The 71,782-nt window shown below is 44.8% G+C and overlaps 2 protein-coding genes across 3 annotated transcripts; both read left to right on the top strand.

Moving 5' to 3' along the window:
• The first annotated feature begins 22,558 nt into the window (after positions 1–22,558).
• On the top strand, positions 22,559–47,650 carry MED6 (mediator complex subunit 6). 2 transcript variants are annotated; one of them, XM_030559671.1, is made up of 8 exons: positions 22,624–22,692; positions 28,812–28,971; positions 30,273–30,364; positions 39,329–39,411; positions 40,807–40,915; positions 41,606–41,721; positions 46,466–46,493; positions 47,150–47,650. In XM_030559671.1, the coding sequence occupies exons 1-8, from the start codon at positions 22,671–22,673 to the stop codon at positions 47,278–47,280; spliced, it is 741 nt and encodes a 246-aa protein (XP_030415531.1). In that variant the 5' UTR covers positions 22,624–22,670; the 3' UTR covers positions 47,281–47,650. The 2 variants fall into 2 exon arrangements, with proteins under 2 accessions (XP_030415532.1, XP_030415531.1); XM_030559672.1 differs by lacking the exon at positions 28,812–28,971 and having other exon boundaries at positions 22,559–22,692.
• Positions 47,651–58,416: 10,766 nt separating this feature from the next.
• Positions 58,417–60,776, top strand: LOC115651158 (disintegrin and metalloproteinase domain-containing protein 20-like). Its single transcript, XM_030562118.1, has one exon. It carries the CDS (start codon positions 58,417–58,419, stop codon positions 60,691–60,693), a length of 2,277 nt encoding a protein of 758 aa, XP_030417978.1. The 3' UTR covers positions 60,694–60,776.
• The last annotated feature ends 11,006 nt before the right edge of the window (positions 60,777–71,782 follow it).

Raw genomic sequence — 71,782 nt, forward strand, 5'->3', positions numbered from 1 at the left:
AGATGACGCGCTTTGCGTAAACGCAGGTTAGTTATTTACTTGGAGGATATCACACTTCTCTGTGTTGGAAGCCTAATTAATTAAACTTTTTCCTGCTCCTAAGCTCCTGCTGTAAAATGCTAAGCAACCAGCCCCATCTGGGCTAGCAGAGAGAACGTCACCAAATGGAGCTTTGCTGATGTGTGAAATGTATTGGAAAGCACTCGTCTGCATCCCAGTGGCAGCTTCTTCACCTTTTGAGCTGGACTGTTACTGGAATTGCATACAGTGAGGGTAGGTTTACATCTGCAGTCTCTCCCAGATCTATAGGCTGAGGCTATGGCAACACTATAGAGCTTACAGCGGCAGAGCTGCACACTCTCTAGTGTAGCCGCTCTAAGCCGATGAGAGAGATTTCTCCCATTGGCTTATTTACTCCAGCCTCCACGAGCAGCAGTAGCTATGTGAGTGGGAGAAGCTCTGCCCTGCAATAGCGCTATGCACACCATCACTTAAGTTGGCGTATTTCACTCAGGGGGTGGCTAATTCAGACCCCTGAGCGACATAACTGATGTTGACTTTAGCTGTAGTTTAGCTATTGTCTCACACTGCAAGAGTAATATTGCATCCTTACACAGCAGATGAGAGAGGGGGAAGTGTCAGCCTTGATCACATGACACTTGGTTGAGTGGTGTGGTATTCACAAAAGCCCAGGCTATTCTATCAGGCAAAACCCCAGGTAGGAGACTGGAAACTCCACAAGGTTCCTCTTGTGGGATTTCCTAGACAATTATCTGTCAGGGGAAGTTTGCTCCTCTTTTAGGAAATAAAAGAGGAAGAACATTCCCCAAAAGTGAGGATCTCCCATGAGCTGCAGGCCAGAGCTATTTGAACAGAGTCCCTTGGGCCTCTACATTGGCTCCAGGCCCAACCCTCTGGCTCCACTGATACTCTCCTCCCTGCACAGAGGAGTTCTCCAGCATGGAGTAAGTCCATATAAGAGTCCGTATTATTAAACTTTTATGAGGATTTCTTGTAGGTTTTATAAGGAAATTATGTGCAGCCCCTGGCCTAGCCTCTTCTCTATTCATGGAACTCCAGCCCTGTGCAGCAGCTTCTGGGTGAAAAGGAGGATAAGGCCACAACCTTACCGCCCATGTGCACAAAGCCCTTTGTGACCAACCAAATCCTCTTTCTAGAAAATGCCTCGTGTGGACAAAGGAGGCAAAAAATTCCTTTAGCTGCCTAAATTGCTAGTTTCCCCACACAAGCCTTTGAAAATTCTGCCCTCTAGTTCCTTCTATTCACTTATTTATACCCCCAGTATGATTCAGTAGTCATATGTGTTGCATCACAAATTTTAATCACCTGGCAAATAAGGCTTTGATGCTGCTGGTTTCCCTGACAGGTATATACAGTGTTAATATAGCACATATGACTGTTTCACAGGATCAGCAAATTCCCCAGCCCCACTCTCTAGGGCTTACCTAATCTTCAACTACTAATTCATTCCTTTTCTACAGGCCCTGAAGATGGGGCTCCTGGGTGCTTGGAGGTGGAGAGCTAGAGCTGCCACTCGATCTAGTATTGGAATCAGGAGGTCATCATAAGAGGTTAAGGTATTTGATTGAGTGGCATAAAGTACATTCTCCATCAACATTATTAGAGTAAACATCATTCTCTGTTGGTATCAGTGGAAAAAGGTTATGCCAAATAATATGTCTAATACAGTAGTCCCCAACCTTTTCAGTGTGGCCGGCGCCTGATGACTAGTCGCTGAGGAGCACGGCTGCCGGGCAAGCAGCTGCCAAAATGCTGCCGAGAAGCGGCAATGCAAAACAGCGTCTGTACAAGTTAACTTTCTCACCTACTCTATTCTGGAAACATTATCAATATCTATTAAATAATAATAAAAAGAATTAAGTTACAATTGAGATTGCTGGTGGAATTCAATAACATCAATAATACTAAAACACATTTTAAAAACCTGAACATTAGGATGAGAACCCCAATCCCTTTTAAGATGTCTTTGCCCTGCAGAGCAGCATACAGGGACCCTCACCAGCCCTAATTGAATCCCGAAATGGTGTGAAGTTGGTGTGATGGGCTTTTCACTGCCACCTCTTGATCACACCCCTTCCTTGCAACCATGCAGGGCCATTGTGGGGTGGGTATGTTTTGGGTGAAGAGTGAAGGCTGTAGCATGATGCCTTTTGCTAACTTCCAACCACTGGACTGGTCCCTCAGGAGCCATTCCAGGTGGTGTAGGTTAGGACAGGCTGCTCTAACTTGTGGTGGTTGTTTGTTCATCTCTGGCTGGCCCAAAGTCTGAGGAAGGCATTAAGGTCACCTTTGACACTCCTGACGTCTCTGCCCTAAACATTTGGAAATCACTAACTAATGTTATAGGAACATTTCCCTACTACCAAGCACATAGACTATTAAACAGAAAACATCCAAATGATCAGGATCCAAACAACCTTAACTCTGTCCTCAGGTCTGGTAGTGCTTTATGAGCCAATCCAACTTCCATGCAAGTGGACTCTTTAACATTCTATTTTACTGTCAGCATAATATTATACTTTACAAGTGTAATAAGCCTCTTTAACATTACACTGCTGCAGAACTGAATACATACATTGTATTTGTTCTGAAGTACCAAGGTGGATGTTAGGACATGAACAGTTGCTGTTTTAATGAAAGGGACTTCATTCTGAGGGTGTGTGTGTGTGTGTGGTGGAGCAGGAAAGGGAATATGTGGTGGCAGGAAAGTAAAATGGGACAGGAGAGGGTGTGGGGAGCAGGAGGAATCAGAGTGGGACATGCAGAGCTGTGGGGTACAGGCAAGGCATGGGGGATGTGATAGGTTTGCAAATGTAAGGAAGCAGTTGGGGGCTGAAGAAGCATGAGGGTGAAAGCTGCATTGGGGAACATAGGAGGGTGGAGGACTGGGAGCTCAGGAGGTTGGGGAACATGGGAATGAAGCGGACTCCCGGGGAACACAGTGGTGGGAAGGACAACTTTCTGCCAGATTCCCTTTGGGATATAGGAATGCTGAGCACCCTGCCCTCACCCACTCCTCCCAAGCCATGGATTCCTGACCCCACGGAGAGCTTCATGCAGGTGCCTTCCATGTTGGCCCAAGGGAGAGAATGATTGGCCTCTCCTGGGGCTCATAATGAAAAGGGTAGGAGGGTGAAGTCTCTGCTTATCCAGCTGTGCAAGTGGTTGCTCATTTAAACAGAAAAGGTCATTACAAGTGATTCTAATCTTGCGGAGTGACAAATAAAACAGGCTCTGATCAACATTTTGGTCACTTGACGACCTTCAAGAGGTGGTGCTACAGAGTCACAGACAGACAAGAAAGACATCATTGAGGATATGAATGTTGGTAGGGAAAAAATCATGTAAAATGAGTGGGAGCGAAAGAAGGGGACTTAGGGTTACCAGGCAACAAGCACTGGTAAAGAATAACATAAAAGGACAGTGGGGAGGAAGCCCTCCAATCAGTTGGCTGCCTGAGTAATTAGGTGCTGAGAAAGTGATGGAATTAACATATTAACATTCCATGGAAGGTTAAGAAATCTGTTTGAAGTATGTAGAAGGTGCTGAAGAACAGAGAAATTATTTGAACAAAGGGGCACAGTTGGGATGAAAATTATGCATTAAAAGAAAATCTCTTACCTTAACCATTAATAATACCTTTGATTATTCAAATGGAAAGAAACAAATTGTTCATTGGCTTTCCACCACTGCTGCTCTTTGTTCAATTTTGCACTTTCATTCATCTTGAACAATGAAACTAGGCTTTTCATTTTCACTTTCTGCATCCAGTCCAGTTTGCTGGGTTTTGTGCATGCCAGCTGAATTAGGTTATCAGCTCTGTGCTGCTGAGGAAGGCTTGAAACCAAACAACAATGCTGTTTTCACTGAAATTAAAGAAATGAAAAAATCTATTTCTATTTCTCAAAGTTGTGAAGTCCTTATTCAGTCAAAACACTCATTCTAATCAGTGAGTGTTTGGCCTGAGTAAGAACAGCATAAATCCCCAGGACTTCACAATTTGATCCTGAAAGGTTTTCTAAAGCCTTGCTCAAAAATTAAAATGGGGACCTACTTGACACTATCCTGTAAATGGCTAGATTTTTAGTGAGTCTGCAGATACTTTTATCATCACTATTTTTTTCAGTGTGGCAACTGCAATAAGTGTGCAATACACACAAGTGCAGGTAAAAGACTGCTTTTTATCTTCCTGGTCCCAGTTACCTGATGTGGGGTCGCAGTTACAAAAAGTTACTGCTTCCTGCCATAAAACAGGAATCTGGCTCCACTGAGGCCAGTGGCTACTGGTGATCTTTTTTCTTTTTTAAAATCAAAAGCAAATAAAACATAATATCAGTCAAAACCAAAGCCCACAAAGTAATCCAGCCAATTGATAAACCACAGAGGGAGTCAAATAGGGCAGAGGTCAGTCAATGACTCCCCCTGATGACAGAGGAGAGGATTATTTTGCCTCTTATTGGGCATCTATCAGTCACTACTATGTCTGAATCTCCATGGCTTTCTGATCACATGGTCATTCTTGTTCACTGAACAGTTCCTTCTGTGCCACTAAGATGGAGCCACCAGCTGGAGCCTGTATATGTTTTTCTTTATTAACAACTGGGTGGGCTTTTGTGTTTCTTCTACCAATGCTGCAGCACTGTCAGTAGCATTCCGGATGTCCTCAAGAAGCATACCTCTAGTGACCTCCCTGCTTTTGGTTATCCGCTGTTCCTCCTTTGGGACTGAACCCAAGTGTGGTTATAATGTATGAGCTTGGGGCATACAGAATAGCTATTACTTTCCGTTTAGAAGCCAACATTCTCTCCCGCTTGCTATGGAGGTACCTGTTTGGCATTCTTATAATAATTCTTCTCTTTTTTCTTCCTCATATAGAACTATATTGCATATATTTCAGGAAGCTTGTTAGATGTTGGCAAGATTTTGTCCTTCTTCCCATGAATTCGTGAACTGATGACTCTAATAAAGCATTGTGAGGGTGTGATGATACTCTAACAGTGCCAGGCAAGGAGCCCTTTAATGTCCAAAGTATTTTCCCCCCTCAAGTTTTTGCAGTTTGTACTCCAACACTGTTAGCAATGTTGGGAACGCTAGTCTGGACAGGTCATCAGCTGCAGTCAACACTGTAATTACCATATCAATTAGATCTTCTCTGCTCTAGTAAGAAAAGAATGACACAAACCAGATAATTCTTTTCTGTAGTCAATGCATATCTTTAGCTGTAGTTATGAAAACTATATGCATGGACAACAGCCTAATTGAAGGGAATGCTCTAAGGAAGATATAAGCCAGTTCACAGGTTAGGGATTTTAAAGAAAATAACGCTCCAGCTCCATTTTCATGACACTGTTTATGAGCACAAAATTCCCTGCACAACCCATGTTTATGTATACAGCATACATAGTGTATGTAAATGACAGACTGTCTGTAACTTGAAGTCTTTAAATTATAATTTGACAGCTCCGGTAACTCAGCCAGAGTTTAGGGGTCTATTACAGGAATGAGTGGATGAGGTTCTGAGGCCTGCAATGTGCAGCAGATCAGACTAGATGATCATGACGGTCCCTTCTGACCTTGAATTCTATGAGTCTGTATCAATATAATTATTGGAATATGCACCACAGCTAGCATCAGGTTGAATGGCTGCAGTAATTATTCGGAAAAGGGATGAACATTTGGCAAATTAAATAGATGTGAGGTTCAGAACTCAGAAGACATACGGTATTTGTGGCCTGGTATAGACATAGGGCACAAATACAGTGTGCACTTCTGTAGCAGCTTTCATCTAAGGATCTCAACATGCTTTACAGATATTATCCCATTAAGGTCCACAGAGTCTTTGGGAGGGAAGATGACTCTGGGGATTTCCAATGGTAAACACAGAGCTTTTCACTTAGCTCATTGGTTCAAATCCATTGACAGTGACGAAAAAAGATCAACATTAGCAGTCTGCATGTTAGATGCTGGGGAACTGGGTCTTGGAGTAGGGAATGGCATTACAGAACATAACAGCTCTGAAGGAGTCTTTATTGAACATATGTATTACCTTTCATACGCATGTTGTATGAACCAATGCTTAGATATCAAGAATAAAGGCACAACAGAAATATTAAGATAGATAGAACTAGTTTTAATCATTAATGTTTAATGGAGTTTATGTAATGATCAATGTATATTGTATTATTATTTGTACGTAGTATGATGTTGCAAAGAGATGAAAAGGTCAGGGCGCTATATATATGAAGTATATTGAATTGTGTGTTAGATCAGATGTCAGGACTCAGGAGTACAGAAGAGAGAATAGCACCTCCATGTTGACAATACAGTGCTCTGAAATCCTTTGGGATGGAATGGGCTATAGAAATGTGAGACTATCTGAGACGGGTTCGGTCACAGAGACTCCCTTGGGACTGTCACCTGATGTGCTGAAATTACCTCTGAGCCTGTTTTCCCTATCAGCTTGGGACTCCAGAACCCTGTCTTCTGGAGCCAGACATGCAACACAGACCCAGGGTCTGAACCATGTCCCCAAAGCTGCAGGGTTTAACTGAAAACCACTCAGCAGGTACTCCTGTCTCCAGCACCCAGACCCCAATGGGATCCAAACCCCAAATAAATCCATTTTACTCTGTATAAAGCTTATACAGGGTAAACTCATAAATTATCTGCCCTCTATAACACTGATAGTGAGAGATGCACAGCTGTTTGCTTCCCCAGGTATTAATCACTTACTCTGGGTTCAATAATAAACAAGTCATTTTATTAAGAATAAAAAGTAGGATTTAAGTGGTTCCAAGTAATAATAGACAGAACAAAGTAAGTCACCAAGTAAAATAAAACAAAACATGCAAGTCTAGGCCTAATACATTTAGAAACTGAATACAGGTAAATCTCACCCTCAGAGTTGTTGCAATAAGCTTCTTTCACGGACTAGACTCATTTCCAGTCTGGGCCCAATCCTTTCCCCGGTACAGTTCATGTTAGTTCCAGCTCAGGTGGTAACTCGGGGATTTCTCATGATTGCAGCCTCCATTGTTCTCCGTCACCTCCTTTTATATCTTTGGCCCAAGGCAGGAATCCTTGGTCTCGCTGTGTCCCACCCTTCCTTCTAAATGGAATAGCACCAGGTTTAAGATGGATTCCAGTATCATGTGACATGTTCACATGTCCTGTGAGACTTTATTATCCACTTCACATACACAGGAAGGCTTGCAGGTAAGGAGAGCCTGTCATAAACAGATAGTTAAGGGTTAATGTCTCTTTTGCCTGTAAAGGGTTAACAAACAGGGAACCAAACACCTGACCAGGGGACCAATCAGGAGACAAGATACTTTCAAATCTCGGTGGAGGGAAGTCTTTGTGTTTTTTTGGGTTTGGCTTTGTTCTCTCTCTGTGCTCTGAGAGTGACCACACGTGCCTGCAGGCTCTCTAATCTTCTATTCCAATTTTGTAAGTACAAAGGTAGAAAGGTGGTATAGTCTTTTTATTTGTTTTTCTTTATTTGCAAATGTGTATTTGGCTGGAAGTATTTTAAATTGTATTTCTGCTGGAGGAGGCTTTTTCTCCAGTTTCTATAAGCTGACAGACCTGTAACATTCTATCTTGAATTTACAGTGATTTTCTTTATTCTTTTTTTCTTTTATTAAAAGTTTTGCTTTTAAGACCCGTCTGATTTTTCCCCTTGTTGAGGCTCAAGGGAATTGAGTCTGTACTTAACAGGGAAGGAGAAGGGAGGGGGAGAGAAAGGGGGGGAACCCACCTGATTTCTCTGTGTTGTGATTCAAGGAGTTTGAATCACGGTGATCTCCTAGTGTACCCAGGGTGGGAAAGATCTGGGAGGAAGAAAGGAGAAGGGGGAATCCCTTTGTTTAGATTCACGGAGCTTGAATCTGTATATCTCTCCAGGAGCCCGGGAGGGGGGGAAGAGAAATGGTTTATTCCCCTTTGTTGAGAGACTCAAGGAATTTGGGTCTTGAGGGTCCCCAGGGAAGGTTTGGGGGAGACCAGAGTTTATCAGGCACTCTACTTTAAGTCCTGATTGGTGGCAGCACTACAGGATCTAAGCTGGTAATTAAGCTTAGGGGAATTCATGCTAGTACCCATATTTTGGACGCTAAGGTTCAGAATTGGGAATTATACTATGACAGAGCCATCCTAGTGAATGAGTGCCATCAAGATTCTAAACCACCATTAATGGCCCACACTTTGCATAACTATAGTAGGATCTCAGAGTTAACTTCATATTTCTAGTTTCAGATACAAGAATGATACAGACATACAAATAGGATGAACACACGTAGTAGATCATAAGCTTTGTAATGATACCTTACAAGAGACCTTTTGCATAAAACATTCCAGTTTGCATTATATTCACACTCATAAGCATATTTCCATAAACATATGGAGTGCAATGTCACACCATTGTCATATACCCTGAAAATACTCTGCATTTAAAATAAATTATGGTTAAACAAAAAGAACATTCAATCAGCAAAACTATCATCTTATTTTAATGCTACGTCTGACAAATTCACAAAGGCCAGTGTGAAAGTAGACCCTGGGCCTGTAAGGCAAGCCCTTCTGTCTGTCTTTTTTCAGTGATTTGCTTTGGAATCTTTGCCGTGCATTGCCCAGCATTTTTTCAGTTACTTGGTGTTACCTCAGTGTGTACTTTGTTCTATGGTTTCATATTGTTCTAAAGCCAGAAGAATTTCAAGGAATTCTCCTAGCACCAGTTACTGTAAACCCAGTAGCAACCCACTCATATTTCATAAGTAATTCAAGCCTTGCAATTCTGCATTAGTGTAGGGAGTGTACTCTCTGTGCATACACTTTAGAATTGTGCTTGTGTATGACTGGTAAAGGGAGATGGAGCTTCTCGCTGTTTGGGTGCCAGTTCAAATACAGCACATGGGGGTAGTGTCCAAAAGGTTGTTATGATCTGATAGCTTTTCAGCAGCCTCTGAAATGAGTTGAGAGTTGTCTAGTGCTTAATGGCAGGTGTATACACAAAAAACTACCACCTGACTGACATTAATTGGCTTCCTTGCTGTGAGTGTCAGTAGATTGCCCAAGGATCTACATGGGCCATGAAGCCAAAGTTCCCTTTTGTCCTAGAGGTGGTCCTTTCAAGTCAGAGTTTAGGTACATCTGCTAAACAGCTGAAGTGAGGCTTGCACTGCCACTGCTCATGCTGTACCTATTCTGTGGGTAGAGGACTGCAGTCTCCAGGGCTATCAAACCTTTTATATACTGAGCTGTTTAGAGCAGGCATTGTCTTTTTTATATGTATGTACAGTGCCTAGCACAATGGTGCTCTGAGTCCCGGATGGGATTGCTAGGAACTAACATAATAGAAAAAAACAATAATAATTGTACCAGGAACAAAAATCATTAAATAACAGCACCATGAAGAGTGCCAGTTTTTATCTAGTTATTTATTGAGATTTTTAAAAATACAAAAAGATGTCTGTCTTTTTTATTATTCTAGGTATCAGGAATCAGGGGTTGCTGCCCTTCCAAGAGTACACCAGGATTCTAGTGGTAGTTGATCTCCTGATGAAGATGGCACATTTTATACCATGTCGCGGTCTCCCCACCGCCCAGGAAATAGCCTGTCTATTCAAAGACTACATCTTTCACCTTCATGGGTTGTCCACAAGCATAGTATCCAGCTGGGAGTCCCCATTCATTTCTTGCTTTTTGTGGGAATTTCTGCATCTTATTGGCATCGAACTTCATACCTCAACTGTTGAGTGAGTCAATCAAGTCCTGAAGCAGGACCTACGCTGCTTACTAAACTACCAGGATGATTTCCTGGAACTCATTTCCCACACTGAATTCACCTACATCTCCACACATGCCCTGAATCAACAGACTCTTTTCTTCACGAATTATGGGCCCCACTCTTGGTATCACCTCAAAATCTTCCTCCACATTCACCAAATGCACAGGGCTCCTGGAACAATTTTTATAGTGGGGGTGCTGAGAGCAATTGACTCAAGCTGTAAACTCTGTATATAATGGAAACCACTTCAAGCCAGGGGGTGCAGAAGCACGCCTAGTTCCAGCACCTATGCAAGTGCATCAAGGACTCAAGCACCAGTTAGAAGAGGCTAAGACAACATACAAATGCCATGCTGACACTCACCATCAGACAACCCTCAACTTCACAGTAAATGACAAAGGTTTGGCTTGTGCATCCCTGAAGCTGGGCCACAAGTACTAAGGTCATTTGCAATCATAGAACAACATAACTCAGTAATATTTTGATTGCGGCTGTCAGAATCCCTTAAGAGCCACTCTGTGTTCCACATCTATCTTTTGTTGAAAATCCCTTCCCACGCTGCTCTACTCCTTCCCAGCCAATAACCATGCAAGACCAAGAGGAATACGTGATCCAGCAGATTCTGGACTCCTGCTGAGTCCAGGGAAGACTCCAATATCTGATTGACTGGGATGGCTATGGCCTGGAGGAGTGGCCATGGGAACATGTGGAGCACTCTCATGTCCTGAACCTCCTGCTCGCCTTCCATTGGGTCTACCCCAAGAAACCCAGGCCAAGTGCTCCTGGAGAGCAACTCCAAAAGGAGAGAGGTACTGTCAGGACCAGACCAGCTAGGATCAGCTGCTGGCCTACTCCTTGAATAACATCACTATAGGCAACCAGTGAGCCCCACTGCACTGCCTTGGAATTGACAGAATAGCCACAGCACAGCTGGCATCCACAGGAGATCAATGGCTGCTGAATGTGAACCACACCCACAGCTGTGCTTGCCTGGCTCTTGCTTTCAGCCCTTGCTCCAGCCTACTTCCACTCCTTGCTCCTGCCTTGTTCTTGAACCTTCTCCTGCTCCACCTACCACCTGCACAGGCTTCTGACCTCTGGGTTTGATCCTCGGCTCCACCTCTGGCTTATGACTCTGGTTTACCGTCTGTCTCTGACATTCAGCTTCTGTGCCTGTAGTACTGACCTTCAGCTCATTCCTGGACTCCAGGGCCGTCCTTACCCATATGCAAAGTATGCAGCTGTGTAGGGAAATTTGGGGCAGCCCCCCCCACTTTCTCCCCATGGAGGCGTGGGGCTCCACACAGCCCCCCCGTGGGGGGTCTGCGTAGGGCACCAAAATATCTAGGGATGGCACTGCTGGACTCTAACCACCCTGGACCCAGCTCTAACCTTTAGGTTGAACTTTCACTTCAACCGTTAGGCCTTACTGCCTGTGGCCTGGTTGTCTACAGAAATATGATCTAGATTAAATTACTATAATATAGGTGCATATCTAGTTGAAAGACTGTATTCAGAGAACAGTTATCAGTCTTAGAATTGAAGGACTGGAAGGGACCTTGAGAAGTCATTTAATCCAGTCCCCTGCACTCATGGCAGGACTAAGTATTATCTAGACCATCCCTAACAGGTGTTTGTCTAACCTCCTCTTAAAAATCTCCAATGATGGAGATACCACAATCTTCTTAGGCAATTTATTCCAGTGCTTAACTACCGTGACAGGAAGATTTTCCTAATGTTCATACTAAATCACCCTTGCTGCAATTTAAGCCCATTGCTTCTTGTCCTATATTCTCAGAGGTTTAGGAGAACAATTTTTCTCTCTCCTTCTTCTAACAACCTTTTATGTACTTGAAAACTGTTATCATGTCCCCTCTCAGTCTCCTCTTCTCCAGACTAAACAAATCCAATTTTTTCAATCTTCTCTCATAGGTCATGTTTTCTAGACCTTTGAATCATTTTTGTTGCTCTTCCCTGGACTTTCTCCAATTTGTCCACATTTTTCTTGCAATGTGGCACCCAGAACCGGACACAATTCTCTATTTGAGGCCTAATCAGTGCGAAGTAGAGTGGAAGAATTACTTCTCACGTCTTGTTTACATCACTCCTGCTAATACATCCCGGAATGATATTTGGTTTTTTTGCAACAGTGTTAACTGTTGACTCATATTTAGTTTGTGGTCCACTATGACAGGAGTGGGCAAACTTTTTGGACCAAGGGCCACATCTGGGTATGGAAATTGTATGGCGAGCCATGAATGCTCGTGAAACGGGGTTGGAGTGTGGGAGGGGGTGCGGGCCCCGGCTGGGGGTGCAGGCTCTGTGGTGGGTCCAGAAATGAGAAGCTCAGTGTGTGGGAGGGGGCTCCGGGCTGGGACCAAGGGGCTCGGAGGGCAGGAGGGGGAGCAGGGCTGGGGCAGGGGGTTGAGAGGGAGTCAGGGGTGCAGGCTACAGGTGGCGGTTACCTCGAGCAGCTCCCAGAAGCAGCGGCATGTCCTCGATCCGGCTCCTACGTGGAGGTGTGGCAAGATGGCTGTGTGCGCTGCCCTGTCTGCAGGCGCCGCCCCTGCAGCTCCCATTGGCCATGGTTCCTGGCCAATGAAAGCTGCGGAGGAGGGACTTGGGGCAGGGGCAGCGTGCAGAGCCCCTTGGCTGCCCCTACATGTAGGAGCTGGAGGGGGAACATGCCACTGCTTCCAGGAGCCACGGCACGCACGGAGCAGGGCAAGCCCCTGACCCCATTTCCCTGCTTGAGCGGCGGAGGGGGGCAAGCTCCAGACCCTCCTCCCCGGTGGGAGATCGAAGGCTGGATTAAAAGGTCTGAAGGGCCGAATGCGGCCCCGGGGCCATAGTTTGCCCACCCTTGAACTATGATCTCCAGATTCCTTTCCACAGTACTCTTTCCTAGGCAGTCATTTCCCATTTTTTATGTGTGCAACTGATTGTTCGTTCCTAAGTGGAGTACTCTGCATTTGTCCTTACTGAATTTCATCCTGTTTACTTCAGACTATTTCTCCAGTTTGTCCAGATCCTTTTGAATTTTAATCCTATCCTCCAAAGCACTTGCAACCGCTCCCAGCATGGTATCATCCGCAAATTTTTAAGTGTACTCTCTATCATTATCTAAATAAGTGATGAAGATATTGAATAGAACCAGACCCAGAACTGATCCCTGGGGGACCCCACTTGTTATGCCCTTTCAGCTTGACTGTGAACCACTGATAACTACTCTCTGGGAATGGTTTTTCAACCAGTTATGCAGCCACCTTTTAGCAGTTCCATGTAGGTTTTATTTCCCTAGTTTGTTTATGATTCGCTGTCAAAGTGGGAGGACCGACAGCGGTTTGTCCTGGATCCAGTATTATTCAATACCTGTATTTTTATTAATGATATGGGTGATGGAGTATACACTTTTAAAATGTACTGGTGACTTCATGCTGGGAGGGGTTGCAAGCACTTTGGAGCACAGGATTAGAATTCAAAATCATCTTAATAAATTGCAGAATTGGTCTTCAAATCAGTGTAACCCTTCTGCCAGGCCGAATTGATAGCAGCAAGGGCCGGGTTCAATACATAGGGGTCCCTTCCCTACAACGTAATGCAAAACCAGCTTGAGCCCCCACCCAGTGACTTGGGAAAATCTTACACACACCCCTGGGCACCTCGAAGAGGCAATACTTCGCCTCTCGCAAGCACAGAGTCTCAGTGTAGCAGAAAAGGTTTAATTACATGAGATAAACAACAAGCACTAAATTGGGAAAACACCTCAACTAGAGTTCATAGACCAAACCATGAGCAAAGACCCACCCCAGGAAATTGGGCCGCGTCCTTTTCCCTGGGCTCTTGAGTCCAGCAACTCCCAAATCACCCGAAGACTCCAAAGTCCAATACCCCAAATGTCCCTAGAGTCCAGCAACCCAAAGATCACCCACAGTCCCAAAAGTCCCACAATCCAAAAGTCTTTGTCCTGGGTCAGTGCAGCCCCAGAGTTCAGGAGTCTATCTGCAGAGGTCCCTCCCCTCAGCCTGGGTAGAAAGGGGCACCTTACGTGGTCCAGGGCCAACTGCCCTGCCTCTCCGTGGGGTTCTGCTTCCACCTTCTCCACGAACTGCTCCGCTCTACCAGCCACTCCACTCTGCTCCTCCAGCTGTCCTCACAAACTGCTCCGCTCCGCCAGCTGCTCTGCTCCACCCGCCATCCGGTGATCTGCTCCAGCCGTCCCCGCAAACTGCTCAGCTCCGCTCGCTCCATGGGCCACTCCACCTGTCCCACAGATGTTCCGCTCCACCAGCTGTCCCGTGATTCACTCCAGCAGGCCCCACAAGCTGCTTGGCTCCACTCACTCTGTGGCACCACAAACTGCTCCACTCCACTTTGCCAGCTGCTCTGCTCCGCAGTATAGTTTCAGGCTCCCCCACTAGTTAGCACAGTACTCAGTGCTCCCAGCTCAGCAATTCTAGCTCTTTAGTGATTTCAGCTCACAGTAGGGGAGCCCCAGTGCTAGTGCACCCTTAGCCCAAAGTGAGTTCAGCTCAGTAACCTGTATCTAGATTCTTAAAAGAATCAAAAATTAACTCTGATATTCCACAGTAGAGAGAGTAGGTGGAACTGGTGCTTTTAGCTCATACAAGGCACTTACATCACCAGATACAAATACCTATTTTCCCCACCCCCACTGGGTTTTGGAACCCATGTCCCTTGTCTAGCAAGTGCTATTTAGTTGATAATGAAACCCTTTATCATAAAACAGTTTCATAGTTCCTCATTTACTTAATCAGGGTGACAACACTTTATTCCTCCTGCCCCAATAACAAAGAAATTGGGGATCCCACAGCTGTGAAAGTAACCATTTTAGGCTGCTGTGGGCTATGCTAGGTGTGTCATAAACAGATAGCTAAGGGTTAATGTCTCTTTCACCTGGAGCACCTGACCAGAGGACCAATCAGGAAACCGGATTTTTTCAACTTTGGGTGGAGGGAATTGTGTGTCTGAGGTCTTTGTTTTCTGGCTGCCTGCTTTCTCTGAGCTTTGGAGAAGTAGTTCTGTTTTCTAATCTTCTGTTTCTAAGTGTAAGGACCAAGAGATCAGATAGTAAGTTATATGGTTTCTTTTCTTTGGTATTTGCATGAATATAAGTGCTGGAGTGCTTTGATTTGTATTCTTTTTGAATAAGGCTGTTTATTCATATTTCTTTTAAGCAATTGACCCTGTATTGTATCATCTTAATACAGAGAGACCAGATGTATTTTTTCATTCTTTTTTATATAAAGCTTTCTTTTAAGACCTGTTGGAGTTTTTCTTTACTTCAGGGAAATTGAGTCTGTACTCACCAGGGAATTGGTGGGAGGAAGAAATCAGGGGAGATCGGTGTGTGTTGAATTGGCTAGCCTGATTTTGCATTCCCTCTGGGGGAATAGGAAAGTCCTTTTTGTTCCAGGACCGGGAACGGAGAGGGGGAGTCACTCTGTTTGGATTCACAGAGCTTGTGTCTGTGTATCTCTCCAGGAGCACCTGGAGGTGGGGGAGGGAAAAAGGATTATTTCCCTCTGTTGTGAGACTCAAGGGATTTGGGTCTTGGGGTCCCCAGGGAAGGTTTTTCAGTGGGACCAGAGTGCCCCAAAACACTCTAATTTTTTGGGTGGTGGCAGCAGGTACCAGGTCCAAGCTGGTGACTAAGCTTGGAGGTTTTCATGCTAACCCCCATATTTTGGATGCTAAGGTCCAAATCTGGGACTAAGGTTATGATATGGTGGCAGCGGGTGGGATATAGACAGAATCCAGAAGCCAGTAGGAATATTATATTTTTCTTTTCTCTGCTAAGGGCTTTTTAGCAGAGAGAAACAGTTGGTTTTAAAAGGGAACCAGAGAGAATTTTTTTTTCTGCTCTCTCTGGCAGTTTGTGGCTTGCATGTTAAGCAAGAAGCCATTTACCAGACTGTTAAGGGTCTTTTGTCACACAATAGCACTCCCATTGAGAGTCATACCAGCACTATATAAATGCAAATAAAGTGTTTTTTCAGGTTTACTTGACATTGAAGATTAGCTAAAGGCACTGTTGCTAGGCAGACGTCAGGAGGCAACAGAGAACCTGCAGTTCAGAGGATAAACACCGGAGGGCACCCCAACACAAGAAAACAGGAATCATGACTTCTAAGGCAAAAATTAAGGCCGAAGAGCAATTCAAAGAAGCTGAACACAGGCGACAAATGGAGATGAAAGAAAGAGAAGAACAAATCAAAGAGGCAGCACACAAAAGAAAACTAGCAGAAGAAGAGTTGGCCCACCGAAGGAAACAAGCAGAAGAAGAGTTGGCCCACAGAAGGAAGCACGAAGAAGAAGAGGCAGCCCACAGAAGACAGATAGAACTCCAGAGGGAAGCCCACCAACAGGCCATGGAATTAGAAAAGGCTAAGCAACACACTCCAGCCAATCCTAACAACCCATCGCCCATTATTGCTCCACAGCACAGGAAATTTCCCACCTACAAGGCAGGTGATGACACCGAGGCCTTCTTGGAAAATGTTGAAAGAGCCTGTCTTGGGTACAGCATCCCCGAAGACCAGTACATGGTAGAATTAAGGCCACAACTAAGTGGACCTTTAGCAGAGGTGGCAGCTGAAATGCCTAAGCAGCAAATGAATGACTATAAACTTTTTCAAACCAAGGCCAGATACAGAATGGGGATAACCCCAGATCATGCCCGTCGGCGTTTCAGAACCCAAAAGTGGAAACCAGAGGTGTCATTTCCCAAACACGCCTACTACATTGCAAAAAACTATGAGGCCTGGATAACAGGAAACAACATTCAAACCTTGGAAGAACTGAACCTCCTCATACAAATGGAGCAGTTCTTAGATGGTGTTCCTGAAGACATCACACGGTACATACAAGATGGAAATCCCAAAGATATCGCTGAGGCGGGGGAGATTGGAGCCAAATGGATGGAACTGGCAGAAAGCAAGAAAGCTACTGTCAAGGGGAACGATTACCACAGGGGGCACACAGACCATAAACCCTACAACCGAGGACTGCCAAAGACCCCACATACCACCCAAGTAAAGCCACAGATACCCTACCCTTCCACCTCACCAGTCTCCAGTAACTCACCTCGGCCCAGTGACCCATCAGATGGAAGATGCTTTAAGTGTAATGAACTGGGACATATCAAGGCCAACTGTCCCAAGAACACCATGCGAGTGCAATTCATTACACCACCATCACACCAAAGATCCCCAGGCCCGGATGCCTCTCAAATACCCTTGGAGCAAAGGGAAAATTTGAGAGTGGGCGGAAAGAAGGTTACTGCGTGGAGAGACACGGGGGCACAAGTGTCAGCTATCCACCAATCCTTCGTTGACCCCAAATTCATCAACCCAAAGGCCAAAGTTACAATTTACCCCTTCATGTCACAAGCTGTAGACTTGCCTACAGCTCAACTGCCTGTCCAGTACAAAGGCTGGTCAGGAATGTGGACTTTTGCAGTCTATGACAATTATCCTATCCCCATGCTACTGGGGGAAGACTTGGCCAACCAGGTGAGGCGGGCCAAGAGAGTGGGAATGGTTACACGTAGCCAAACCAGGCAAGCTTCCAGACCCATTCCTGTTCCTGAGCCGTCCACAGAGGCCCCGTCTGTGTTACCAGAGAACCAGACAGAGGTAGTGGACCCGGATTCCATGCCTACCACTGAAACAGGCACCGCATCTCCAGTCCCAGGCCCGGAACTGGAACAGCAACCAGCACCAGCAAGTGCAACCACATCTTCAACCGCAACGCCAGAGGGCGCCAGCAAGCCAGAACTGGCCGAAGCAAAAGACAGCCATACCCAAAAGGCTCAGCCAGAGCCTGAAATACCCTCAGGTGCACCAGCGGAGAGCGGTTCACCAGCAACGGAAACAACCCCATCACCTACATCGCTTCCAGAGGGACCAAGCCCAAGTCCACAGTCTGAGGAAGAACTGGTGACCCCAGCCTCAAGGGAACAGTTCCAGACTGAGCAAGAAGCAGATGACAGCCTTCAGAAAGCGTGGGCGGCGGCCCGGAGCACCCCACCGCCTCTCAGCTCTTCTAATCGATCCCGGTTTGTTATAGACCAAGGACTTTTATACAAGGAAATTCTTTCTGGTGGACATCGGGAAGAATGGCAGCCGCAAAAACAGTTGGTGGTTCCAACTAAGTACCGGGGGAAGCTCTTAAGCTTAGCCCATGATCATCCCAGTGGCCATGCTGGGGTGAACAGAACCAAGGACCGGTTGGGGAAGTCCTTCCACTGGGAGGGGATGGGCAAGGATGTTGCCAAGTATGTCTGGTCTTGTGAGGTATGCCAAAGAGTGGGTAAGCCTCAAGACCAGGTCAAGGCCCCTCTCCAGCCACTCCCCATAATTGAGGTCCCATTTCAGTGAGTAGCTGTGGATATTCTGGGCCCTTTCCCAAAAAAGACGCCCAGAGGAAAGCAGTACGTACTGACTTTAGTGGACTTTGCTACCCGATGGCCAGAAGCAGTAGCTCTAGGCAACACCAGGGCTAACACTGTGTGCCTGGCCCTAACAGACATCTTTGCCAGGGTAGGTTGGCCCTCTGACATCCTTACAGATTCAGGGTCTAATTTCCTGGCAGGGACCATGGAAAAACTGTGGGAAACTCATGGGGTGAATCACTTGGTTGCCACCCCATACCACCATCAAACCAATGGCCTGGTGGAAAGGTTCAATGGAACTTTGGGGGCCATGATACGAAAATTCATCAACGAATTCTCCAATAATTGGGACCTAGTGTTGCAGCAGTTGCTGTTTGCCTACAGGGCTGTACCACATCCCAGTTTAGGGTTTTCACCATTTGAACTTGCGTATGGTCACGAGGTTAAGGGGCCATTACAGTTGGTGAAGCAGCAATGGGAGGGGTTTACGCCTTCTCCAGGAACTAACATTCTGGACTTTGTAAGCAACCTACAAAGCACCCTCCAACACTCTTTAGCCCTTGCTAGAGAGAACCTAAAGGATGCTCAGAAAGAGCAAAAGGCCTGGTATGACAGACATGCCAGAGAACGTTCTTTCAGGGTAGGAGACCAGGTTATGGTCTTGAAGGCGCAACAGGCCCATAAGATGGAAGCATCATGGGAAGGGTCATTCACGGTCCAAGAGCGCCTGGGAACTGTAAACTACCTCATAGCATTTCCCAATTCCTCACTAAAGCCTAAAGTGTACCATGTTAATTCTCTCAAGCCTTTCTATTCCAGAGATTTACAGGTTTGTCAGTTTACAGTCCAGGGAGATGATGCTGAGTGGCCTGACGGTGTCTACTACGACGGGAAAAAAGACGGTGGCGTGGAAGAGGTGAACCTCTCAACCACCCTGGAACGTCTGCAGCGGCAACAAATTAAGGAGCTGTGCACTAGCTTCGCCCCATTGTTCTCAGCCACCCCAGGATGGACTGAACAGGCATACCACTCCATTGATACAGGTAATGCTCACCCAATCAGAACCCCACCCTACCGGGTGTCTCCTCATGCCCAAGCTGCTATAGAACGGGAGATCCAGAACATGCTACAGATGGGTATAATCCGCCCATCTACCAGTGCATGGGCATCTCCAGTGGTTCTGGTACCCAAACCAGATGGGGAAATACGCTTTTGCGTGGACTACCGTAAGCTAAATGCTGTAACTCGTCCGGACAACTATCCAATGCCACGCACCGATGAGCTATTGGAGAAGTTGGGACATGCCCAGTTCATCTCTACAATAGACTTAACCAAGGGGTACTGGCAAGTACCGCTAAATGAACCTGCCAAGGAGAGGTCAGCATTCGTCACCCATGCGGGGGTGTATGAATTCAATGTCCTTCCTTTCGGCCTTCGAAATGCACCCTCCACCTTCCAGAGGCTGGTAGATGGTCTACTAGCTGGACTGGGAGAATTTGCAGTTGCCTACCTCGATGATGTGGCCATTTTTTCAGACTCCTGGCCCGAACACCTACTCCACCTGGAAAAGGTCTTTGAGCGCATCAGGCAGGCAGGACTAACTGTTAAGGCCAAAAAGTGTCAAATAGGCCAAAACAGAGTGACTTACCTGGGGCACCAGGTGGGTCGAGGAGCCATAAACCCCCTACAGGCCAAGGTGGATGCTATCCAAAAGTGGCCTGTCCCAAGGTCAAAGAAACAGGTCCAATCCTTCTTAGGCTTGGCCGGATACTACAGGCGATTTGTACCACACTACAGCCAAATCGCTGCCCCATTGACCGACCTGACCAAAAAGACCCAGCCAAATGCCGTTAAGTGGACTGATGAGTGTCAAAAGGCCTTTACCCAGCTTAAGGCCATGCTCATGTCTGACCCTGTGCTCAGGGCCCCGGACTTTGACAAGCCATTCCTAGTAACCACAGATGCATCTGAGCGTGGTATAGGAGCAGTTCTCATGCAGGAAGCAACGGATCACAACTTCCATCCTGTCGTGTTTCTCAGCAAGAAACTGTCTGAGAGGGAAAGTCACTGGTCAGCCAGTGAAAAGGAATGCTACGCCATTGTGTACGCCCTGGAAAAGCTACGCCCACATGTTTGGAGACGGCGGATCCAACTACAAACTGATCATGCTGCGCTAAAGTGGGTTCATACTGCCAAGGGGAATAACAAGAAACTTCTTCGTTGGAGTTTGGCTCTCCAAGATTTTGATTTTGAAATTCAGCACATTTCAGGAGCTTCTAACAAAGTAGCTGATGCTCTCTCCCGTGAGAGTTTCCCAGAATCCAGTAGTTAAAAAGTGTTCTTAAAATGTAAAAGTCTGTTAGTTATATACTTAGTAGTATATGTAAAGGTGCATGTGTTGTATTAATCTGTTTATTTTCAAGTTCTAGAAGGAAATCGCCGCCAGTGAGCTTCCCCACTGTCTGCAATTTGGGGGGCGTGTCATAAACAGATAGCTAAGGGTTAATGTCTCTTTCACCTGGAGCACCTGACCAGAGGACCAATCAGGAAATGGGATTTTTTCAACTTTGGGTGGAGGGAATTGTGTGTCTGAGGTCTTTGTTTTCTGGCTGCCTGCTTTCTCTGAGCTTTGGAGAAGTAGTTCTGTTTTCTAATCTTCTGTTTCTAAGTGTAAGGACCAAGAGATCAGATAGTAAGTTATATGGTTTCTTTTCTTTGGTATTTGCATGAATATAAGTGCTGGAGTGCTTTGATTTGTATTCTTTTTGAATAAGGCTGTTTATTCATATTTCTTTTAAGCAATTGACCCTGTATTGTATCATCTTAATACAGAGAGACCAGATGTATTTTTTCATTCTTTTTTATATAAAGCTTTCTTTTAAGACCTGTTGGAGTTTTTCTTTACTTCAGGGAAATTGAGTCTGTACTCACCAGGGAATTGGTGGGAGGAAGAAATCAGGGGAGATCGGTGTGTGTTGAATTGGCTAGCCTGATTTTGCATTCCCTCTGGGGGAATAGGAAAGTCCTTTTTGTTCCAGGACCGGGAACGGAGAAGGGGAGTCACTCTGTTTGGATTCACAGAGCTTGTGTCTGTGTATCTCTCCAGGAGCACCTGGAGGTGGGGGAGGGAAAAAGGATTATTTCCCTCTGTTGTGAGACTCAAGGGATTTGGGTCTTGGGGTCCCCAGGGAAGGTTTTTCAGTGGGACCAGAGTGCCCCAAAACACTCTAATTTTTTGGGTGGTGGCAGCAGGTACCAGGTCCAAGCTGGTGACTAAGCTTGGAGGTTTTCATGCTAACCCCCATATTTTGGATGCTAAGGTCCAAATCTGGGACTAAGGTTATGATAAGGTGGCATGGGTGTGCGTATGCAAACACAATCAGCCTCTGAAATTCTTTTGCACACTCACCATAATTCACCTCCAGATGTCAGGGTAGAGCTCATCCTGACTCTGCTTACATCAGTAAGATGAAATGCAGTAAGGACAAATGAAAACTACTGCAATTAGAAAGGAACAATTATTTACATACATACAGAATGGGGACGAACTGGCTAAGCAGCGACAGCTCTCCCTTGAAAACTAGCTTTATCTTTCCCTTTTCATGGGGTCATATTTTATATTCTTGAAGTACAGGTCGCTACCCTGTTTGTGGCCCAAAGGAACCTACAATGTATCTGTAGCCACCTTCATCTTTAAAATGGAGAGGTGGCCCACAAAGGCGACAGATACCAGCTTGCACTGGCCATCACAATGTTGTCAGTTCTCACCATTTTATCCTAAGTGTTGTGATGCATAGTGTTTTTCTTAAAGCCCCAGTTCTGGGAATCATGCTGTTATGTCAGAATCCAAGCTTTGTGTTTTGGAAAAAGGATGTTTCTACCCTGTGTGTTGGTGGTGGTGAGCTTGCAAACATGACCCCTGAGGACTACATACAAGAAAACCAGCAGCAGCAGGCAAACAGTAAGAACCTCATTTTGTTAATTTTGGAAAACCTTGTGATTTGTGAGCCAATCTGTGATTCGTTTTGGATCCTGATTCATGAATGCTCGGGGGTGACAACGCTCAGAGCATCCTCTGCTGCCCCAGGAGTCCTGTATGCCCATGGCCCAGGCCTTATTAACCAGGGGAATTGCTTCATGTGATGCCAACTAGCCCCTGGCTTGGTGCACCTGCCCCTTGCAGGAAGCCTGGGGCTGCTGGGAAGGAAAAATGACCCTGTGCCGCGCAGCAACACCGTCTAGCTTCGACTAGAGCGGAGTCCCACTGGAACTCCTCCACCTTCCCTTCCCCACGCACAGTGGCTGTCGCCGCTCTAGTCCTTCTCTCGATGGTTTCCTGCCGCTCTACCGCGCTTCCTGCTCTCTATGATTTCCTGCCGCGAGGGCAAAGCCCTCGCTGGGCGGAAGTGCGCCGGGCTGGGGATCATGGCGGCGGTGGATATCCGAGGTACCGGCTCCCGCTCTCTCTCGATGGGCTGGAACGCGCTGTGAACGTGCCGGCGGGCTGTGTGCGGGGGGAGGGGGCTGTAATGCTGCAGGCTCCTTGCCCGGCCGCCGAGGCCATGGCGGCTGGGAGCTCTTCGCCGGCGAGGCGGGTGTGCACTTTAGAGACGGCCCCTGGTGTCCCGGGGGATTCGGCACATCCAGACCCAGGGCTCATCTGTAAAGTACAAACCGTCCCCGGAGATGGAGCGGGGCCGAGTCCTGGTACCAGCCCCCAGCCCCATGCACCGACCCGTCTGGGGTGGCTGGAGCTGGTGGGTTAATCTCTCCGCCCTGCTGGGGGAGCAGGTGGCGGGAGACGGGCGCTGTGCTCTGAGCACCCCTGGCCCCCTCGCCATTTGAATACCCTACGTGCCAGACAAGAGACTCCGCAGCACAGAGTCTCTGTGGTGTGTCTGTCCTGCCAGCTCCTGACATGCTGCCTGTCACCCTTCCTGCCGTTACAGACCTCACAGCCAGAGCCCTGCAGCTCTCGCCTTACTGTTACTGCTGCACCTCGGCAGCGGTGGTTGCTGTGCGGCATGTTGTTATGTGCCATGATATTGGCATGTCGTCCAGGGAAACAAGCCTGTAACTGGTGGCAATGAGAGACCTGTATTATCTTTGTGTATCTTTGTCATCTCAAAGTCCTTTAAGTCTCCAAAGAAACTGAATCCCCCTCTTCACGAAATAAATAAATACATAGAGATGTAACAAGGAGAAAAGGAGCTTCTGGACTGTTACATCTTGATGTTAGCATGGGGTTATTTTATGTATAGTCAGATCTTCTTGGAAGTGCTGCCTTTCTGCAGTCTGTAATTACCAACCTTTGATTATATGGTGACTTTTTACCAAAAAGGATCCCAGAGTGACTTAAAAGCTACAGGCCTGGTTTTGCAGTTCCAGTTCAAATAAGACTTCCACTGAGGTCAGTGCAAATCTTGCCTATATAGGGACTGCAGGATTGTGCCCTAATTACATACAGAAATCACTCCATTTATTGTGGAATTTCAGCCAACTCCCTGTGATGTAGAGACTGGCAGTCAAGAAGACAAGCAATGCATGTCACCCTGCAACAGTGGGAAACAAGAAATTATGGGCACACACACCAGGCAAATGTACTCTAATTGAAAATGCAGTGGAACAAAGCAGGCAGGATGGCCAAATGACTCTCACATGGCAAGCTGCTTAGTACTTGATCTGATTTAGCTATTGTATTTCTGAAGTGCCCTATTACTTTGGTAGAAAAGCATTGTATTATTCGAGGAGGTTTGCCTGTGGAAAGAGCCAGTGAATGAGATTAGATTAAGCTAAAGACTGCTTGTATTTAGAACGTCCCCCTATTTGTCAAAACTGTCGGATCCTAGCTACAACAAAAGTTGAGAGAAAAAAGAAGGGGGAACAGGATGGTGGAGGAGCAGTGAGAGACAGAACCCCCACCCACAAGTAGAGCTTCCTAGAATCTGTGAAGACAGAGGAGCAGAATCTATTCTGAAATATGCTGTGGACTATCTTCATGCAGATCTGATTTTCCCTTTCACTGTCTATGTATATTGATAGGTGCTATGATGCCTGTCAGATTTAATTCAGCAGATGAAGGACGGAGGGAATCTCAATATTTAAAATCTGCAGGTTAGATCAATGTAACATTCTTTTTGGCTTCTTTCCACTTCCTGAAACAGTTCTGGGGCAGTGAAAAATATTCAGTATAGGAGTTGCTGCCTGTCATTAAAGTTTTCCAAACATTCTGAGCTGACACCTCTGTTTGCATTAACTTTTAAGTACTCATCTCTGTATATAGATTCATCAAATTTAAATCACAAGTGTTGAATCATGAATAGGGAATAATTGGCTAGGCAGCAATACTGCAGAAAAGGATCTGAGAATGATAGGGATCACAAATTGAATATGAGTCAACAGATTGCTGTTGTGAAAAAAGGCAATGTGATTGTGGGATGTGTTAACAGAAGTTTCATATATAGACACAGGAGGCAATTATTCCACTCTACTTGACGCTATTGAAGCTTTAGCTGGAGTTCTGTGCCTAGTTTTGTGCAATGCACTTTAAGATGATGCTAACAATTTGGAAAGAGTCCAGAGAGCTACAAAAATGATGAGGTTTAGGGAGCCATGACCTCTGAGGAAAGATTGAAAGAATTGAGTGTGTTGAGTCTAGAGCAGAGAAGACTGAGGGGGACATGAGAACCATCTTCAAATACGTAAAAATATGTTATAAAGAGGATGGTGATCAATTGTTCTCCTTGTCCTCCAAGAGTAGTGCAAGAAATAATTGGCTTAGTCTGCAGCAAGAGAGATTTAGGCTGGATATTATGAAAAATTTCTAACTATAAAGATAGTTAAGCATTGGAACAATTACCTAGAGAGGTTGTGGAATCCCTATCATTTAAGGTTTCTGACAACAGGTTAGACAAACATCTGTCAGGGATGGTTTAGGTACATTTGGTCCTGCCTCAGCGTGAGAGGAGGGGACTGTATGACCTCTTGACTGCACCAGTACTACCAAGCTGTCACAGTACTTGGATGAGATCAGCCCCTGGATGAAGAACAGCTGGCTTAAGCTCAACTTGAGCAAAACAGAGTCATGCTGGTGGACAGAAGAAAGTATTTTGAAGAATTTGCAGCCGTGGTGTCATCTCCCTTTGGTTGAGGGGTCACATTCACAATTAGTCACTTCAGTCTGTAGTCTAGGAGTGCTCGTGGATTCCTCGCTGATGATCACTTGTTACATAGCAACAGCCATGGGTAATGCTGTTCACCATTTCTGGCTGGGTAGGAGACTCTTTCTCATCCATGCAGATGAAGACCTGGCCTTTGTCATGTCTTTGTCATTTCTCGGCTGAGCCGCAGCAATGCAATATACCTGGGCATGAAGCCTTTAGTATTCAGGAAACTCCAACTAGTACAAAACACTGCAGCACATCTCCTCAGCTATCACAGCACATCACACCTGTCCTCTAGCTCTCCACACTAACTGCCCACAGAATTTTGAATCACATTCAAGGTCCTCAGTCTTTATCTTCAAAGCACTCCATTGTCTGGGCCCAGGATACCTAAAAATGATCTAAAGCTCCAGGACAAAGACTGTGGACAACAGTTCCGCTCCTCTGGCTTGATGGACCTCTCTACAATAAGAGAGAGGAGAGAGAACCTTCTCTGGGCACAAACTCCCCCAGAAACTAAGGACTATCACAAATCTCTCCACTTTCTGCTTCACATGCAAGTGGCATTTCTTTGACCTGTCTTCTCCAATATAAATATATCGCAAGTGAATTTCTATTTCTTTCTTTATTTTTAAAAACAACCTACCAAAACAAGACACTTAATTGCAGATGCTTCTCCCTGTGGAGAGAAGCTGTGAGAGCAAACAACAGAATCATGTTGCTTAATGGACTATTGCAAGGAGCTCAGATACTGCACTGATAAATGTGGTATAAAAACCTATATAGAATAGGTTGAGGTGCTTTCCAGCCCTGCATTTCTGTGATTCTATTAAAACAAGAAAGGGAATGTGATTAACGTTTGAGAAACGTCTCACTTCAGAATATTATTACTTGTATTATAGTAGTGTGCAGAAAGTTCAATAAAGTACAGTGGCCCATTGTACTGAGTGCTGTGCAAACCTAGACTACAAGACAGTGCCTGCCCAAAGAGCATGCAGAGTAATTAAAAAGAGGATGCACCATGTGGGGAAAAGCACACAGATGACCAGTGAGGGTAATAAGAGTATATGGTTACTTAGACTAGAAATGTTAATAATTGTAGGACTCAAATTTCTTGGGATACTGATGAACAAGAGTTTTTAATAGTGTGGTAGAGGTGGGTGTAGGGAAGGAATTTGGAGGAGACAGTAGTGGCTTAATAAATTGGTTCAGAGTGGGTGTTCCTAGGATATGGGTCAGCATGGAAGAAAGTGCAGAGATACTTGTGGGAGAAACAGATTGGCAATTGAGGCTGGCATTGTTGACAGTGTGGTGAGGTCATGACACGACATGTAAAATAGCATAACGGATAAAAAGGAGTAACTGGGCTGTGAAAGGACCTCGAGGGTCAAGATTAGAAGTTTGTGTTTGAAGTCATGGAGAAATGGGAGGCAGTGGAATGAATGAGGTGACAAGGCCAAAACGATGGGCTGGGCAGATGTTCTTAACAGCAGTTTGAATGGATCATCAGGAAAGCCAGAGGGGAGGATGCAGTAATTGAGAGAGAGGGAGGGAAAGGGGCCTGGATGAGAATATTAATGCTGTGGATAGGGAGAAAAGGATGGATCTTGATAATGTATGGAGGAAGAAGTGGTAAGATTTAGATGAAGTCTGGAAAGAGGGTGGAGTTGATGACAAACTTCAGGTTACAGGGCTGGGACACTAGGAAAACTGGTGGTGGTGACAGAAAGTGGTGCAGGGGAGGGTTTAGGAAGTAAGATGAGGATCTCTCTTTTTTAGCTTACTGTACCGCCATGGACTTCTGTGTCCCTTAGTTTTGAGTCTCTGTCTCACATTAAATTTTGAAGGTAGACTGAGAGGAATGGTACAGACGTTTGTTGATTAAGATGAAGATATTTCTCAAACTCCATTTAAATGCATTGAATAAGATGCCTTTTTTGAAAGGACTGGGAATTATAGTACATTTTTTTGCACACACAAAAATGATGATGTTCCCTTCTGAAGAGGAACAATTGATATATGGTATCAGGGTTGCTTTTTCCTAGAGGATGGCCTGTTGTATATTATAAAAGCAATAATAAATGGACTACTCAGAAGTAGTGGCCAATGATAGTCTGATCCTGGAGTTGGAACTTTACATTCAGTTTTGTGGCATATTTACTATGAAGTTCCAGTCCCACCTGGGAGAAACGTCCACAGAAATACAGTTGTTCTTCTGACACAAATGAGATTTTTTTCATGCTTCTTGAAAAACTAAATGAGCAGGTGTCCTGCCAAGAATACGAATATTGAGAGGTTTGGGTACCTTATTTTCATTGAGATAAAGACCTTGTTGTCATATATATTTGGAAAGCATCTAGCATATTGTGGGTGCTACTGCAATATAAATATTAAATAATAAAATGCATTTAGTACTGGAGGATCTCCTATTTTTATGATGGGGGAAAGAGTAGTATATGTGAAATAACATAAAAACCTAATTTTTCCATTTTATGTAAGAACTAGACTAGCAGCTCTGAGATTGACAATGCAAAAATGAATTATTCATTTATGTCGTATTAACCATGGTTTGCTGAGCTCCTAGGTTCACTTCATAAAAGATTCATAATATATTCAGTGACATTTTGGGTCTGAATCTTGCATTCCTTATGCATTCAAAACTTCAGCTGAAGTAAAACATCTACAAGGGAATGACTGTAGTAGGAGCTTTCGATTTGCAAATAATGCAGTGGGCCCATTACATTCATAGAATGAAAGGGTTTCAGTCCTGCATGCAGTTTTCAGTCACTTTTCCACCCATGCTTGCTTTCTTTTTTCAGTGTAAAACTTGATGCCTTGTCATTGTGTTTCCTGCTCTCCTGAGAGTGGAGATTATTGCCACTGTGGCTTAAAATTATTGAATTTTTAGACCCTTTAAATTTCATGCAACCATGGTAGGAGAGTCTAGTAAATGTTAGTACATTTATCACTTGACTACGGCATCTACTGTCTCCACAACTTTTGTTTGGTCTGGCATTTAATGCTGGCTGCTGCTTACTTACTGTATTAGGTTTTCTTTCACTTTCAAAGTGAAGATAATGCTTAGTTTGCCCATTCCACTTGGCAAATGCTGCTGTTAATCTAAACCGTGTACAGTATGACCATAAGTGCAAGTGCTAATAATGTTTTCCCTACTGGCATTCCTAAGAAATAAAGGTGTCTGTGCGACTACCATACCTTATCTTGTTTCCCTCTGAGGAGGAAAATTTTGATTTTTTTTGGTCAAAATTTTGAATTTTAGGGAAATAATTTTCATGAAAACGTTGTTTTGTTTTTGACATGCTCTTATTAGTAGGTCCTTAATTGGTAAGAATCCAAAATCGTACTGACTGTTTTGGTGCTAATTTTAATGTTTTCTTCCAAGATAACCTCCTGGGAATTTCCTGGGTTGACAGTTCCTGGATTCCTATATTAAACAACGGAAGTGTGTTAGACTACTTCTCAGAGCGAAGTAACCCATTCTATGACCGAACTTGTAACAATGAAGTAGTCAAAATGCAACGGCTGACCTTGGACCACTTGCAGTAAGTTACTGTAAGGAATGCTGAGTTAACCTGAAAAATTGCTTTTTGAGTTGGCAATTTCCAACTTGTCCTCTAAAGGGTGTCACCAACAGCTGAATTGAAGAGTGCAGGGAAAGTTGTGATCCTGCTTCTTTTCCCTGTCTCTGTTCTTCTTCTGAGGTTGATTTACTCAGCCACTTGCAGCTGGGCCCTATCCTCTTTCAGATGCCAGAAGCAATTTATATTCTCCTAGTTCCTGTGGTGCTTCCTGTGAAGCACCGTAGGTACGATTTTGGGTACACCTGATAGGTTTCAGAGTTGCAGCTGTGTTAGTCTGTATCCGCAAGAAGAACAGGAGTACTTGTGGCACCTTAGAGACTAACAAATGTATTTACACCTGAGATTGCAGGTTTACAGAAATGTCAAAAAAGCCAATTAGCTAGAAACCTTTTTTTTTTTTTTTTGGCAGAGAAGCTACAGGCCAGGATAAAAACTGTGACAATGTTTGGGGACAAGGGCTCAGCCTAATTTTGTAATCAGATGAAGAGGATTAATTTCATGTCTCTTAAGTGGGATCTACTGTTGCTGGACACTCTGAGCTTTGTCACAGAATTGTGAATGAGTGTCTACATTGTTATTTAACCTGTGGTTCCTGCCGGATTGAATTAGGTGCAGTTATTGAAACAGATACCCCACCGTAGGAAGATTCAGCATGAGAAGTCTGACTTTTAATTTGGGCCCGAGGGGAAATGAATGGGTAGGCAGTCCTAATTACAAGTGGCTATTTATCAACATCACAGCATGCAATTGGCTTTTTTTGATGTGTGGCCCTGGCAGGAGAGGGGCACATGTAACAACAGGCAGAAGTGAGGTGCATTGACAGAACTATTTGGGGACCTAGGAATAAGCTAGTAGGGGACAATGTAGATCACACTAAATGCTCACTGGTAAAGTTGTGTGCATCTGGTGTTGGAGGGGAGGAGCCTTCACATTATCTGCATACATTCTGGTCAGTGCTGTTGGTCTGTCACTTCCATATGTAAACAACATCTGTAACTATAAGTTCAATTTTTCTTCCATTTTTTTCTTCTTCTGCCAGTAACCTACCTATTTGCCAAGAGGTTGACTCCAGGATTTTTTAATGCACTGTGAGCACAAGGCTAGGTTTTGCTATTTATCTTGGAAAATCCTAATGCAAGAGCTTGTGACCCATCAAGGAGTGATCTTTGGGCCCTGTGATAGTTGTTTTGGTGGGCTTTCACATCCTGTATTTTTAACTTTCAAATGAATGGAGTTACTTATTCTGGTCACTTGTCTTTTAGCCAAATGGTTGGAGTGGAATATATCCTTCTTCATGCTCAAGAGCCCATCCTCTTCATAATTCGAAAGCAGCAAAGACAGTCTCCAACACAAGGTAAGGGCTCACACAGCTTTTCCCTTTAATGGCAATGTTGGTGCTTTTCTGTCTGCTCTGTTTTTGCTCTGTGGGTTCACAACACAATTTCCTTCTGGTTTTACTTAGCCTTAAATCTCGTTTTGCTTTTTAGATAGTGGCATTAGGTCTCAGGATGTGTTGCATCTTGGCATTTTTGAGTGCTGCCCCCAAAGGGTGACCTGCACTCTGATAATAGCAGAGGATTGCCCTCTTGTGGCAAAATACTAATAGTGCAATGAGAAAGTGCTGCTTTTGCTGTAAATTTTGCCATGGGCAATTGATAGTTGTTAGTATGCATGATATGTCCTATATTTATGATATGCTTTACATAAGGTTTTCAGTTTAATTAGTTAAACATAATACTAATTTTGTGCTTTCCTGGGGCTGATTAGTGCAAATTAAATTTCATGCTAATCATTCTGAGTGATTATCATACAATTTGGAAATCTCTGATTTCCACGTATTAGGATAAGGGGAACATTTACATTGCTCTTTACATAATGCCATTTTTATTCTGCAGCCTTACCACTTTGTACTTTGAACTTCTCAGATGCACATGTTAAATAGGGTTTTCTAGTAAATACATGACTGGGAGACCTCCCAGGAAAGAAACTGGTGATTCAGTAGGTGAACCATAGCACTCCAGTATATTAGAGGGTGCTGAGGTAGTGTAGATGCCATCATTTGATTAGACATAAAATCAAAGTCCTAACTATTTGGGGTCATTAAAGATTCCATGGCACTTTAAGTGAGAGTAGAGATATTACCACTGTGCCGTGTCTGAATTCCAGTTGGGATAACTGCATTTTGTCTCCCTATTACATACAGTTGGATTCAGTATTCTTCATCTCTTATTCTAAATTGACTTGTGTTCATGTGAACTGCTAAAAAGTTTCCACATTTCAGAACAGGGTGAAATGTGTTCTGTATTTACTGTACGTAATCTGTAAAGCTCGTTGGGATCTTTTAGAATAAATGATAATGTAGTAATGTAAGGTTTTATTTTTGTTCTAAAGAGAAAGGGCTTTTGTAATGGACTCATACCTTTCTTGTGCTGCTCCTAATTTGCTTGGTTTCTGGCAGTGGCCTTAGTGTATTATATTCTTATTGGAAAAGAGCAGCCAACTGCTTCTTAGATTAGATTGAATTTAAAATCTAAATTGAACCTAGATCTCTTGGTGTTAAAAGTGTGTGCCATAGCCCAATGTATCACTTCCCTGCTTCTCTTGTTCCTTAATAGCCAACTTTTTAAAATCTGGAGTGGAGTTATGGCTTTTACAGTATAAACATTCAGACTTCAGCTGTGTAATTTGATCATTCATTGTAGGGAGTTTAGAAGAGAATGATTTAATAATACTCTTTTCAGTTTGTGTAAGATTTCGTAGTTACATTGCTTAGTTCCCTGCCCTGGATGTTATTCATATTTTGGTAGCCTGGCACATGTTTTAGGATCTTAAAGGCAGATCAGCTAAAGAAGAGAGTCCTACCTCCTGTGCTTATGAGTTTCAGAATATGTAATCAGTACTCTCATGGGATTGCAGAAGCATCAGTTTCATACACCTCTGTGCCGATATAACGCAGTTGTGGGGAGCCAAAAATCCCTACCACATCATAGGTGAAATGCCATTATATCGAGATAGCGGTGGCAAGGCTGCAGCAGTGATTTAAAGAGCTCTGGGCTCCAGCCGCTACAGGGAACCCAGGCCCTTTAAATCGCTGGCGGAGCCCCACTGCCGCTGTCCCGGGGTAGCAGGAGCAGGGTTCCAGTAGTGATTTAAAGGGGCTCCCTGCAGCAGCCAGAGCCCTAGACCCTTTAAAGCGCTGCCCGAGCCCTGCTGCTGCAGCCCCAGGGTAGTGGCGGTAGGGCTCTAGCGGTGATTTAAAGGGCCCTGGGCTCCCCGCAGCAGCCAGAGCCGCAGACCCTTTAAAGCGCCACTGGAGCCCTACTGCTACCGCGCTATATGCGAACCCATGTTATATTGGGTTGCGTTATAGTGGGGTAGAGGTGTACTTTCCACTTTTAAAAGTACCTTGTCAAAGTATTTTAGGCCCAGAGTATGATCTTTGTTAAAATGGGTATAATCTGGTGGGTGATGTCCTCTTGACTCTAAATATTATTTAAGGAGAAATATCAGTTGCTAATTTATTTGTAGTGTTGTTGTAGCTATGTTGGTCCCAGGATACGAGTGAGACAAGGTGGATGAGTTAATATCTTTTATTGGACCAACTTCTGTTGGTGAAAGAGACAACCTTTCTAGCTACACCATGCAGACCTGAAGAACTCTGTGTAGCTGAAAAGCTTCTCTCTTTCATTTACAGAAGTTGGTCGCCCACCTTGTCTCTCTCAGTTGCTTAGTTAGAAACACAAGCATTGCTGCACTGGGACAGGCTCATGAAACATCAACTCTGGAACTATGGCAAAAAATAAATAAATAAAAAAATCATGCAGCTGACTGTGGTGAGTTCTTCCTGACCTCATTAGGTGGTCAGTTTGTGCCCTGAAACATGAGAACAGAGAGTCCTTATAATTTTATTCTAGTTACTTGAATCTATAAATGCTATTCTTACTCCTGGGTCTGATTCTTTAAGGAAATATTTTGTGTTATTTACCTCAGTTATATCCAACTGTAGGAATTCCATAGGTTAAATGATACTCTGGCTGCATCTGTTATCATAGCAGGACTATGAGAATAGCTATGGGAGCTAGCATTGCCCTCCTTGTCATTGTGCCTGTGGCAGGTACTCCAGAGAAGGAGCCCACCAAAAGTTCCTCCTTCCTCTTTAAACTAGCTCTGTGCATTGATCTCCCTCCTCCAAGAACCATCTCTCACTTCACAAACTAGCTGAAAGAATGTGATAACCCTCATCTCCCAAACTGATTGAGACTCTCCGCACTGGCTCTGGGGCAGTAGGTGATAATCAAAAACAAACAGAAATTTGTTATAATGGAAGTAGGGATTGAACTCCCTCCCTGCTAGAATGTAGCTTTATCACTAATCCCAGTGCTACAGAGGCTACTGGGTGGAGTGCACTTTCATCAGCAACAAGAGTAAAAAAAGCAGGACTAATAGAGACCACAATGCTAGAGTGGATGGAAACAGCTGACCAGCACACAGTAACATTGCACTGCCCAGGACACCATGGCAAAGCTCTACACTTATGAAAAGTGCAATTTGGTCTTTAACACCTATGCAGACCAATCAGAGCTGCAGTTTCTAAGATTCTTGCATCTTAAACCACATGACATTTATTTAACCCTGCCAGAATTGGAACCTTTGGCCAGGGAAAAGTGTTTATTTCAATCCTGGTTCTTGGACCACTGAATTGTCTTTTCTCTTGATCTAACAGGGAAATTCTGCACAATATTTCTTTAAGGCAGGCCCCTTTCATTTATTTTCTTGCTGCTGTAACTTCAGAAGCCATCATATATGGGGGAGAACGAAAGGCAAAAGAACAGCTTTAGAGACCCATTGTTGCAGCCCTCTGGTTCCAGGGGAAGGGATGAACTTTCATGTTTGTCTTCTTGGTACCATACAGAATAGTAACGTCTGAATTTCTCCCAGTCAGAAGAGCTATGGGAAGCCAAAAGAGGCAGCTGTAAAGAAACGTGCTGCTTTGTACTTCAGAAAATGAAGTGCTTTTTTGCTTAATGTTTTGGGAAGAGAAAACTAGAGATCTACATTCACTTTTATTTCCTACTATTTTTCACGGGAGTTGTGAACATAAGAACTGCCATGTTGAGTCAGACCAATGGTCCATGTAGCCCAGTATTTTGTCTTCCAACAGAGGTCAATGCCAGGTGCTTCAGAGGGAGTGAAGAAAACAGGCAACCATTGAGTGATCCATCCCGTCATCCACTCCCAGCTTGTGGCAGTCAGAGGCCAGGAACACCCAGAGCATGGGGTTGTATCCCCGATCATCTTGGCTAATAGCCATTGATGGACCTATTCTCCAGGAACTTATATAATTATTTTTTTAAACACTGTTATAGTTTTGGCCTTCACAACATCCACTGGCAATGAGTTCCACAGGTTGACTGTGCACTGTGTGAAGAACTTCCTTATGTTTGTTTTAAACCTGCTGCCTATTAATTTCATTGGGTGACCCCTGGTTCTAGTGTTATATGAAGGAGTAAATAACACTTCCTTATTCACTTTCTTCACGCCATTCATGATTTTATAGAGTCTATCATAGCCCCCCATTAGTCATCCCTTTTCCAAGATGAAAAGTCCCAGAGTTTTAATCTCTCCTCAGATGGAAGCTGTTCCATACCCTTCATCTTTTTTGTTGCCTTTCTCTGTACCTTTTCCAATTCTAATATCTTTTCTGAGATGTAGTGACCAGAACTGCGTGTAGTACTCAAGGTGTGGGCATGCCATGAATTTATATAGTGGCATTATGATATTTTCTCTCTTATTATCTATCCCTTTCCTAATGGTTCCTAACATTCTGTTAGCGTTTTTGTCTGCTGCTGCACACTGAGCAGATATTTTCAGAAAACTGTCCATGATCACTCCAAGATCTTTCTTGAGTGGTAAAAGCTAATTTAGATCCCATCGTTTTGTTGGGATTATGTTTTCCAACGTGCATTACTTTGCATTTTTCAACATTTAATTTCGTCTGCCATTTTGTTGCAATTAGGGGTGAGGGGTAAATATTCACCTGTGATGGAATAGCAATGGTGGGGAATGGAGCAATTCAGAGGTGAGTTGCGCTCCTGTTGCTTCCTCCAAATTAGCACCTGAGCAAACAGCTCAGTGTGACATCTGCATAGAGATACTGAGGAGGAGCTGCTGCCCCATTCTTTGCTCCTAAGAACTTCGGGGCAACAGCCTGAGCCCTGCCCAACTGTCCTGAACCCTCAGTGATCTGTTACCTTGGGTGAGTGACCAGGGTTCATATAGCAAGGGCACCTGCTGAGTCCTGGGATTCCAGAGGAATAATAAGTGTTGAGAAAGATGGAGGAACTGGAACAAACACGGGCAAGGGTCAGGGCCTTGGGAGGGATTGACTCTCATGTCATCACTACGACTATGACACTGTGCTGTGGCTAACATTGTTTAAAGGTAGTTGTGTTGTCTGGGCTTGTCTGCACGAGGTGGGTAGGGGTTAACCCGCAGCTTTTTGATGAGCGTCAAGTAACATGCAGTAGTCAAGCTGCACTAACAATGTGCACATGGGACAGTGTGCCACTCCCAATGTGCATCATTGTGTACACACAGCAGCGGCTTGGGCGTTCTCGGAGGGTATCTCATGGGTATTTGCTTCACTGCTGAGCAGTGTGCATTCTGGGATTTTTTTGCACTAGGCACTCTGGGATGCATAAGCAATACATTTTTTAAATGCCATGTTTCCTCTGTCTCCACCCCATACTTTCTGGGCTGGCTAGCACCATCTGCAAATTGCTGTTGGCCAGTGTGGGCCCAACAATGCTTCATGCTGGCCATTGCAAATAAATAGAGGCTGCTTGGGCTGTATTTCAGCACTCAGTGCAGGATGAATTTGCCTTTGGACCCTTTCCACTGTATCACTGAGCAGGTGATGTGGCAGCAGCAGCAGGAGCTTCAGTGCAGAGGAAGCGAGAGGAGGATGAGGAAGCAGAGGAAGGCACTGAGTAACTGATTATACAGGAATTATGCTAGTTCCTAGAGCAGCTTCACACGTCTCCATCTAGCCCCCATTCACTGGGGCAGGCTGCAGTATAAGCCACTTATCACAGGCAAAGGGGTTTGGATCTGCTGCCTCTGCCTACCCATGGGCTGCCCCGTTGCAACCCTGCACCTATTCGGCCTATAGTCAGGCCTGCAGCCTGGGGCTTTCCAGGCCGGAACTCCCAGTTCCTCTGGCCCTTCCCCAGCCCTGCTCCCAATCTAGGTGTCTTGCTTGGGTCCCTGCAGCCAGGCCCTTCTCCTTCTACAAACAGAGGGAGACTGACTTGGTTTCTGGCTTACAGCCTCTTATAAGGGCCAGCTGGGCCTGATTGGGGCATGATCACACCTGAGCCTACTTTTCCCAATCAGCCCAGGCTCCTTGCCCCAGCCACAGCCCTCTCCTGGGCTGTTTCAAGGGCAGGAGCGGGCAACCACCCTACTACACAGATATTCATCCCCAGACACCCAATAGATACACAGATATTCATCAAGATGGTCCTCCCCAGAAGTGCTGCAGGAATGGAAGAGAGTTGTGAGCGACTCCTGTGGGGTAACCATGAAGCTGTTCCTCATTAATGTCCAGACAAGTGTGGAGCAATTTCTCAGTTGTAGATTTTGCTTTATCTCTCCTGTAGACATGGTGGAAGTGCAAAGAAAAACTGGATTCTGCAATGATTGTCTGAAACATTCACTGTTATCAGTCGTTATCTATGGGTATGTTTACAGCGCAACACCCTCTTTACTTCCCCCCTCCTCACCCTGCAGGAGCAAGTCTCAAAGACTGGGTCAAATTGTTTTGGGTTTGCAGGGCTCAAGCTACAGGGCTAAAAATAGCCATGTAGACGTTCCCACTTGGGCTGGAGCCCAAGCTTTGAAACACGGCAAAGGGGGAGGGTCCCGGAGCCTAAGCTCCAGCCTGAACTCAAACATTTACACTGCTATTTTTAGCCCCGCAGGTTGATTGCTGCAAGCTAGAGTCAGTTGACCCTAGCTCTGAGACATGCTGCTGTGGGGTGTTTTGTTGCAGTGTGGAGGCACCCTGAATGAGCCTGTGGAAAGGAATTAAGAGCTTTGCTATCCCCACAGTAAAGCTTTTGTACTGTAATGTGTTACAGGGTGTTTATTACCTCAGCAGGAGCTGCGGTCTTTGTAACTTTATGGGTCTGCAGTGTCCATGTCTACCTCATGTAAACTGAGAATACAAACCAAATTTCTTTTTCTGTAACCAGTAGCTCAATAAACTTCTGAATTTTGCACAAAATACCATTTTCATTATTCAGTTCTGCTGCAGAAGGGGGCAAGGTAGAGGCTGCAGCTGTGCCGTGCTGCAGGCCACCATTATGAACTGGCCAACGGGGTTTTTGGGAGGAGTGGAGTGGACTGTTTGCTGGGTGAGGGAAAGGGAAACAAAAATAGGTAAATGGGCATGTACAGTCTATGGGATGGGCCTAAAAATGGCCACTAGCTGGAGCTTTAGCCTGAGACAGAGGCTGGTTGCCCAGTTGGAGCAGCCACCATTTTGGAAATGTGTATGGGGATGCTGAATGGACAGTGTCGGGGGAGAAAGGAGGGCAGGTGGGGAGCCTCAGACTTGGAAGGGCTCCTAGCTCACATCTGCCTACAATGCCTCTGGTCACGGGGCACCCAGAATAGAAGGTAGCATGGCAGTATAGCGCAGTTGTAAAGAGAGATACTTACATGCTGAGATTCCCTTGGTAAGATCTGCCTCCTCAGTCCTGGCCTGAGTTGGTGCTTGGGACTTGGGGTTGGTTGCTGCAGGGCAGGAATCAGGCCGACCTTCTACCTGGCTGGTTTCAGGGTCCTGAGTCCTGAAAAGATCCTGGCTTTCCAAGGAAAGGTGTACACGGGCTTCATCATGCACATCCCCGATGACCCTTGCTTGTTCTCGGGAGAGAGGGGAGTGGGCAGCAGACTTCACAACTTTCCCAGGTGACAGTGTGCTGGTTATGTAGATGTTTAAAATCCTTTCCAACTCCTCAAAAGAGGATGCTTTCCCTGGCATCCCTGGGGTTAATACAAGTCCTCCCAAGCTGTTTGTTCTTTATCTGGCATTGCTTGGCATCCCAGTAATGATCTGTTTGGGACATCTGCTTAGCAGTTTCCACAACGAGATCTTTATTCCAGTGGCTGGCCATAAGAGCTTTTAGCGTCGATGCTTCTCCCCAGATGGCCATGAGATCCAGGGACTCAGCATGGCTCCTTCGGGCATGTTGTAGGACTTCTGGAGTAATATCACAGTAATTGTGATATTCTCAAATCCAGGGAAATGGGCAAAATTTTAAATGGGAGGAGGGGACATCTGGTTAACTTGGCACCAGAGCAGGAGAGGGCACACATGTAAACAGACAGATTGGTGATGGTCGCAAAGCAGTGTGGGATAGCTGTTGGAGGACTGCCAAAGTAGTGCTCAGCAGCATTATGTGCACACAAACAGTACACCAAACTAACTCTATTTGCAGCAAAGTTAGTGCACTTTGCAGGAGGACTCCAGAGTTTGAGATAAATGCAGTTAGTGTGTTATAACGGATTTTCTCGTGTATGCAGACATTTTCAAACTGGATTATCTTGACTGAATCCAGTTTAAACCTCCTGTGTAGACAAGCCCTGTGTCTGCCCCGCAACTTCAAAAAACAACAAAGAAACCTTGTTCAACAGTCAGATTAAAGAATGCTGTTCAAACCCTGAAGGGATCACCTCCAACCTGGTTTAGCTGTAGTGGACAGGGCTTTGCAAGGTTTGTTGCAGAACCATATTAGTTGGGCCTCCCAGGAAAACCCACAGTACAAGGCCTGAGTCCAAAAAGATGAGTGTCTGCAGAGTGAGACATTGTCAAGCAGTAATGCTGGGGAGGTCAGAGTGAAAGTTAGGAATGATTGGTTCCTATATCATAGCTTATTGTTTGGTTTCCTTGAATGGCAAAGCACATTTGAACTGTGTCCAGGACTGCTAGTCTGGGTGCTCTCGTGATACTGAAAACAGTTTAACTTTCTGTTACTTGTGTTTGTGACAGTGGAACAGGAATATAAACTGATGCTTCCTTGTTTATAAAATGGGCTTAATATTTTCCCTATCTCACAGGTGTAGTGTGAGGCTTAACTAACTTTTGTAACATGCTTTGCTATACAAAAAGGAAAAGGAAGAGGAAAAGATTGAAAGTTCAAATTATCCTGACCAGGTGAAACAGGTGACCGTTGAAATTAAACAACTTTGTCCCTTGCTTCCCCAGAGCTCTGCTTATTGACTAAACTGATACTGTGTTCCTTATTTACAGTCATCCCATTAGCTGATTACTATATTATTGCTGGAGTGATTTATCAGGCACCTGATTTGGGATCCGTCATAAACTCCAGAGTGGTGAGTGTTTCTACTATGCATTTGGTTGCTATAAAACAGTTATCAGTTCATATCTGCTTTTCTTTACATTGTTTCCCCAACCCAATTCAAGAAATTTCCTCTCTGTTCTCCTCCATTTTGGGAAAAGGAGATGTGTGTTAAATTTATGAATCTTATTTGGGTTATTGCTGATTATGTACTATATATATTGTATTACTTTTTAAACCTACCTTTGTACTTTTGAATAATTTAGGCACTATACCCAGATGTACAGACACTCTTAATCTATGTATTATATAATTTTAACATTATCTTTAATAAAATAAGATAACTCATCCTTTTTTTTAATAACTACAATTCGTTAAACCCTCTTCTTCCCTGCCTGGTCCTTCTCACCCCCTTGCTTTCAATGTCCCTCCTCCCTTACTTTTTCTTTCCATTTAGCAGATCCCCTCTGAATTAACACTTCCCCTCACCAAAAACTAAATAAATAGTGGAACTAACATGCTGTTTGCTGCCATTGCATTGATCACTCTGCTCTGCAATGTGTATTCTACCCCTTCCCCTACCCTGTATATGTTTTTTCTGTTTAGACTGTAAATTCTTCAGGGCAGAGACTGTCTACTACTTTGTGTGTGTGCAGCACTTAGCACACTGGGACCTCATTCTTGGTTGTTTCTTAGTCACCAGTGTAATAATTTATTACTAGTAAAAAAAATGCACCGTATACCGAGTACTCTACATTTGCAATGAAAGTGAAATGTTCCCAGAAGAGTGTAGTGTGCCTTAATTGCTCTGACAGGCTGTGAGGGATTGAAGAATCTTAATTGCTGAAAAAGGAGAGAGGGATTAAATTTTAAAATACTCAGAGGGACAATGTCAGGCTTAAAATTACTAAAGAAATCTTTTAATCTAAGTAGTTAATTTAACTGAAAGAGGTTAAAATGGAATTTGCATTTCACTATTTGTGCTGTTGGCACTTTTATTAACTTGGATACTAAAACTAAAATGGTTATTTTCACTTTCTGCTTTTCATGCCCCAGTATAAGGCTACAATACTTGTGTTGGATAGAAATATTTTTGTAAACAGTTCTCAAAGAATACAAAAATCACAAAAATATTTCTGTTCATACTAGGCTTTGTAAAAGTCTCTCATAAACAAAATCTAAATGATATTTCAAATAGCAACTGTAAAATAATTGGCTGATGGAGGGAAAAGCTACTTTAATGGTAAAACTACATTCCATAGTAGTTCACAAACTTGGTTAGCTTTTTACCAACATACAATATTTTTGCATGTAACACTCTATCAGTCACTATTTATGTAACAGTATCTAGGCATAGAATTGTCTGTTTGTATTATATATTACTCTGTTAAATTCCTGAACATTTTCTTATGTTGACTTCTGCTGAAAGCTCACTGCAGTGCATGGAATTCAATCAGCTTTTGATGAAGCCATGTCATACTGCCGATATCACCCTTCCAAAGGCTACTGGTGGCATTTCAAAGACCAGGAGGAAAGAGGTATGATGCCTGGGCCTTCAATGCATTAAGCAACTCTCCTTTTCTTTGGACTTAATACTTAAATTTTTAGCTAAGGTTTACTTTAGCATCCATAATTCCTATAACCAGTGTTCCCTGTAATTTTTCCCACGCATGTGCAGAATGAATTTTGTTATGTGCACCAATATGGAGGTGATGTGTGACTCTGATTGGGGGTCCGGGCTCTGGGGTGGGGCTGGTGACGAGGGATTCAAGGTTGCAGTTGGGGGAGGGTTGAGGGCTCCGGCTGGGGGTCTGGGCTCTGGGATGGGGCCATGGTTGAGGGGTTTGGGGTGCAGGCTGCCCTGGAGCTATGGCAGGGAGAGAGGAATCCCCCCAGTCCTCTCTCCCCGCACCAGCACCTGGGCTGTGGCGGGAGAGGTGTCTCTCCCCACTGCGACAGGGCTGGGGCTGCAACCGCAGGAGAGGTACTTCTCCCCCATTTGTGGCAGGTCCGGGGCTGGGCTGCGTTGGGGCTGGGGCAGGGGCGCCTCTCTCTCGTCCGCAGTGGGGCCAACCTCGGTTGGGGCAGAGGTGCTTCTCCCCCGGTCCCGCAGTGGGGCCAAGCCTGAAAGAACAACCCTCTCCAGGAACAAAGAGCAGATAAAAGAAAACTAGAACTTCCATCATTTGATGTGATGTTGCATTTCAGCCTCTGTATATGATTTGCAGATAAAGCCAAACCAAAAGCCAAGAAGAAGGAAGAACCAAGCTCTATTTTCCAGAGGCAGCGGGTGGATGCTTTGCTTCTAGACCTGAGACAAAAATTTCCACCCAGATTTGTTCAGGTAATAGTCATTTGTGTCTGCAGTGTTACTTCAGCATACACATCAGGGCTCCTCAGGTGGACAGCTTGTGGGACTTCACTGTACTTGTTGGAATGGTAGCATTGGTTGGAATAGGAACTTTGAAAACAATAGGTTCTCTTAATGCAGAATGTAGAGGAGGATTCCCTAGCATAGGTGAAGGAGTTACCCAAAAGTGCACGCTGTAGCCTTGCAAAATTGCCATGAAAATTTACTAACCAAAGTGGATCAGGGTTTATCTCATCAGGTGTCAGACTCTGCTGCTGCCTCAGTTTTCCCATTACCACAGCCAAACAAAACTGATACCACTGATGTTTTGTATTTACTGTCACCTTCTGGGGACTAGTTTGTTGGAACATAAAACAGCTCAGCCTTCTTCTAGAGGCTCACTGGTTTATTATGCCCCTCTTGGGCTCAGCAGTCCATTATATCTCTATCAAGAGTGTTGTTCCTGCCCCTCACTGCAGGTAGCTCCAGTCTGGCCTTTTTTTCTCACTGCAGTGGAGGACTTCCTGGATCACCTGCAGGAGCTTCTCTGCAGGGCTCTCTTGCTGTCCCAGGGATGTAAGGAGAGTATCCCTGTGTAGTAGCAGCTCACACAACCTCCCTGCTCCTTTGTATCTCCCTTTAACTCAGTAAGCTCATTGAACTCAGGCTATCTCTATTATCTCCCAGCATGCTCCAGTCATGAACCCCCAACTCATTCCATTGATTCGGGGAGGTGGATTTATTCTGGCACGAGAGCAGTGGGACCCAGTCTCCTTCCAGGGCCAGCTCCCCCTGTGATACCAAGTTAAAAATCTACTCACCCACTCTTTACCAAGATGTCTGATGAGGAAAGAACAAACCAACAAATGCAATTTATTTGCCTGTTGAGGAAAAAAATTACTCTCCTTCACAAGTAGAACTTCTGCAGAGCTAGCATTGTGTATGCAATTGTTGATTTAAAGGGACATGGTAAAAATTTCATTAAAGCTGGTGATTCAATAGTTGGCATTCTTCCCTCTGAGTTACTATTGAACCAGTATCTCAGCAGTGTGATGGAAGCCCTGCACTGGTGGAGGATCCTACCCTTGCTTTGATTAAATGTGAAGTAGGGGTACTTTTTTGGGAGGTACACATTGTTAGCCCCACCAGGCTGAGCAAATTCCATTGTGAATAAACACATGCCCCACATATTTGTAGTGGACTTTTCCTATCCTCAGCTGTCATTGCCACCTTCCACTTTAGAAGTGGCTGTTCTGTTTGTGAAGTCATTTCTGTAAGGAATTCTGGGATCTTTTGTGATGAAATGCCCTATAGCAGCAGTTCTCAACCCGCGGGCTGCATGTGGCCCAATTAGCACACAGCTGTTGCCCAGCTGTGTGCTAAAAATATTCAAAATTTGCCGCTCTGGTCTGGCAGTGGCTGGCTCAGGGGGAGACAGCATCTGGCAGCCTGCTGGATCGTTCCTGCCACCAGGGGGCTGGTGAGTGCCACAGGAGGGCAGAGAGCAGTAGAGTGGATCTCTTGGCAGGTTTGGGGGGTGGGGCTCTGGGCAGTGAGGTGGTGGTGGGTGCTGGAAACTAGGGGCTTACGGAGGCCTCCAGGTTTTAGGTGGGGCTTTGTTCCTGGCCCTGGAGGTCCTGGCTGCCCGACCCCGGGTGGTGGGTCTTGGGATCCAGGTTCTGGCTGCCTGGCCGCAGACGGTGGGGTGCTGTGTCCAGGGTCCTAGGATGTTGGCTGCTGGGTCCAGAATCCTGGCTGCCTAGCTGTGCGTGGCAGGGTCTGGGGTCCAGCTGTCAGGCCTCATGCCCAGGGGTCTGCTTCTGGCCCTGCTCTCTGGAGGGTCTCTGGGCAGGGGGTGCTGGGCATAGGGTACTGTGGGAGATTTTAGGTGGGGGCAGGCTGTGGTTCTCAACCTGTGGCCCATATAACACAATGTGGCCCATATAAAAGTATAATAAATAGGTTGAGAGCCACTGATCTATAGACATATAAGGACATGCTATTAAATACAACAGTTCCGGTCCAAAATTTGACCTATTGTTAAAATAGTTAGGTGGGGAATCATCCTTTAGATTCTATATGCCTGTTTATTCCTCTTCTTAAGCCCAGCACTCAGTCACCAAGAAATTACAAAAAAGATAGTGTTTCTGTAAGACCTAAAAATAAAATCCTGTGATATCAACAGATAAAGGCATTCTGTTAGTGCATGGTCTCTTGCAAAAAGTTAATAAGTATCCCCTACACCGAGGGATAAACTAATGTCAGAGAAGTCAAATAACTTGTCCAATGTCAAACAGCAAGCAAGAAACAGTCAGGGATGGAAGATATAGAATATATGGAGATATACCTATCTCATAGAACTGGAAGGGATCCTGAAAGGTCATTGAGTCCAGCCCCTGCCTTCACTAGCAGGACAAAGTACTGATTTTGCCTGAGCTCCCTAAGTGGCCCCTTCAAGGATTGAACTCACAACCCTGGGTTTAGCAGGCTGATGCTCAAACCACTGAGCTATTCCTCCCCTCTCATAAAAAAGACTGATTGATATCATAGAGTATCAGGGTCAGAAGGAACCTCAGGAGGTCATCTAGTCCAACCCCTTGCTCAAAGCAGGACCAATCCCCAGACAGATTTTTTTACCCTAGTTCCCTAAATGGACCCCTTGGGGATTGAACTCATAACCCTGGGTTTAGCAAGCCAATACCCAAACCACCAAGCTATTCCCCTGATATGTTTTGTCTCCCAGTCTGTTGTTCTAACTACTAGACGTGATGCCTACCATGGTCAATATTTAGCACTGTTGTGCTTCATCTGTTGTTTCTGGAACAGCAGATTCTGAACGGTATTCCCAAAGCTGTTCTGAAATAATATTATTAAGGCACAAATTAGTAAGGAAATGCACAGTGCAACTGACTTTCATGACTCAATAAAATGTATTTAAATCTCCAAGGCTGTGGGTGAGCTATTGCCATTATGCACTTGGCTATTCTGCCTTCAGTCTCTGCAATGGCTAGTTTCTAACTAATTATTATAATATATTCTGGAATACTTTAAGTAAGGCAAGCACTAGGTCAGACCAGATTCTAATCTACTTCCAAATTCAAATACCTTCAGAGACCATGGGAGAAAAATCAGTGTTTGGTCAGTGGAAAAGGACAGTATTGGTAGGGAACTGCATTTTAAATTCTTAATGTATTTAAAGAGAAAAATACCTTCATGGCACCTGTCATCCAAAGATCTAAGTATTTTACAAAAATTAACTACACCATTTGTGACAGGTTTCACGTTGATAGCCATGTTAGTCTGTATCAGCAAAAACTAGGAGTCCTTGTGGCCCCTTAGAGACTAACAAATTTATTTGGGTATAAGCTTTCGTGGGCCCTCAAAAGCTTATGCCCAAATAAATTTGTTCGTTTCTAAGGTGCCACAAGGACTCCTTGTTTTTACACCATATGTGTGAAGCAGGTAGTAGGATACACAGGGATCACCTCAACCACAACTGAAGATAGCCACCTTTGGAGTGGGATGGAACTCAGTTGCAACAATGCTGTGCAACGTTTTACGTCAAGAAATGAAGAATATTGACCCTGTCCATTGCTTTACTGGTTCATCTGATCGGATCACTGCAAATTGCACTGCAGGCAATTACGGAAAATAATGAACTACAGGCATAGTGCAGGCTTGAGCAGAGAGAGAGCATAATTCATGTGGAATGTCCTATGTACTTTGGTATCCAGGTACCGAAATCCAATTCTTGTTTGAACAGCAGCAAGACACCTAAAAATATATATATCTATATTGAACCATTGTTACACTGAAAGGTGCTAATGGCTGCCATCAGGTGAATCTAGGATCCAAGACAACCACAGACCATGTTAAAGCCAATGGGTATGCTACACACTGTTTCAGGTTCAATAGAAAGAGCAATCAGGTCCCATGGTGGAGAGCACCCAGGGCAATTTGTTGCATGGGAGGTCAGAGCTAAGCCATGTGAACAGAGGAGTTTCACTGATTGCAAACACAGAGGCTTGGGCATTGTTTTGCAAGGTGTGTGTATGTTTTGGAGGAGAAAAGCAGCATAAGGAGTAGTGAGAGGAAGCACAAGGGGAGAGGTTGCTGGCATGGCAGACTTGGGGATTTCTGAGCAAGGAAACTGCCTGCTGTTTATTTCTATTGTGTTCATGGAAACAGGACTTTGTGTATATTTTTTGTAAATAAATAAGATTACACCAAAAGCATACCTGACTTGTGTCACTGACTTATCATCTATCCTGCAAAGTCCCAAATATTAGCTAACCGCATGGGCCAAAAAATTAGCTCTAGAGTCAAATGGTCTTAATTAATTTCCTGTTCTTTACAAAATTAGATTTTTCTTTTACACTGCTGGATTTTCAGACCTTTTGAGCCATATTTTACAGCCAAGGAAAACAGGCATTAGTGACTAGGAGGGGATAAGGTTCTTTGCATGACTGGAGAATAAAACATTTAATTTTTGTGTGCTGTTAATTTTACATACAGATTATAATTTAATTAATTCATCCGGAAGACTTGCTCGTCACTCTTCTCTTGTTTGACATCCCCACGATGTTCCCGCTCACGTGAGGCCTTCCCTTGTTATCCCTCAGAACCCCTCTTACTAAAAGTATTCTACAGCAAAAGATGATACTTTAGTCAGTGTTAGTGAAGGATAATAATAACAAAGCTCCAGTTCATCTGACTTTCTTTTTTTCTTTTTTGATAGCAAAAGCCTGGAGAAAAACCCATCGCAGGTAAGAGATCTCACATTATCACAAGATTTTAAAAAGGAGCCCAAATCCAGATGTGATATAGGTTCAGTTGTGAGGCTGAACTAACTAATAGGCTCACTCCTGCTGCTGCTGAAATTGTTGGGAGTTTTGTCACTGACTAATATGAGAGCAAAATCAGGCTCAGTATGGGCCTAATTTTGCAAGGTTCCAGATGGAACTTCACCTCCGTGCTTAGGCTGTAAGATGTTCCATCCCATCCCTTATCCTCTGAAGACTATCCCCTGTGCAAGAGGCCCCACCCCTCTAAGGGAGCTGCTGAGCCAAGAGGCCTCAAAACAGGAGATGCTCTTGGGGAGACCAGTGGCCAAGTTGATTCTGCATCCTGGTGATTTTGCACCAGAGCCATTGCAGCAGGGCGGCAAGCTAGGGCACATCGAGGACTGCCTGAGGGGGTTGTGCTGGTGTTCAGCAATGTCAGAATAGGGGAACTGCAAGCTGCTTTCCCTCCCAGTCCCTGTACCATGGCAGCCCTGAATGTCTCCTGCACAAGTATTGACTGGCTTCTAGTCTCTTAAAGTCCATTATATTTTCAAAACAACCAGAAAAGAATTTGAAAAGAAATGTAAAACCATCAGAGCTGAGTTATAATTTATTTTTATGGTTTGTTTTTTATTAAGTGGATCAGATCAAGAAAGAGCCAGAACCAGCCCCTGAAGCTATAAAGCCAGAGGAAAAGGAAACTGTAAAGACTGCCCAACAGAGTGCTGGCACTAAAGGGCCCCCAGAGAAACGGATGAGACTCCAGTGAAGGGATGGACAATTCCATATCAAGATGATTCAACGTCTGGAGAAGAATTTGCAAGTGACTCCTGCTCCCCCCTTATCTGTATTTGAACATTTAGGACTGTGACACTGCAGGATTTAAAGCCCTTGCAACAGCTTCTTCTCTCAGCAGAAACCTATTAAAAAGCTGCCAATGGAAAGACTTGAGCTGCACCGGGAGGGGTTTTTTCAGCCTTCTCCCCATTTTGGATTTTAGCTTCTGACTGAATTTCACAATAATGCATTTTTCAACTTCCTTATAAAACTCCATTTATTTTCATGTCCTCTGGTAGTTATGTTTTCTATGTAAACAGAGGAACTTTTTAATAAAAAGTTGAATTCTTGGTACACCACCATTTGGCTGTTGAAGTGCCTTTCTTGCTTACCCTCTTGATTATCTATGAAATGGTTACTGAATATGCTGTGTGTGCTGGTAGTAGATTTCATTTGAATGTCAGGGTGTACCATGATATTATGCATGTTAACCTTTCTTGAGGAAGGTGTTTCCTATGGCATTAAAGGATTTACGCTGCCTGCTATAAATTGCTGTGTCTGTTAGAATGCTGGGATACAGATCAAAAGTTTGATAACTGGCAAGGCTGAATCCATGTAATTGGATGTCAACCTTCAGTTAGCTCTCAGATTTTTTGAAAATATTTTTAGCCTTCATATTTATCATGCCATCCCATTTCACTTAAAGAAAAAGAATTTTTAAACCATTTGGTGCTAAGAAATAGTCACTGGCCTGTGTCTCTCATTTGTTTGGTAGAGCTGTCCTTAATCTCTCACTCTTCTTGGTCTTTACTTAAGATTGTTTTCATTTAGTGGATCACTAGCTGTTTTTTGAGCGGGAAAAGATTTTCCAGCTTCTTTTCTCCTTCCTACTCTCCTAGTTTTCTTACAGTATAGTTGACAAGATACTGAACAGGAGAAAAGCAAGGAAAAGTGCCCTAAATAATGGACAAAGTTTAAATGACTCTAATGCTGGCTAGAGTGTGCTTGGATGGACTGTAGTGTCAGACTCCCTCTCTCAGCTCTAGGCTATCAGAGACATGTGACATTGTGTCAGTAACTGATGATCAGTTTTGATTCGGTAGCAGTGAAATAATGGAGAATACTTAGGATCATATGACACTGTCTTGGCCCATTTGATTTTGTCTGGTAAGCTAAGGTTTTAATATTCAATATGTTAGAATATGTATGGAAATATTGTTGATATATCTATAGATATAAAATTGGCATGTTGATATATATGGGTGGTAGTTGGACCAAATTCATTGCTAGCTTAACTCCATTCAACCTGGGTTGAGTTTGGTCTGTTACACTTAATAACATCTCTTTTTTTTCTTTAACATATGGATATTTCAAACTAGCATGAGCTTCTAATTAAAATGATAAAACTAATGCTAAAGAGGAGAGAACAGGTTTATCTCAGCATCCTGCTGAGAAGTGCTGACCATCTTCAACTCTTCTCTGAAACCAGTGGGAAATCAGTACTCAACACTGCACAGAAGCAAATCATGAACACTACCACGGACTGGGCAAGCTAGCTGTGATTATGCACCAAGATTGTCCACCATTTAATTAAAACGATGGGAACAAATTTGAAAGACAGAAGAGGGAGGCACTGTATATGTAGAATAGATGATGGCGTGGCAGTGTCACAGGTTTGGGTAGACTGTATTATGGCTTCTGGCAATAAAGTCTAATAGCACATAAGCCCTCGTGTTCTATTTACACTTTATATTTTTGTCCTTCCCCCATCTTCCTTTCCCATTTTTCCCACTTCAAAATACATTAGTTACTATGGAAACAATATAATCAGTATGTGTGGAGCTTACTGACAACCACAAGCTCAGAATACAGTTCATTTTATATCAAGGTTTGGAATATAGATTGTGGATATTAATGGAGTTTGATTTTTCCTGCCTCTGTGTGGTATAAATAAATGTATATTCTATCTCCTATCTAGATTTATCACATTCCTCTTTTATTTACCTATTTGGTTTGGGTCTACTATAGACAGATTGCTCCTGGCAGCTTTTGAATCCCATCATATAATGTAAATTTCTGTATTGTATTAATGTAAACAAATTACAGTAAATTTTTAAGGTTTTTATATTCATTGCCAGTGCCCAAAGATGGTGAGGTTATGCTTTGGCTTGAAAACTGTAATGTAACATATAATGGTCCAGTAAAAGCCATCCTGTAATACTGGGGAGTTGCTCTATGAATGACTTGCCTGCAGCAATATAAGTAAGTTAGGATGAGGGCTGGTATAGCTGTTAAGCTACTGTGGGCTTGCTTGATCTCCATGGAAAGATGGCCCTCTTAATGAAAACAAAATTAACGGGCAAGAGTGTGTCAGTTTTCATCATGGCTAAAGGTTAAAACCAAGGTACCTCAAGATTACATACTATGTATCGTTGATTAATGATCTGGAAGGGGGGTTAGTAGTGAGGTACCAGAATCTGAAGATGACACAAAGTTATTTGTTAGGACCAGAGGGGATTATGAGGAACTTCAGAGAAACCTAATCAAGCTGAGTGTATTGCCCATACACTGGTAAATGAAGTTCAGTGTTGATAAATACAAATAAAGCACATTGGAGGGGGGGAACTAACTCAGACACACAGCAAGGATCTAAATTAACTATCAACTGAGAAAAGGAAGCTGGGCATCACTGTAGACAGCCTAATGTACAGCTGCAGTCAAAAAAGATGTTCAGCTGCATAAGGAATGGGATGGAGAACAATACTGAAAAATCATAATGCTATCATATAAATTATGTGCCTCATCTGGAATAGCATATGCAGTACTGGTCACCCTCTGAAAAAGGATATTGTAAACGCAGAGGGAGCTCAAAGAAGAGAAATGAGAATGATTAGGGGCCTGGAAAAACTCTCATATGAAGTGACATTAAAAACATCAGGATTGTTTACCTTAGAAAGCAGATGAATAAGAAGGGATTTGACAAAAGTACATAAAATGATGACTGGAATAGTGAAGATAAATCAGAAGCTTCTGTTCTTGGTCTTATAACACAAGAACAAAATGACAATAAAAGCAGTCACATTCAAAATGAATTATTTAACCTCATGCTTCAGGGTTTAAGCTGATCTCTAATGTAGAGATCCAGCAAAAACCTAAAGGTAGGCAGACTACCCCACATTTGCCTACCATGCAGTTCTTATAACTTCCTCCGAAGTATCTGGTACTGGCCACTTTTAAAAGGATACCAGACTAGAAGGAAATCTGGTCCAATCAAGTATGGTAATTCCTATGTCAGTTTAATAACTAAAGGCACTTGCTACCTGTGTGACATGTTCTCCCATAATAGTATTTGCAGTCCCATTTACCCAAGGAACAAAGCACATGGTGGAACCCTAAGTTAAATCTGAGTGGCATAACAGCTGCTTTTATCCTGTATTTTCTTCTTCCTAGCCACACTTGGCTGCCATTCTGCTCTTTTACTTCTGGATAAGAGTGAGATGTATGTAGCCACTTTGAAAGATATGACATGCGGGAGTACTAATACTGTAATAGTATTTCCAACTTTTTCACGTGCCTTGGAGTATTCCTTCAGTGACCCGTCCAAGCTCACGCCTGGAGGGAGTGGGCAGCCTAATCTACAGTGCCAGCATCTAAGCTCCTGCAGGGCCAATTAATGATTTTAATGTACAAGCGTGGTAATACCAGGAGTTAGATTACATGCTCTTTTTGTGAAAATGGTCCCTTTTTAAGAATGTTCACAGTCTGACAAAAGTGTACTTTATATTAAAGCAGAAGAGAGATTCCATTTCCACCAGTGAGAGCTTTCATTTCTTAGGCAATGACTTCCAGTAATCCAGAAGCCAGGTTTACTTGTCAAGCAAGATTCTAATGAAATCTTTTCAAACTCTACTACTCTCGTTCAAGTTATCCCCCCAAAATTATTTTATCAACCAAATTGGCTTTTGATATGAACTTTCTCAAGTGACATCAGATAGCGCAGTTAAACTTCAAGTAATGCACTTTGAAATAACTATGTGGCATAGTCTCTGTTCTTTTGTCTGTAATAATATTTTTAGTATGAGATTCTAAAGTTTCTCTCTATATAGTATTGATAACGTACCTTTCAGTGGGGTGTTTAAGTACCAAAATGTGAGATCCTTGAGATTGCATTCAATATTTCTAATGCCACGAAGTGTTGGAGAAATGAGCAAGTAGCTCCAGAATTTGTGTTGTGAGTCACCGTGTGTGTGTGCATGAAAGATGAGAGAGCTATATAGCGGATCCATGATCCCTGTTTGTGTCCACTGTGCTCTTAGATAATGACAATTCAGATTTAAGATTAGCTTTCCAAATCTTTCTTGGCACAATGGTTATTTTGGAAGCTAAGCAATATGAAACTGAAGGCTAGAGTATTTAACTGAGAGTCTGAAGATCAGTTTGTCTTATTGAATATATCATATAATGGGGGAAATCCTCTTCACAGACACTACTGTGATAAGGCTAATGGATTCTGAGATGCAGCTGAAATAAAAATTGATGTAATCTTATTCACAAATTAATGGGGGCTTCATATTTTTCTTTTCCCAAACACTTCTAGGAATCCTCTAGGAGCCGCTATTTCCTCTTCATCACCCTCACATACAACACATCTTAGGCCTGGTCTACACTACGCATTTAAACTGATTTTAGCAGCGTTAAACTGATTTAAGGCTGCACCCATCCACACAACGAGGCCCTTTATATCGATATAAAGCGCTCTTTAAACCGGTTTCTGTACTCCTCCCCGACGAGAGGAGTAGCGCTGAAATCGGTATTACCATATCGGATTAGGGTTAGTGTGGCCGCAAATCGACGGTATTGGCCTCCGGGCAGTATCCCACAGTGCACCATTGTGACCACTCTGGACAGCAATCTGAACTCGGATGCACTGGCCAGGTAGACAGGAAAAGCCCTGCAAACTTTTGAATTTCATTTCCTGTTTGCCCAGCGTAGAGCTCTGATCAGCACGGGTGGCGATGCAGTCCCAAATCCAAAAAGAGCTCCAGCATGGACCATGCGGGAGATACTGGATCTGACCGCTGTATGGGGAGACAAATCTGTTCTATCAGCGCTCCGTTACAGAAGATGAAATGCCAAAGCATTTGAAAAAAAGCTCCAGGCTATGATACAGAGTCCACAGCACAGTGCTGTGTGACAAGCGTAACGGAAAGCCAAAGCATCAAATGGACACTAATCGAGGGAGGGAGGGAGTACTGAGGACTCCAGCTATCCCACAGTCCCCAGCAGTCTCCGAAAAGTATTTGCATTCTTGGCTGAGCTCCCAATGCCTGTAGGGTCAAACACATTGTCCGGGGTGGTTCAGGGTATAGCTCGTTAATTTACCCCCCTCCACCCCCCCGGTGAAAGAAAAGGGGAAAAAATTTCTTGACTTTTTTCAATGTCACCCTATGTCTACTGCATGCTGCTGGTAGACGCGATACTGCGGCAGTGAACAGCAGTATCCTCTTCCCTCCCCTCCCCGGTGGCAGACGGTACAGTGCAGTAGGACTAGTAGCCGTCCTTGTCATCATCCTGTGAGGGCTCCTGGCTGGCCTCAGGTGAGGTCAGCTGGGGGCGCCTGGGTAAAAATAGGAATGGCTCCCGGTCATTCCCAGTAGATGGTACAGAACGGCTGGTAACCGTCTTCATCATAGCAAATGGGGGCTGAGTTCCATCAGCCGCCTCCCTTTCATGTGTAAAGAAAAGATTCTGTACTGCCTGGACTATCATAGCAGCGGGATGCTGGGCTCCTCTCCCCCGCACCATTTAATGTCCTGGCTGGACTATCATAGCAGCTGGAGGCTGCCTCCTCCTCATTTTATTTCATTAACAAGTCAGTGTTTCTTATTCCTGCATTCTTCATTACTTCATCACACAAATGGGGGGACACTGCAACGGTAGCCCAGGAGGGTTGGGGGAGCAGGGAAGCAATGGGTGGGGTTGTTGCAGGGGCACCCCCTAGAATGGCATGTAGCTCATCATTTCTGCGGGATCTGACACGGAGCAGCTGTGCTCTCTGGTTCTCTGGTACACTGGTTCTCTAATACACTTGCCCCATATTCTAGGCAGGACTGACTCTATTTTTAGATACCATAAAGGAGGGATTGACTCGGGGAGTCATTCCCATTTTTGTCTTTGCGCCCCCATCCGACCTCAGCCAGGGGCACCCATGACAGCAGCAGACGGTACAGAACGACTGATAACCATCATCTCATTGCCAATTTACAGTGGCATAGCAGACAGTACAGAACAACTGATAACCGTCTCTGCTATCTTGCAAAGGCAAATGAATGCTACTGTGTAGCGCTGCAGTACCGCGTCTGTTAGCAACATCCAGTAGACATACAGTGACAGAAAAAGAAAGCTGAACGGGCTCCATGGTTGCCGTGCTATGGCATCTCCCAGGTCAATCCAGGGAAAAAGGGCGCGAAATGATTGCTGTTGCTTTCACGGAGGAAGGAATGAGTGACGACATTTACCCAGAATCACCCGCGACACTGTTTTTGCACCATCATACATAGGGGTCTCAACTCAGAATTCCAATGGGCAGGGGAGACTGCGGGAACTATGGGATAGCTATGGGATAACTACCCACAGTGCAACGCTCCAGAAATCAACGCTAGCCTCAGACCATGGATGCACACCACCAAATTAATGTGCTTAGTGTGGCCGCGTGCACTCGACTTTATACAATCTGTTTTACAAAACCGGTTTATGTAAAATCGGAATAATCCTGTAGTGCAGACATACCCTTAGCAACCTTCCCTGCCAGGCAAGGAAACTTGGGAGCCCACTGCCTCCACAGCCCGTTAGCTGTCAAAGCAGGGTGCTTGACACCAGATGTAAGCTCCCTCTCTTTCTTCCCCCAAACAAAAAGCCCCAGGGAAAGTACATTTGTGTCTCTGCTTCTCACATTGATCACTACTGGAGAGCCAGATCTACAAAAACAGTTGTTAACCCTATTTCCAGGCACACAGGTTCCCCATTAAATGAAACAGGTGAAGGGTAATATGCAAAAGCATGGTTTCCAATATTTGAAGGGAAAACAGAAGAAGTTTACCTCCTGCCACCCAAAACTGAAATACAAGTGGATGAATAGTTTTGGGAGGACAGAATGAAATATAATCAGTTTTGGTATTAAAATAAAAAAGTGAGCCTTCCCTAAATAGACAGTTGGTGTCTGAACAAGAACTTTGATGTGATATTGCCTCATTGTTCTTCATATATATAGATTTATATTTCCTTAGGAGCATATTCTACACACATGCTTTCCTTCCAGTCCCCCACATAAGAGCTTTTCTTGATATGGTATGGCATCATGGTAGGGTAAGGGTAAAATTATTTTGCTGCCTATGGAAACATTTATAAATAGACTTCACAGTAAAACTGCTGCTCCATTCCATCTACTAAACTTATCATGATGTGGCTGACAGACGTGGCTTAAAGGGGAAATGTGTGGGGTTTTTTAATTCTCTCTAACTTGAAGTCTTTAAATATATGATTTGAGGACTTCAGTAACTCAGCCAGAGGTTAGGGGTCTATTTCAGGAGTGGATGGGTGAGGTTCTGTGGCCTGTAAAGTATAGGAGGTCAGACTAGCTCCCTTCTAATCTTAAAGTCTATGAGTCTGTAATAGAAACACAATTATGTAATCTCTTTGATATGACCCTGATTTAGGGTGACCAGACAGCAAATGTGAAAAATCGGGAAGGGGATGGGGGGTAATAGGAACCTATATAAGAAAAAGACCCAAAAATTGGGACGGTCCCTATAAAATTGGGACATCTGGTCACCCTACCTTGATTTACTGTAAATGCTCAGCACAGTAACATCATGAATTATTAGTCTCCTACACACGTATCAATACCAAACATTTAATCAGCTATGAGTTCAACAGCTAAACTAATCTCTTGCGTTATATGTAGGCTTGTATATCAAAGTGAGGCAGAAAGCAATCAGTAACATTTTCAGGTCATGCATCCCACCAATTTGGCAGAGGGCTTTAGCAGAGACTACTCCTGAGGGGATTTTGCATCACTGCACATGCGCAGACTTCACGTACCCTGTGGATTTCTTTGCTTTCCTGCAGAAAAATGACTTCTGGTGGGGAAGCAAAGGAAAAGGCACAAGAGCAGTCATGCACTGATCCCTGGCAGCGCAGGCAGGTTTCTCTGGACACCCGGAGCAGCTCATAGAGATGCTGTGGCACAGAGGCTGGGTAGTTATGTATGAGAGAGAAAGAGAGACATTCTGTTCCTCTCGCTTGCTATTGCAGCACACTTTGCACGGAGAGGAAAGACTATGGGGTGTTTCTGAGGAGGTAAGCATGGGGTAAGTTCTGTTCCCCTCAGAGCAGAATGTAGCAGCCTGCCTGCTTAGTGAATTGTTCCCATTGTCTTTGTGAATTCCCCTAGGAGTATAGAACAGGTATAGAAGTTTTAAGGCTCCTTTACATTGCCAGAGTGGCGTAAAGGACAATATAGCCTTTTAAATGCTTATGGTGCTTTAGTGATTAGAACTGGTTTAAATTTTGGACTGAATAAAATTTCTATGAAAAGGTGCTCCATGAACTATTTGCTACTGACCTTTCTGGAGATGGTCAGTAGCCAATATAAATTGTGAGTTTGATCCCCCAACCCTTACTTGCTCTTCAGTTGCCTATGATGTAACACTGAGCATATGGCTGAATATATTTGTTGACTAATAACCAGAAAAAAAGGGTCAAACCTAGCTACATTATTATTAGTCAAGAGGGTTTGGGGATTTCCTCCAGTGCTCCCTACTCCCAGTCGCCATCCATGATATTGTAGTTTTCAATTATTTTGGTAATTTATTTAACCAGAGTAATTATATTGCATTATTTTGACAAATAAAATATATAGAATAGTGCAGAATTTTAAAATATTTTGTGCGGAATTTTTAATGTTTTGGTACAGAATTGCCCTCGGAGTAAGGGACTCTTTGATAAACTAATGCGAGGCTTCACCTAGCAGAAAGATGAATTTAAAAAGAGTACTAGAGATATTGCCCTTCAGTCTAGGTTATATAATAGCACTTTGCTATTACAGTTGCTGTGACCTGAGTTATATTTACTCCAGAATACATAATCTGACCTAATTTTCAATTCTGATGTACAAAAGGGGTAGCAGTGGAACAGAAATAAAGGTGCTGGAACCTCAGTAGAAGTGTGGAAAGCCTGGCCCCTGCTCCTCCTCTCCCCGTGAGACCTTGTCCAAGCCAAAAGTCAGAGCCGGGCAGTTGTAGGAACCCCCCAGGGAACCCAGGCTATTGTGGGGAGTCCTGAACCCTCCACCTTCACTATGGGGGTACCAGAGTCCCCAAAAGCAGCCCACAGCCCATATCACTCCCCCCCGCCATTGGGGTGAGGATGAGGGCTAAGGCCTACCTCAGCTGCGCCCCCCTCCACACACTTTCTAATTGCTGGTAACTGAACCCCCAGGGCCCCACCTCTTCCCACAAAGCCTCACCCTTGTTCCACCTCTTCCCTCTCGGCCCCACCTCCTTCTCCGCCTCTTCCTCCCAAGGCCCTGTCTACATCGCTGGGTCCTCTCCACCTACCCTACAGTGATTATATGTCCCACTGGGACAGTCCCTTTTTTAAACCTTATCCCGGCCGTCCCAACTTTTTTGGTAAAAGTGAGCATTTGTCCTATTTTGCTTTTGCCAACTAACCATCAGTTGGCAAGAGCAAACTGGACAAATGCATAGTTTTGCCAAAAAAGTGGGGTATGACCCCTAGCAAGGCATGGAGGAACATGCTGGGATGGGGGGCGATGGGCAACGCCAGCCCTGCACAGGAGGGAGGGCTTGGGAGAGTGCCTTGGGCTGGCACTGCATGTGGGTGGTGCTGAGGCCATGCCACTGGGAGTACTGCCACCCAGAGCACCGAGGCTGGGAGCACTACCACCTGGTGCACCAGGGCTGGCTGCGCCGCCCAACCACACGAAGCACCAAGGGCTGGGAGCACTGCTGCCTGGCACATCGGGGCTGGCCATGCCACCTGACTGCCTGGAGCTTTGGGGGCCGGGAGTGCTGCCATCCGGAGCACCAGGGCTGGCCACACCGCCCAGAGTACTGGGACTGGGGCTTCACCCCCGGTCGCCTGGTGCTGAGTGCCACGGTGGGGATGCTCTGGGCTCCTGCATGGGAGGGCAGAAGGGGGGGCAGATGGGCAGAAGGGTGGAGCCAGGGGCTAGCTTCCCCCAACGGCCAGGTTACCGGCTGCCCATAGATACATATATGAAGATATTGGTGAATTGCTGAAGCATCCATATGTATATGGTGTAGCCATTGTGCCCAATTAACGCCTGGTTTAAAACAACTGACCATTCTGGAGTTGCACTAGGGATTAATTTAGTCCACTAGGTTTAATACATGGTGGGCGTGCTGCTGCATCCCCTGGCTTGAAGTGGTTTCCACTACATGCCGGGTTCACAGATTGGTTCAATGGCTCTCAGCACCACCACTATACAAATTGTTCCAGCACCCCTGCTAGGTTTGTCAGTATCCTCTTTTTTCTTTAGCCTGGGGGTGTCCTGTGTTGTCAAGAGCATCCTCAAGCCCAGGACTGAGCTGCAGTGCAGGGTGAGCCCACTTGTGTCTGCTGGAATTGACGGTTGTTATTTAAAGGCTATTTTTATGGGGGGAGGGCATGCTATTTTTCAAACAGCAAATAGATCCAGCCCCACCAGTGTACAGGATGCCCGCCCCTGGCGGTGGCAGCTGGCCGAGGGGTGCGAGGGGCGCTGAGGGGCAGAGCCAAGGGGGAGAGGCAGACTTTGACGCCTTGTGCTAGCAGGGGCTATTGATGAAGGCGGGGCCAAAGCCCAGCCAGATGACAACTGGGTGGGGGCAGGGGCGTGGCCGGCCCCGCCCCCTGGCCCGTGCTTTGCCCTCCCCGCGCTCCTGCCCCCTAGCTTCAACCGACGCCCGCCTGCTTCTCAACGGGCACAAGGGGGCGCGCGCGAAGGGGCGTGGCCAGCCCCACAGCCACTTCCCTGGCGAGGCAGGGCCACAGCCGCGGCTTCAGCCCCGCGGCCCGAGGGAGGCACTGCCCGGGGAGCGGTGCGATGGGGACGGGTGTCCCCTGGCTGGTGCTGCTGGGCTTGGGGAGCCTTGTGGGCGGCGCGGGTGGCTCGGCCCCGGGCGGCGGGCGCTCCTACGCCGTGATCGTGCCGCGGCTGCTGGCGCCCCGCGCCGGGCAGGACCCGCGGGAGGTCTCCTACCTGCTGGAGGTGGAGGGGCGGGGCCGCGTCGTGCACCTGAGGCAGAAACGGCTCTTCGTGCCCGAGCACTTCGCCCTCTTCACCTACCGGCCGGGCGGGGCCCTCCAGCGGGACCAGCCCTTCGTGCGCCGCGACTGCTTCTACCAGGGCTACGTGCAGGGCAGCCCCGCCTCGCTGGCCGCCCTCAGCACCTGCTCGGGCGGGCTCCGCGGCATGCTGCGCACGGCGCAGGGCAGCTACGAAATGGAGCCCGTGCCGGACTCCGCCACCTTCCAGCACGTGCTGTACCGGGTGGAGGAGGAGGCCGCCGGCCTGCGGTGCGGCTTGACCGACCAGGAGCTGCAGCGCCAGGCAGCCTTGATCCCTGGCTTAAGGGGCCTGTTGGCCAGGCAGGCGCCTGAGCGGCTCTGGTGGACACATACCCGCTACCTGGAAGTCGTCTTCGTGGTGGATAATGAACGATTCGTCCAGTCAGGCAGAAACGAAACCAACGTCCTGCAGCAATTGCTAGACATAGTCAATATAGGAGACTCGATGTACGATCCCCTGGGGGTGCGGTTGTTTATAGTGGGGCTGGAGATCTGGACACAAAACAACCTTATCCCAATTAGTGATACCATAAATGCGCTGCTTGGCACTTTTAACAACTGGAGGAAAAGGGAACTGTATCCACGGCTGCCCCATGATGCAGGTCACTTAGTCACGTATAAAGGGTTTGGCATTACCCTTGGATTAGCATTTATAGGAACAGTGTGTTCTCATCATTGGGGATCAGCCGTTCTTTCTTTCAGGGCTGAGGGATTGTACTCATTTTCCATTGTTTTTACTCATGAGTTGGGCCATAACCTCGGCATGAGCCATGATGGTGTTTATTGTAAATGTAAGCGCAGTAGATGCATCATGGCTGCATACCACAGCATCACTGATCTGTTCAGTAACTGCAGCTATAACGAATATTTCAATTTAATAACTACTGAGGCACGGTGTCTGCTTGAGCCTCCAGCACCGGAGAAAGTTTATACACTCAAGTACTGTGGCAACAAGGTCGTGGAAAGTGGAGAGCAGTGTGACTGTGGCTCAAAATTTAATTGTGAAAAGGATCCTTGTTGCCAACCCAATTGTACATTGAGCACAGGTGCAGCTTGTGCTTTTGGAGAATGCTGTGAAGACTGTCAGATACTTCCAGCGGGAAAACTATGTAGAAAAAGTACTGATGAGTGTGACCTTCCTGAATATTGCAATGGGACTTCAGAGTGGTGCCAGAAAGATGTATATGTGCAAGATGGAGCCCCATGCCAGAACAATGCCTACTGCTATCGTGGAAACTGCTCTAGCCATGATCGACAGTGCAAAATGATTTTTGGTAAACAAGCAAAGGTTGCTCCATTAGTTTGTTTCAGAGAATTGAATACTCAAGGTGACCGGTTTGGCAATTGTGGTCTTAATAGTGATCCTAAATATAAGAAATGTCCAGTAGAAGATACCTTATGTGGTAGGGTCCAATGTGAAAACATGAAAATAATACCATCTTTGGAGAACCATAGTACCATACTTCAAACTCCAGTTGATGATAACTGGTGCTGGGGTACAGACTATCATCATGGGATGGATATAGCTGATATTGGAGCAGTGAGAGATGGCACATCTTGTGGTCCTGACAAGATTTGTGTTAACACGAGTTGTGTCAGTGTGTCACTCCTGAATTATGACTGTAATATAACAAAATGCCATAATAGAGGAATATGCAACAGTCATAAAAACTGTCATTGTAATTATGGCTGGGCACCTCCAGATTGTCAACATAAAGGATATGGAGGGAGCACTGACAGTGGACCACCTCCACCTGTGAAGGCCTTCTGGGGAGGTGCTATTGGAATACCAATATTCCTTGCAGCTGCTGCTGCTGCTGCTGCTGTTGCTGTTCTTGGGATTGGGCTTTGTGTATATTATAAAACTGCACTAATGGGATGGCTTAGAACATCAGTGACCAGATTCCACCCAACACAGCAAGCAGATACTTCTGGTGGTGGAAAGGAAGTTCCCAGTTGCTCACATGAGACAACTGCTACTGTGTCAAAACCTGTGGTAGAGTCCATGGAGAAAGCATGGGATTTTCTGTAACATTAAATAATGTGTAAACAATATATTTACCTCTTAAGAATAAATTCAGTCTTATTGATATAGCCTTTTACAATTGTGTCTTGAAGAACTTGGTCTCTGCCTAAACTCAGGGAGTTAGGAAAATATTAGGAGTATCTATATAGCCCCTTTCATCTCAGTGCTCTAGAAACAAACACACAATGCCTTGTGAGGTAGGAGAGTATCCCCATTTTACTGATAGGTAAACAGATACAGTGTGGTAATTTGTGAAAAGTTACTCTTTAAGAGGAGGAAATGTTTTGAACACTTCCACATGCAACAAAAGATTCAAATAAAAATGTTCTTGCCATTTTATGTTCATTCACTGAAGTGACTCACTGAGACTTGGGTGGGAAGCAGGCCTTCCAGTCAGATGCAGTTGTTTATGGAGAGGAGAAGGGACCATAAATCCTAACCAGAAGCAGATGTGCAGAAGGAGAAAGACCATGACTCTAACCAAAGGCAGTATATTTTTTTTAAGGTTGGGTTGCCAGCACTCTGCAGCAGGAAGTTTTTCACTTCATGGGATTGGAGAGACCTAACTTCCCTGTTCACAGCTGATAAACTTCTGAATGTTTGGAACTGATCAGCAATTTAGTTGATATCAAGCTCAACACTTCACAAAAATATCCTTTTTTGGGAACATTCCAATACCTTTTGTGTGTGGCTGGGTGAGAAGCATTGGGTCCTGTTGCCGGCAGATAACTGCCTGAGGCCAAGCAACAGCGGGGGGGTCCGTCGCCTGGTGTGCCGCGCCAATAAACACACCAGGGTGGAGAAGCAAACCAAGTTTATTTGAGATCTCAAAGCGGTGCAGGGAGATTGACTCAGATCAAGCACACCTAAAACAAGCAGTCTGTTCCTTTATATCCATGAGAACTTTTCTCACTGACTAGCAATCCCCCGTTTCTTCTCCCTCCTCCTCCTTCCTCCCCCTGTAGCAATTACGTAAGCGCAGGTGCATTAAGTAATCTTGGCCGCGGCAGCTCGTTAGTAAGTTTTCCTTCTGCAAGTTATCTTGTCCTTCTGCTAAAGGTGCACAGGCCTCATTATTTCTGCTTTAGACCAGTTAGAACTGTTGCAACTGATAACGGTTGTTACACCTGGCCTTTTAGGTCGATTAAAGTTCAAACATGGAGGGACTCTTGTCTGCTGAGGCCTAAAACCAGGAAGGCTCCATACTCTTGTGGCCTTCCACCCTCCCGAGTTACGTAGGGTTATGCTTAGTGACACCAACAACTCCCTCCTTTGAGAATACTCAACAAACTTTTGGCTGAGTGTTCTCACATTTAAAGGATAACATGTGATTAAGCTCTAGAGCTGGAGTGCTTTACAGCAAGCAAGCAAGAGAAGAGTAATGATACACAACACCACACCAGTGAGCAGGAGGTGAACAATGCCTTCCCCTAGTTCTCCCAGGTTGAGTAACCAGCCCCAGAGGGAATCAGAAAGAGTAGGTTTCCTTTCCTGGGCCTTCCACTGTTCAAAAGCCTGTTTGGCTGACAGGATGTGCTTGTTAATATCCTGTGCGCTTTCTGGGACATAAGTACAGCATTCATCCCCTATAAGGGCGCACACCCAGCCCTGGGAAGCCACACTTCCACCCAGGAAGTGTCCAAGTATGTCTCCATGATCACAGATCAGATGGTATTCCTGATGCCTCTGTAAGGGCAGTGGGCCAAGTCTGGTACTCAAGATCACTCCGAATGGCCATCAGCTGGTCATTTAGGAAATCGCAAATTCCTAAACATACTAGATCCCACTGCAATGCCTTCCCAGCCTCAGTTATATTTAATACCATCTTTTCTTGGTGTAGTACTATAATACAACTGTTATTTAACTATTTTCAGGTACTGTCAAAAGGCATTTTCATTAATAGCATACATTATTAGTCACTGGAATGGTTTCAATACGGGTAAAATTTCTAGTAGCAGAACAAACTCTTTGGGTACTTGTTATTTAAAATCCAATTAGAGAGAGATATATATGCTGAAGGATTTATCCAAAACACAGGGCGCAGCCTGTAGAATAAACCCCAAAATCCAATTAATACCACATTCCCAAACATCGGTCCCACAAATGTCCTCCCACCAGTGTATAATTCTTTGTTTCTTCACCAGGGTCAGTTCTTAATGTCCTTTCTAGTCAGGAATTCCTGGACTTTGGCAATTTCAGCGGAGCGAGTGTTCCTTCTTCTTTCCCAAAACAGTCGTGGTGCAGCATCCTTGTACTTTTTCCCTACTGTCCAGAAGGCACAGTGGAGCTAGAAGGTGAAATAGGCTAATCATCAGTAGGAGAATTCTCCCGATGTGGAGGGGTCTTTTTGCAGTGAGAATCTTGGGTCCAAGCAGTCAGTCTTTGGCACTTCACAGTGGTGTTGGTAGGTAGCAGGACTTAATAAGGGCCTTTCCAGCATGGAGCCAAGGCAGTCTTTTGTCGGTGGACCTTTACATCAATCCCGTCTCCTGGTTCCAAGGAGTGGCAGGGCTGCTAGGGTCTTTGGGTAGCCCTTCTTTACCTGTGAGAAAAGAAACTTAACACATTTTATTAGTGCCTGGCAATGTTTTGCAAATCTCATAGCTGCGTGGGCAAATTCAAGCCCTCCTTTTCCTAGTTGTTAGCCAAGTCTTAACTGTGAGCAGTGTCCTTGAATGGAGTCAGTGTCTTATCTATAGCCTGAGCTTGCTAGCTAATTTTTTTTTTCCCCGTTAACTCATTCTGTGCTTTGTTCTTCTTCCTTTCTTGTCTTCTTTTAACCTGCAAAGGAAACTTCCACTTTTTACTTATACACCTTTTTCCCAACAATGAAGACATAAACATTGTCATTATACAGTAATTAGTCTTATTATTTAATATATGCCACACACACCCTTTTACTAAAATAACCTTATTACAGAGCTTTGGAGCAACAAGCCAGGACAAGCACACCCACTTTGAGGAGTTAACTCAATACAACCTCTAGTCCAATAGCCTTCCACCATCCCCAGCCCTCTGGCTAGAAATCTGAGGTAGCCAGAAAGATCCCATGTACAATAGGGGGAGTGGGTTAACTTTTCATGTCTTTGCTTTCAAAGACTGTTGGTATGCAAATTTTAACAACAATTTTTGCAATTAACAGTTTGGCCAATGAAATTTCTTTTTCTTGAGGAAATGCATTAGACTTTAGTATATCACATTCTCCTGATTTATCCAAACACTTTGTATTCCAAGTTGAACAAAACAAATATCTGCATTTTAATTTAACCTTTTTGTTTGATTTTAAACTAGACTATTTTATAAAAATATTCAACACAAAAATTCCGGCCACAAGACAAACACCACAAGACAGAACATAGAACACAAAACATAATTTCTGTTGTGCCAGTAAATGCATGGTATGTTGAATGCTGTTCAGCTGGCATCAGTTTTCTCTGATTATCTGAAAGACAAAAAAACAAGAGGTCTACCCACCCTTTCTGGGCAGACAATCATTACTTGAAATATACAAATACTCTTGTTGGCTTCAGGCAAAACAGAGGAATTACCCCATAGTTTCTTGTATTTGTTTCATAGGCAGCCCAGGTTTTCAATTACATAACACTGTATACATTCTTCAGCTAATTCAACTAAATTGTTCATAGCCACACCAAATGATTGCAATCCAATAACTTCTTTGCCTGAATTTATTTACAAACATTTCACAGACACCAAAAACTTTTTTTTTTCTTTAGCATTTTTACAAAGTTCAACTGCCATTTTCTCCAGCAACTACAGAGTTAACTTCTCACTCTCCCTTAAATCACTTGCTTGTCTCCCAACAGCCACTTTTATCAACTTAAATCACCATTCCAAGTAAGTCCTGGGTATTTGAAATCTCCATGCTTACACTTACTGACTCCTTCCTTCCACTACACCCTTAAAGTTTTCCAACCTGCTTTCCAATCTCTCTCTCTCTCTCTATTGCCTGCCTGCCTGGGCCCGATCCTGCTTTTCTTGCTGAACCGTCCCTTCCATGGGCACCAACTTGTTCCACTACCAGTTTAGTTAGGAGGGTGGGCTTCTCATCTAGCCCCCACCCCTCCTGGTCTCTTCCCTTAAACATTCTTACTCACAAGACTCCCCGAGTCCTCCTTCATGAGGCTTGCCACCTGGACAAAAACACATGGCCCATTGGGCAAAGGCCATTTACTTAACATATAATTTAAAGGACTATTCTTAGAGGGTTTACCCAGAGACTCATTCATCTGTTTGACACTTAAAGTTTGACACTTAAACAGAAAAGAGAATTACACAGAGAGCAGAGGGAATTACAGTCTAAGCAAGACTTTCCCACTTCTATACACTGACCGCTACAGGGGACGGGACAGAAGGATCTCAATTCGACCTCAGAGCTTCCTCGCACGCATGGCTTCCACTCCAAGGAATTACGAACAAGAGGTTCAGTTCCGCCCACACTCCTAACGTCCAAATGAACAGAGCAGGAAAACAACAGTAACCGGTTAAACAGAACAGAACCAGAACCAAATAGCGTTTTCTTATCCTATTAGGACTCACTTTTACTCATGCAGTTCTCAACATATAACACCAACAGTACCAAGCAAAGCAAACACAAAATAACAAGGGTAAAACAAATAGATGGTGTAAATTCTGCAGAGCTCCCCCCTTCTTAATTGCTCACCAAACTGTGACAAATTTCTGTTACCAATCTATCCCTCGTGTCAGGTGATCAGGCTGACACTACAGGATCGTTGGAGGAAGATAAAGAAAACACACCATATAACTGAATTTTAAAGCTTCATTAATAAAATAATAAAACAACAACGGAGAGTGTTGGGAACGCTCCCTCATCACTCAGGAAAACATTAATGCCCCAAGCCCCTTTCATACCCACATACGTACGTCCAGACTGGCCACTTCTGTGTATAATGTTCAGAGAAGGGGGGAGAGGTGGACTGGAGATTATCCTGTATACAGCTTGTCCAGAATTTCTAACATGCTTCCGCTCTTTGGAGGGCTGTTCTCTTGCACCCTGGAATCTTCTGCAGCGTCTCTTTCAGAGATTCCAGTCCAGGTCAGCTGCCTTCGGCTTCTTCAGTGTCACCAAGCCACACCGGCTCCGGGGTCACAAAGGCACACTGTTGGATCTTACTGGACAGTTAAGCTTTGCAAATGTAATCTTAGTTCTGTAACTTGTATTGCCTTTGGTTCGCCTCTGTCTATATTTTTTCCTTCACAGCCAGCTGGGGCCGAAAGCAGTTTTTCTTTGTACTTAGCATAGTCTGCTTTGATTCTGGACCTTGAACGCAGAGCAATCCCCCCCTTTTTATCCCTGGGCCAAGATGATTTTTAAATTAACCCGTTCCTTTCCTCAATAGACAAATTTGCTCACCCTGTGTCAGGGCTTTTTGGTGATTAAACGCTCCTCTTAGATATATGATCTTATCTAGATTGAAGTACCTTCTAGTGGGCATTGTTTAGATGGATTTTCACGCGTGTAAATATTCCATTTCTCTAAATACCTGCAGGTTGTTGAACCATAATGTACGTACATGTAATATGCTGGGGTACCCTAGGGGGTGAGATGGAATGTTTAGACTGCCCCCCACCCATTTTCCACTTACACACACAGGGAGGGTGCCCTGTCCGCGCTAGCGGCTCATAAACTAAGGATTTTTCCCTACAGGGTACTCACACAGGAGAGGCTAACGAGGATGGCCACGACCCTCCTACACCTCCCTTCAGCAAAGAGCGTCGGCTAGTCTCTGGGAGACGGCGCCGCTTACTCTGATTGCATCCAGTGAGATGATCAGACTGTCAGTAGCCCACACGGAAAGGAAAGGGGAAGGGAAGATGGGTACACACACTCCTAGACCCAGGCAGCTTCCTCACCGGACGATGCCAGGCCAAGTCAGCCCACCATGGGTCGGACCTCCTAAAGATCCACTAGTTACCGGGCTTGCGTTAGAGTAGTCCTGGTCACGAGCTTTTGCTTCACAGGGTACTCTGGGCGTCTTCCGGTAACAGTCACTCACACTGGCCCCCAGTACCATTCTGCATCTGATCTTGCTTTTTAGCTACAACAGGGAGACAGTGCACTAGGACATAGGGCCTCCCTTTTCTAGACAGGTCCCTCCTTTGTCCCTGCACTATCCCTAACCTGTTTTTTGGAATCTTGCACTCTGCCAGACAGAGGGAGGAACTGGAGCTACAGTGGGGTATTTTTACAAGAGCTCTCCATACAAACAGCTTCAGAAGCTACCCATTTACTGACAGAACAGGAGTAATTGGAGGATCATGTTATAATTAAGTGATCCTTCCGGTGGCCACCTTTCTGGTCCTCTAGTTGATATTGAGGCCAGTCTACTATACAGAACTTTTTAGTTTGCTTTTAGTTAGTGGATCTGATCCAAGCACTTCCCAATTCGCTAGAATGCATTCTAAGGGTGTACACCGTGCCCTGCCTGTACTCTGTCCCTGCCCCATATCCTAGGGTGACACTGGGCGTCCCCAGGTCATAACAGGCAAAAATCCAGACCACTGGACTGTTCCTACCTTATCCAAGGGACCGGTTCCTCACCGTCGCCCTCAACTGCTTCTCCACTACTTGAGCGCGTTGCACTGTTGTGCCCTCTGGGGTCAGTCAAACTGCGTCTCCGCCGAGGCCCCCGGTGAAGTCACCGGTGCGCGCTGGGCGTCGGTCGTCACCGCAATCCATCGACCACCAGAAGGGATCCAGGCAAGGCTAATTTTAGCCTCAATGCCCCACACTGGGCGCCAAGAACTGTTGCCGGCAGATAACTGCCTGAGGCCAAGCAACAGCGGGGGGGTCCGTCGCCTGGTGTGCCGCGCCAATAAACACACCAGGGTGGAGAAGCAAACCAAGTTTATTTGAGATCTCAAAGCGGTGCAGGGAGATTGACTCAGATCAAGCACACCTAAAACAAGCAGTCTGTTCCTTTATATCCATGAGAACTTTTCTCACTGACTAGCAATCCCCCGTTTCTCCTCCCTCCTCCTCCTTCCTCCCCCTGTAGCAATTACGTAAGCGCAGGTGCATTAAGTAATCTTGGCCGCGGCAGCTCGTTAGTAAGTTTTCCTTCTGCAAGTTATCTTGTCCTTCTGCTAAAGGTGCACAGGCCTCATTATTTCTGCTTTAGACCAGTTAGAACTGTTGCAACTGATAACGGTTGTTACACCTGGCCTTTTAGGTCGATTAAAGTTCAAACATGGAGGGACTCTTGTCTGCTGAGGCCTAAAACCAGGAAGGCTCCATACTCTTGTGGCCTTCCACCCTCCCGAGTTACGTAGGGTTATGCTTAGTGACACCAACAGTCCCTTATTTTCAATGGGATTAATTTAATGAGCATGCAAAAGTATAAATGAGAGCAGAATTTGGTTCAAAGTCCTTGTCCCATAGGGTCTTTTAATAGTGAGGCCTGATCCCGTAAACTCGCCACACGTGGAACTCTCACTGGATTTAACAGTGTTCTATCTACATAAGTGTAACTTTAGCACCTTCGTGGCCAAGATGGAGTCTGCTCTGTAGGCAGCCCTGGGCAAGAGAAGGCGCGTGCAGGAATGCAGCAGGAGAAATCTCTTCCACCCCAAGGGCACCTGTTCCAACCCCCCTAGAGTGAACACACCCACCCACAGGAAAAGTACAGGGGATATAACAAAGGGAGATATTTATTTACAGAGGGATGAGAGAAGTAATACAACAAGGGGAGATATAAGGGGAGCAGTAAAACAGGGCTGCATCCAAACCAAGGCCCCACCGGCCCAGTGGTAGCACAGTCTGGAAGGGCAGACACCGAGCAATGTGTCTGCACTCAGAGTTCAGGAGTCTTGAGCAAAGTTCCAGTCCAGTGGTGAGTCTTGAGTGCTCCTGGTCATCTTCAGCACCAGTGAATTCTCCCCAGCAAACCCCTCTGGTGCCCTCTTCTGCCGCTCTCTGCAAAGCCACACAGAGCGACCACCTCCCCACTTACCTATCTAGCAACCTCCCTCCTTCTTCCCAATGCAGAGTCACATGCCCCAGTACTCACAGCCCCACGCAGCTCTAGGCAGCTGGGATGCTGGGTCCAGCTCCGGCCTGTCCTCGGGCTATTCCTGCCTGGCACTGTGCTCCTCCTGGCTCCCATCCTGGGGTGTCCCTGATTGGGCCTGTCCTCCTCAGGCCTCAGGCAGGTTCTCCCTGCTTCCTTTTGCAGGGCCTGCCCCTCTCCCCTGGAGCTCCAGCGCTGCCCCCTGGAATTTCCCTCCTTTTTTCTTACTCTCCCAGGAAAAAGATTTAAAGGGGCCATGCTCTCTAAACCCCAAAGGGGTTACACTAGTATCTACAGGTGCCCCTTCACTACATTATCAGCTTCCCACCCCTAAATAATAAATGTATCCTCAACACTGTGGTGGGGTAAATGACCTGTTTTTTTAAAAGTGCAGAATACCAAGTGTCATAAGAACCAATGGAAGCTACAGGGTACTAAGCACTTTTGAAAATCAGGCCACTTATTTAGGTACTTTAATATGCACATACGGGTGTACATTTAGGCAGCCTTTTTGGAAAATTTTGGTCCTACTCTACATTTACTTGCTTAGGGTTGATGCTCTTTTGTCATGAAAAGCTCAAATACAATCCCCTTTTGGTCTTGTGAACACTAAAATATTTCCAACTAATATCAGGGCCTGTTGTAGTAAGTACTGCACATACATATAGGAAAAGACAGTCCCTGCTCTAAAGAGCTTATCACTGAACAAGCAAGGCAGACAAGAGGTGGGAGAAAGGAATTATTACCATCATCCCCATTTTGCTGAGGCACAGAGAGATTAAGTGACTTTTCCAGTCACAACTGGCATAAGTGGCAGAGCTGGGAATTGAATCTAGGGCTCACCACAAGAGACCATCCTGCCTCTCAATGTGAATTTGTTGAATTTTAAAGGCTTCAGAGGATTTGCTCATGCAGTTTATTTCCCTGGAGTTTTTAATAATCTCTTCTCTATCGAGAGGCCTAAAATATGCACATCAGCTGGCCAAAGGGATCCTAACAGCAGACATTTGAACATGGAGAACTGTTGAATGCAACTTTTTTATTGAACCTGAGATAATTTAAAGTATGACTTAATTCAGCTTTCATGAACTTGTGACTGTTGCAGGGAAGTTGCAAATGTAGGTGTAGTCAGGAAAAGCTGTCTTGCTGTGACAGGGAAGTGGATCTAACTACCACACAGAAGTTGGGAATGGGAAATTGATGAAATTGATTGGATCTTCTGAAGCAAGCACTCTCCAGTCCAGGGCAGCCTTTGAAAGGAATACTAATGAGAGTTGACTCATCCAGTACATCAGACCATTTCCTCTTCTGGGCTCCCTGAGTCAGTGGAGTTCTAACTGTTTAGATCAACTTGGGAGAGAAAAACAGGGTCTAGGTGCTGCTACTCTGCCTAAGAGCAATTTTACGTCTACTTCCTTCTTTAGAATCTCTCCTTTGACCTGAATTACCCAGGAACATTCATGGCTCAACATTCCATATGATAGCTTCCCAGACAAATCTGTCACAGTGCCAGGCCTCAACATTACATCCACTAACTCCCCAATATTGCTGTCATAAACAGATAGTTAAGGGTTAATGTCTCTCTTACCTGTAAAGAGTTAACAAGCTCAGTGAACCTAGCTGACACCTGACCAAAGGACCAATCGGGAGACAAGATACTTTCAAATCTTGGTGGAGGGAAGTCTTTGTTTTGTGCTGTTTGTTCTGTTCTTTGTTCTCTCTTGGGATCAAAAGAAGCCAGACATGCAACCAGATTTCTCCAATCTTACTGAAACAGTCTTTCAGGTTCAAGATAGTACCTATTGGGTGTCTGGGAAGTGGGCGGGCACTGCTAAAGGATCCTCCCCCAGCCTAAGGAGAGGAACCACAGGGCCAGGTTCAAGATAGTAAGTAAAAGATAGAAAGCAGATTAGATTTATGTTTGTTTTCTTTATTTGCAAATGTGTATTTTGCTTGAAGGATATTTCTTCTTTTGCTTGAAGGATAACTTATACTTAGGCTGGGAGGGGGAGTCCCTCTGCTCTAGGTACAGCTGAGACCCTGTAAACATTTTTCCATCTTGATTTTACAAAGATAATTTTTACTTTTTCTTTCTTTAATTAAAAGCTTTTCTTTTTAAGAACCTGATTGATTTTGTCCTTGTGTAAGACCCAAGGGGACTGGGTCTGAACTCACCAGGGATTGGTGGGGGAAAGCGGGGGGGGGGGGGAAGGTGAATTTCTTCTCTGTTTTAAGATTCAAGGAGTTTGAATCACAGTATCTCTCCGGGTAACCCAGGGAGGGGAAAATCTGGGAGGGAAAAGCAAAGGGGAAGGGGAATGGTTTATTTCCCATTGTTCTAAGATCCAGGGGGTTTGTGTCTTGGTCTCCCCAGGGAAGGTTTTGGGGGAACAAGGAGTATACCAAACACTACATTTTGGTTGGTGGCAGCACTACAAGATCTAAGCTAGAAATTAAGCTTAGAAGAGACATGCAGATCCCCACTTTCTGGACGCTAAAGTTCAAAGTGGGAAACAGACCTCTCCTTTAAACTGAATTACCCAGGAACATTCATGCCTCAACATTCCATACGATAGCTTCCCAAACAAATCTGTCACAGCACCAGGCCTCAACATTACATCCATTAACTCCCCAGTATTGCTCTAATTAGAATCCGGCAGATACATAAACAAAATATGAAACAGTAAAAATGTTATTTACATTTTCCTTTGCTCTTTTCCTTATTCTCCCATCTCTTGAGCTGGCCAGAAGTGAGGGGGAAAAGAGAAGGTGCCAGTCTCTACATTATTTCTGCAATTTTGGACAGAAACCCAGAAAGGCATTTTGCCTAAAATAGGGGGTTATAAATGGTGTACTTTGGTTTAAATGTTTAATTGTCATGAGTTTAGGATAGTTGCAATGCACACAGGTGATAAAACTATGAGTCAGTTATACAGATCGTCTCAAGTGCTGATAACACCTTCATAGCAGACCACATCATCACATACGCTCCATGTGCCTCATATTTTGTACAAGAAAAACTATTTTAGAAGCAATTTAGAGATTTT

The sequence above is a fragment of the Gopherus evgoodei genome, chromosome 4, assembly GCF_007399415.2.
Source record: "Gopherus evgoodei ecotype Sinaloan lineage chromosome 4, rGopEvg1_v1.p, whole genome shotgun sequence".
NCBI lineage: Eukaryota > Metazoa > Chordata > Testudines > Testudinidae > Gopherus > Gopherus evgoodei.

What these genes read in the sequence shown, in the direction of transcription:
- LOC115651158 (XM_030562118.1), top strand. Translation starts at nt 58,417, where the DNA reads ATGGGGACGGGTGTCCCCTGGCTGGTGCTGCTGGGCTTGGGGAGCCTT.
- MED6 (XM_030559671.1), top strand. Translation starts at nt 22,671, where the DNA reads ATGGCGGCGGTGGATATCCGAG. An exon ending in CTGACCTTGGACCACTTGCA is followed by an intron (nt 28,972 to 30,272) that starts GTAAGTTACTGT and finishes CTTGTCTTTTAG; the next exon opens with CCAAATGGTTGGAGTGGAAT. An exon ending in AAGACAGTCTCCAACACAAG is followed by an intron (nt 30,365 to 39,328) that starts GTAAGGGCTCAC and finishes CCTTATTTACAG; the next exon opens with TCATCCCATTAGCTGATTAC.